The 68030-nt window shown below is 37.9% G+C and overlaps 1 long non-coding RNA gene across 1 annotated transcript; it reads left to right on the top strand.

The window, feature by feature from the left end:
• The first annotated feature begins 20052 nt into the window (after positions 1 to 20052).
• LOC105482981 (uncharacterized) lies at positions 20053 to 63842 on the top strand. The gene is made up of 4 exons (XR_987963.2): positions 20053 to 20289; positions 27698 to 27810; positions 28308 to 28549; positions 63547 to 63842. It is a non-coding gene; the product is annotated as an uncharacterized lncRNA (long non-coding RNA).
• The last annotated feature ends 4188 nt before the right edge of the window (positions 63843 to 68030 follow it).

Raw genomic sequence — 68030 nt, 5'->3', positions numbered from 1 at the left:
TCAAGCCTGTAATCCCAGCACTTTGGGAGGCCGAGGCGGGCGGATCACGAGGTCAGGAGATCGAGACCATCCTGGCTAACATGGCGAAACCCCGTCTCTACTAAAAAATACAAAAAACTAGCCGGGCGAGGTGGCAGGCGCCTGTAGTCCCAGCTACTCGGGAGACTGAGGCAGGAGAATGGCGTAAACCCGGGAGGCGGAGCTTGCAGTGAGCTGAGATCCGGCCACTGCACTCCAGCCTGGGTGACAGAGCAAGACTCCGTCTCAAAAAAAAAAAAAAAAAAAAAAGAAGAACAGTAATTCTGGTCATAAACACATATTATTTCTTAACATGGAGGATTATATCTTAAACGTGTGCAAAATATAAATATATATTCAAATATTAATAAAAATTACCCCACGCAAATATTGGTGGTGATGTTCTAAATGAAGAATATTGGAATTTCTTATGAGACATTATTCTGCACATAATATCAATGTGAAATATTTTACTCAGGTATGCAATGTGAAGTTTCGACATTTTAGAAAAATATCTTTACAATTTTTTTTTCTTTTTTTGAGACTGAGTTTCGCTCTTGTTGCCCAGGCTAGAGTCCAACAGCACTATCTCGGCTCACTTCAACCTCTGCCTCCCGGACTCAAGCGATTCTCCTGCCTCAGCCTCCCGAGTAGCTGGGATTACAGGCGCCCGCCACCATGCCCGGCTAATTTTTTGTATTTTTAGTAGAGGCGGGGTTTCGCCATGTTGGCCCGGCTGGTCTGGATTCCTGATGTCAGATGATGCACCCGCCACGGCCTCCCAAAGTGCTGGGATTACAGGTGTGAGCCACCGTGCCCAGCCTGCATATCTTACTTAATGCAGATATCTAAACATATTCAGAAGTTACGAAAATTCATAAAATGATCAACACACTTAGAGGAAAACATGGGGAGCTTCCCAGGACCAGAAGTAAATTAACGGAAGGACCCGTAGAAGAATCAAAGTGAGAAGCCAGTGTTCCCTTCAGGTGCCGGGTGAACACACGGACCTCAAGGCTTTGGGGATTATTCAACTGCCTTTGTGGAATAAAGAAAGGAAAGTATTGACTAAAGTTATTCCCTCTATTAAAAAAAAAAAAAAGTTATTCCATGTATAATCTCTCAAATAGAAAAACAAAATTATTTTCAAATTACAAGTTTTTATATGCCATGAAGTACACAAAAAAATAAGCTACCAAGATGAAGGTTAGAAGAAATTAAACATCACATAATCGTCAGATATTGGAAATGTGTTTAAGGTGTTTACATGAAGTAAATGAGAAAAAAAAAAAAAAAAAACTTAAAAAAACCCATCATTTCATCGTAGACAAACCATGCAGCCATCAGGCGGCACACGGAGACCAAGAGAGCTTCTCTGTCAGATACAGGTATGGAAGCTGAGAGCTCCAGGATCACCACGCAGGCTCCCCACCTCGCTGGGGCCTTCACAAACCCAAAGTGGAACCACTGAAAAAGACCGACAACCGGCGACACCACCCAGGAGGAGACGCAGAAAGATGCCCACCAAAGACAGGCCGACCTTCATCCCAACACACACACGCACACGGGCACACACATGCACAGAGAGGAGAGAGAAACAGACACACAGAGAGAGACAGAGAGAGAAACAGAGAGAGACAGAGAGAGAGAAAAACAGAGAGAGAGACAGAGAGACAGAGGACAGAAAGAGACATACGCACACAGACAGCAGTGGCACAGAAACACCCACCCCCAGGCAGTCCCTGAGGCTGCCGGGTTCTGCTGTCAGCGAGAACGACCCTCGGGTAAGAGGGCAGCCCACAAACCCACTATCAGGCCTGTCCTCGAGATCACAGGAGGCACGACTTGCGGGGAGACTCACCCCCACACCTTCCGAGCTGGGATGGCGCGGTGCTTCCCCGGGACTCCTCTGCCTAAGGTTTCTTCATCCCGGTCGGCCCTCCGCGACTCCTGGCCTCCGGAGACCATCCTGTGGATCCCCTGGAGAGGTAAGGCCGGAGCCTCGACACCCACGCACTGCTACGGACGGCTCCTGCTTGGCCCAGCCTTAGAGACCCATCCCCGGGCAACAGTGGGGGTCACTGTAACGCGAGATCGGCTCTGGTCTCACGCATGCGCATTGGTTAGGCCGACTAGCGCTCAGCCCCTGGAAATCAGGCTGCGGCCCCTTTTAAAAATGGCGGCGGCTGCGGGGGCTGCGGGGGCTGCAGCAGCGGTGGCAGAAAAGGGGAGCGAGTAAGGGGAGGTGTGGGAGAGCCGGCTGTGCTGGACCCAGGGCCGGACTCCTAGGAGCCCTGTCTTCAAGAACTCCTTTAGTCCTCTTCTGGTACCATGCCTGGTGGAGGAGGAGCTTCAGGACCCCGGCTTGGATCTCCGGACTCCTCTTCGGATCCGATTTTGGATCCCACCGGGTGAACAGGGATGGGCTTAATCTGGTAAGAGGGCAAGAGCCTCACTGGGGCACAGAAAGATCCCATGGGCCTCAAGGCGTGGTGTCAGCTGAAAATGGACTGACCCATGAGCCCACCACCTCCTACCTCCCTGGGCGGAGCAGTAGTTTGTCCTAGTCTGCTAAGCCTGGGGACTCCTGCATCCCGACACTGCTTTCCGGGACCCCTGCAAACAGGGACAGGGGCGAGTCTCATGTTTAGCAAATCTGACCACATGTGGCACTGGAGTCCCCCAAGAGCAGATGGAGTGAGCCTGTGTCTCTGAGGGTCGTATGGGGCGAAGGAGAGACCCACAATGATGTTCAGGCATGCGCCCCGTGGGGCATTGGTGACCTCCCCAAGAAAGCCAAGGAAAAGGAAAGCACACCTGGGAACCAGGAGAGGGCCTGTGCCAGAGTGCAAGCCATATTCAGGGATGCCTGCGGGAGGCCAGGTAACCCTGGGGCACCCTCCCCTGCACCCAGCCAAAATCAATCCCTTTGATTTCCTGACATCCATGTAGCCAAAAGATTCAGTTCTGGGAGACAGTCCCACTCAGGAGCAGAGGAAGTGCGTGTCCTTCAAGAATGAGATGGGAAGTGCAGATGAAATGCAACATCACCTTCCCTAGAAGGCAAAGGCCGGAAATGGTCACTTGGCCCTTACTTTAGACAAACCACATAGCCATCAAGTGGGACATGGAGACCAACGGGGCTTCCCTGTACCGGACGGGTATTGAAGCCCAGAGCTCCAGCATCGTCATATCTGCCCAGTCATCCAGAAATAGGGCTGGAGAGGGAAACAACCATGAAACGGATCTCTGCAAAGTTGCTCCCTGATGGACTCCAAAGTGTTCTTAGTTGAAGACATTGAGGCAGACCAAGAAGCATCTAGGCCTCTCAGAAACATGGCACACAGAGCAAGAGGGAGGACAGATGAGAGGCAAGAGCCCAGGCAGGATACAGCACAATGTTACCACCATGAGCATTCAGGAAGAAGGAGTGCCAAACGGGAGACTTGGCCAGAAAGGCCAGCGTTTGAGTGACAGAGGTCCTTTCCACAATGTGTTCCAAGCTTCTTCTCCAAGCTTGTGTGGCAGTGTGGCTCAATTTCTCAATGAGAGGAGAGGGTGGGAGGAGTTAGAACCCTCTTTGACATCAGTCTAGGCCCCTCCAGCAGGAGAACAGTGAGCTCCTGTGAGGCTTTTGTTCTTGGGTGTGGTGTAGCTCTTATTTATGAAAAGTACTTTAGCTAAATATCCAAGAGTAAATTAAAATACTTTCAAAAGTAAAAATATTAGGAAATTTGATAACCAATGGAATGTTGTTAAGGGTATACTTCAAGAAGACAAACATTTTCTGGTACAAAGGTTAAATGAATATAGATATGTAAGAGTCTTGATATGGGAATATTGACTCATGGTGGACCCTGAACAACAGAAATTACATAGTCCTTGGATGCGTACATTTCAAAAGTACTAAATATAATGAAAGTGTGATTCCATATATTTTATTTAAATCAGATACAATAAATTTGGGATTACTTAATTTATAGGAGACTATATTTTTAGAAAAGTTTTTGATCACTGACTTGTTAAAAGTTTATAGCACTCTGAGTGCTATAGCACCTATTCTGTTATCAGAGCTGATTTGTACCAGTGGAGCGACAGTAGCATAGACACTGACCACAAGGTTCTGCACATTCAGGATGACTGGGTTATACGTCCAAAACAAGATTGAAGAGGATAAGATGATAAGTTCCACCGAATACATGACCACAAACAAACTGACCAGCAATAGGATGGTATGGGGGGCCCTTTTCCCTGGGTAGGATCTTGGGAAGGGACTGGTACTATTGCCTCTGATGCCTGGACAAAAGGATCACCATGTGGGCACTTGAGAGCGGTGTAATTCCTACAAGGAAGAAATCTCTGGATATTGTCAGAGTAAAAACACTCCCCTGATGATGAAGTTCATGGGAGAAAATAAGCAGTATTTGCTGACCTGAAGAAGATTGATCTAGGACATGTTGGAAGAAGCCACAGTGAAGAGTATTGTGTTACTACTGAGAAAAATTGAGTGGCCAAAACTAAAAGATGACGCCGACAATGTTATTTGTGAATTTATGTTTAAATCTTGCCAACCAGCAGTTGCTAGGGCTGATGGTGCTGGCCTGGTGGACACTCAGGAGACAGGTGGTACAGATGCTTAGGCCCCTCATCACTCTGCTTATGTAGAACAATGACTTACATTTGAAGTCATTCCCCAAATGCAGTGACTCAAGCACATCTGGAGGCAAAACATCTAATACAGTGAGGAACATCACTACATGAATGAAGGCCAAGTGACAGCTGATCAAGTCATGGGGCTTAGGTTTGTGATGCTGAAGGAGTGTGAAGATGTGGAAGAAAAGACATAAAATGTTGGCTGAAGGTCCAATGGCAGCTTGGGAAACAAAGGCATTTTTAAGCACAAGATAAGTGGAAAGTGTGTTCATCTTAAGGCAAAGAAACGTATTTCATAAAATGGGAAAAAATAGATTTCACGTTACCAGTGTTTTTTTCTTTATAGTTCCAAATGATCATCATCATTTTAATTTTACCCGCTTCTTACTGGTTAACTCTATCTCATATAAATTCTGCATAATCCAGCTTCTGCACTATTTTCTACATCAAATAACTTATATATGTAAAACATCGACACATCTATGCCTGTGTAGAGTGCACAATTTCTAAACTTCTATACTACCTATGCCTCCCTTTCTAGAAATGATATCACTTTATATTCTCTCATTTTATATTTAGCACCCAGAATGGTGAGGGATATATAAAATTACTCAGTGGTATTTGTACAGTTGATGTGAATGAACATTTATGCTAGTGTGGAAAGATTAACTAAATAAATAGTTTTTAAATGCTAGTTGAGTCTTTCTCACATCCCATTACTTGGACACATCCTATTCCTCATGACTCTTCTATGGTCTTAGATTGTGGTGACTATGCTGAACCCACTAAAATGGTTCATAATTATCTCCTTTCTTTTAATCAGCAGATTAGCAATCTTGATTTCATCTGAAACCTTATATTTCCATTGCCATGAATTGTAATATATTCCCAGTATCTGGAAATTGACATGGACATCTTAGGAGGCAATATTTGCTTACCAAAACTGTACTCACTTTGTCACCTAAAAATGCTTCTGGATTTCTTGACATTTACTTTCCATCCCAGAGATATCTTATGAGACTCTTCCTCTCAGTGCAAGATTGCTACCACTCAATTGTCAAGAAAAAAATCACCACATTAATCATTTTATAACAACATGAGGTTGCATCAAAATAATCTATGTTGATCTTTTTCCTGAGATGTCTTATTAACTTACTACAGGGGTACTCTCGAAAGCCTAGAAAAATACTCTCTCTAATAATAAAGACAATTCCTCTAAGGTTTTCTCAGAATATCTCCCATAGCAGAATATCTTGTAAAATTTCACAAAATAATTTTGCAGTTGCTATCTTATGTTACTTAGCTTGAATTCAGGCATCACTTTTTAGCAACTGAATTTAATCCAGGACTTAGAACACTTTAGCTTCATGACATGAAGAAATAGAAAACCACCATATTCACTTAGATTTCTATGAGATGAAAGTGTGTCTAACTATATATTCCAGGTCACTTATCACTATGCTGTCCCATAAATATACATATGGAGGCAATGCCAAATTTTTGACAATTAACATTTCTGCCTAATAATCAGGAATTAATAGCTGAGGTAAAAATTGCTCTAAAGCTGCCTAATGTATATGATTTTATAGATTGTAGTGTCTATGTAAAGGTATACTTGGTTAAGTGATTTCTTTAAAGGCTTACTCTTGTAAGGAAACATTTATTTTAGCTACAAGAACCAAACCACAGAGAGCTTCTGCCAGCATACATTGGCACCCTTGGCACAGTTTGTTTCTACTAGCAATTTGGAACCAGAAACAGTTGTAGGGTCATATTAAATTAATAGCTTAATGTTCTCCAAATATTAAGCTCACACTCCAGTACTAACAGAATAGTTAGGCATGGACTAATATATATGTACGTTTTATTAACTATCTTTATGTAATTTTATTAGTATATTTTATCAGTTATAAGCCACACATCAGAAAAAGATAGTACAAATAATTAAAGTAAAATTGATAACAACTTTAGTATTTTTTTTCTGTCACTACCAACAGATATTCAGCTCATTTCCTCTGATTCCTGTCCTTCACTCTGTAAGTGACCATCACACACTAAAAGAGACTTGATTTTCTGGATTATCAAATGGTGTGTTTCTCCATGAGAATCTGCATGGCATGGCTACTGAGCCTGGCCAGGAAAGAATCATGGTCCGCACAGATTATGGTGTAAAAATAATTGATTTTGATTACTCATTTTTATTATGCATTTAAAATGTTATCTCAAATGCCAGAACAAAGCTTATAGTTGCTTTCTTTTTTCTTTTTTTTTTTTTTCTTGTGAGACTTCTCAAAGAAAAGAGTGTATTCTTTTTTTAACTTTTATTTTTAGTTCGGGGGTACGTGTGCAGGTTTGTTATGTAGGTAAACTCGTATCATGGGGGTTTGTTGTACAGATTATTTCATCACCCAAATATTAAGCCTAGTACCCATCAGTTCTTTTTCCTGATCCTCACCCTCCTCCCACCTTCAAGTGGGCCCCAGGGTTTGCTGCACCCTTCTCTGTGACCATGTGTTCTCATCATTTAGCTCCCACTTAAAAGTGAGAATACGCGGTATTTGGTTTTCTGTTCCTACACAAACAAAACAGTATATTCTTTTTATTATTATTATTATTATACTTTAAGTTCTAGGGTACATGTGCATAACGTGCAGGTTTGTTACATATGTATACTTGTGCCATGTTGGTGTGCTGCACCCATCAACTCGTCAGTACCCATCAACTCGTCATTTACATCAGGCATAACTCCCAGTGCAATCCCTCCCCCCTCCCCCTCCCCATGATAGGCCCCAGTGTGTGATGTTCCCCTTCCCGAGTCCAAGTGATATTGTTCAGTTCCCACCTATGAGTGAGAACACGCGGTGTTTGGTTTTCTGTTCTTGCGATAGTTTGCTGAGAATGATGGTTTCCAGCTGCATCCATGTCCCTACAAAGGACACAAACTTATCCTTCTTTATGGCTGCATAGTATTCCATGGTGTATATGTGCCACATTTTCTTAATCCAGTCTGGTCACTGATGGACATTTGGGTTGATTCCAAGTCTTTGCTATTGTGAATAGTGCCGCAATAAACATACGTGTGCATGTGTCTTTATAGCAGCATGATTTATAATCCTTTGGGTATATCCCCAGTAATGGGATGGCTGGGTCATATGGTACTTCTAGTTCTAGATCCTTGAGGAATCGCCATACTGTTTTCCATAATGGTTGAACTAGTTTACAATCCCACCAGCACTGTAAAAGTGTTCCTATTTCTCTGCATCCTCTCCAGCACCTGTTGTTTCCTGACTTTTTAATGATTGCCATTCTAACTGGTGTGAGATGGTATCTCATTGTGATTTTGATTTTCATTTCTCTGATGGCCAGCGATGATGAGCATTTTTTCATGTGTCTGTTGGCTGTATGAATGTCTTCTTTTGAGAAATGTCTGTTCATATCCTTTATCCACTTTTTGATGCGGTTGTTTTTTTTTTTTCTTGTAAATTTGTTTGAGTTCTTTGTAGGTTCTGGATATTAGCCCTTTGTCAGATGAGTAGATTGCAAAAATTTTCTCCCATTCTGTAGGTTGCCTGTTCACTCTGATGGTAGTTTCTTTTGCTGTGCAGAAGCTCTTTAGTTTAATTAGATCCCATTTGTCAATTTTGACTTTTGTTACCGTTGCTTTTGGTGTTTTAGACATGAAGTCCTTGCCCATGCCTATGTCCTGAATGGTATTACCTAGGTTTTCTTCTAGGGTTTTTATGGTATTAGGTCTAACATTTAAGTCTCTAATCCATCTTGAATTAATTTTCATATAAGGAGTAAGGAAAGGATCCAGTTTCAGCTTTCTACTTACGGCTAGCCAATTTTCCCAGCACCATTTATTAAATAGGAAATCCTTTCCCCATTTCTTGTTTTTGTCAGGTTTGTCAAAGATCAGATGACTGTGGATGTGTGGTATTATTTCTGAGGACTCTGTTCTGTTCCATTGGTCTATATCTCTGTTTTGGTACCAATACCATGCTGTTTTGGTCACTGTTGCCTTGTAGTATAGTGTGAAGTCAGGTAGCGTGATGCCTCCAGCTTTGTTCTTTTGGCTTAGGATTATCTTGGCAATGTGGGTTCTTTTTTGGTTCTATATGAACTTTAAAGCAGTTTTTTCCAATTCTGTGAAGAAACTCATTGGTAGCTTGATGAGGATGGCATTGAATCTATAAATTACCTTGGGCAGTATGGCCATTTTCACGATATTTATTCTTCCTATCCATGAGCATGGTATGTTCTTCCATTTGTTTGTGTCCTCTTTTATTTCACTGAGCAGTGGTTTGTAGTTCTCCTTGAAGAGGTCCTTTACATCCCTTTTAAGTTGGATTCCTAGGTATTTGATTCTCTTTGAAGCAATTGTGAATGGAAGTTCATTCATGATTTGGCTCTCTGTCTGTTACTGGTGTATAAGAATGCTTGTGATTTTTGCACATTGATTTTGTACCCTGAGACTTTGCTAAAGTTGCTTATCAGCTTAAGGAGATTTTGGGCTGAGACAATGGGGTTTTCTAAATATACAATCATGTCATCTGCAAACAGGGACAATTTGACTTCTTCTTTTCCTAACTGAATACCCTTGATTTCTATCTCTTGCCTGATTGCCCTAGCCAGAACTTCCAACACTATGTTGAATAGGAGTGGTGAGAGAGGGCATCCCTGTCTTGTGCCAGTTTTCAAAGGGAATTTTTCAGTTTTTGCCCATTCAGTATGATATTGGCTGTGGGTTTGTCATAAATAGCTCTTATTATTTTGAGGTACGTTCCATCAATACCGAATTTATTGAGCGTTTTTAGCATGAAGGGCTGTTGAATTTTCTCAAAGGCCTTTTTGGTTCTTATCAACATTTTAAACATTTAGAAACCTTTTACAAAATAATTCTGAGAATTCCATTATGAAAAAATCATGAGATTTGCAAAAATATGTTAACAAAGTGGGAGTCATAAAACAAAAGAAATATCAATGTGAAGTTACTTACATTGTGGTCAGAGTGCAATAAAGAATTGAGTTATACTTGATACATTAAAAAATTAAGTCAGAATGTACATTTTATCTCTTACAGTGAGAAGTGACAGCTAGAGATGGCCAGGGCTCAGGAGGAAGCCTCCAAGCACTCCCGGGAACAGACAATGTGGATCAAGTTTACTCTCATTACACTGGCTTTCACCTAGGACTATTCTCAATATTGTAAGTCCCAAAGTGTAGCCATAATCATTCATAATGCTAAACAAATAACACCATTAATGCACTAGGAACAAAAGACATCATAAAGTGTGTGAGCTTGGATCAGACATCTGAAGAACAGAGAAGGGGCATAATAAAAGAAAGGAGCCATTTGCAGAAATCCAAGAGCTACTTGCATCGAATGGCGATGTTACTTTGACTAAAAAGTAGTTTGATAAAAGTCTATTTTTTTATCTTTATAACAACGCTTAACTTTTACTATTATAAATAATATAATTTGAATAGTGATCATTTTGGTCTGCCTTTTGTAGATTAAAGAATATAATTATTTTTAAAACCTTTTTATTATTATATTAATCAAAAGTGTTCTTTTAATCGCAAATATTTTACATTAGTTAAGTCATCTTTTAAGTCTTGTGATTGGTCCTAATAGCAAAAAGTGATTATGAGTATTTTGGTTGACAACTTGAGAGGGTCGGTTAATATGTGGTAATACATGTGAACCTCAAAAAATCAGCTGGAAAATTCAAAAAGAAAAACTCCTTTTCCACCAAAATTAGTGCCATAAACAGGTTTTTATAAAATATAGAGATGCAAAATAATAACTGTAATAAACATTAGATCCCATTGAATGACTGCAATGCATCAACAATTTTTTAGAAATTAAACTTAGTGTGGGGTGCAGCTGAAAGTACAACTCTTGCTGACAAGCCTATTGCTAATTCCAAGACACATAGTTCTCAGCTGCCCTGGGAGAAAGCATAGGCAGGGAAAGTATCACTGCAGAAGTAGGAGGTATAGAAAACACTGGACAGATGTGGTCCCCAATCATGTGCGGCCAATTTTGAAAAACTCTAAAAATTCTATGAGGACAATTTTAGTTTATATTTTGTTTGTTTGTTGTCTGATCACCCCAACAAAGAAGATATAAGTGAGTATAATACCCTTCTTTCCTAAAGGCTTGCAAGGCAAACAAACAAAAACAAAAAACAAAACAAAAAACCATGAGATCCCTGAGTATCACAGTAAAGAGATTATAAGTCATACTTATTTATTTATTTATTTATTTATTTATTTTTTGAGACAGAGTCTCAGTCTGTCACCCAGGCCGGAGTGCAGTGGGTGCAGTCTTGGCTCACTGTAGCCTCTGTCTCCAGGGTTCAAGCAATTCTCCTGTCTCAGCCTTTGGAGTGGCTGGGGTTACATGCGTGTGTCACCACGCCTGGCTAATCTTTTGTATTTTTAGTAGAGATGGGGTTTCACCATGTTGGCCAGGCTGGTCTTCAACTCCTGACCTCAGGTGATCCACCCGCCTTGGCCTCCCAAAGGGCTGGGATTACAGGTGCGAGCCACCATGCCCAGCCAAGTCATACTTACTAACTGTGTCAGAAATTAAATTTGGAGGGAAATTTCCACGTGGGAACTGAAATGTGAAGAAATGAATCTTTTCTCTTTATGTACACTGATTAAACACAGTTGAGGTTCTTTCTCTCTGACATTATCCTCCCTGAATGCATAAAATGTAGAAATTCACAGCATTTAAAATGCTTTAATATCTTTGTCTAATGTTCCCAGACATAATGATTTTGTACTGCAAAATTTTCTTGATGGTTTTATGCTCTCATTGATCACCAGTGGACAATTATCATTTATTTTCTTTCTGTTTCGGATTAACCTCATTGCATTGTCTCAGTCTTCATTTTAGGAAACATAGACAATAGAAGACTCTATCCCTACCAAAATCAGATGACGCTAACTTGTAAATTTTTGACAGCAAAAGTGAAATATGGTTGTCGTATTTGTGAATATAAGTTTCAATAAACAGATTACAAATTTGAAACTTTCAGAGACTATGTGGATAAAACATTTAGATGATTTTTTAAATAAAAAAAGAATGCTGTAGCCTTCAAGCTTTGCAAATAATTATTTTCTCATACTAAAAATTGTCACTCTTGGCTAGGTGCTGTGGCTTACACCTGTAGTCCTAACACTTTGGGAAGCCAAGGTGGGTGGATCACAAGGTCAGGAGATTGAGACTATCCTGGCCAACATGGTGAAACCCCGTCTCTATTAAAAATACAAAAATTAGCCAGGCGCGGTGGTGTGTGCCTGTAGTCCCAGCTACTCAGAAGGCTCAGCCATGAGAATTGTCTCTTACTAATACAGAGAACATTTTATAAAATTTAGTCTATTAATAAAATATTAAATATTAAAACCAAATTTAAGTATTGGCAATCATATTTAATATTATAAGCTCTTATACCTGTAATGTAGACACTATACAAAAATATAATGAATGACAAAATGAAAATTTCCAGACAGATTTTAACAACCAGAAAAGTATCGGTATTAGCATTAATGTAACATAATGAAACAAAATAATTTTTATGGTCATTTGATAAAAATGTAATGTACATGGTGAAAAGGAATCTCATGTTTTATGACATCTTAATTTTAAATGATTATAAATATTATAAATATACTAAGGTATTTTTAAATGTAAAAATATTGTGAATATAAGTTTCAATAAACAGATTACAAATTTGAAACTTTCAGAGACTATGTGGATAAAACATTTAGATGATTTTTTAAATAAAAAGAATGCTATAGCCTTCAAGCTTTGCAAATAATTATTTTCTCATACTAAAAAATGTCACTCTTGGCTAGGCGTAAAAGAACAAAGAATAACTAAATTATTCAGAATTAGTTCAGATTTCTTTTTATGAAATATGAAATTTAATCAAAGAACATAGTAACTAAGAAAAATAAGAAAAAGTAAAATATGATTGCAACTCAAATACAATGCTACAAAATTACCAAAATTCTTTTAAAATTAATACATTGATGACCTCATAAGAATCATAAAATTAATCTTTTTATTTAGAAATATCGACTGTACTTAATTATTATTCACTGAAATATGAATTATGAGAAGATAATTTTTCCAGCTCTTCAACGAAAAAATCCTGCCTCATTCTCTCACCTGTGTCTTGTACTTTCACTGTTAATAAAGCTGACAGATAGACATTTACCCAGATAAGTCCTAGAGTAAGTCCACATATGAAGGATTTAGCTTGCAAGATTTCATTATAAGAAGACAATGCCATCAGCTCATCTCCCTTCAAGTCTATCATTTTTAAGGTAACTGACAAAGGAGGACAAGACCTAGACATATTTTTGTAGAAAAGGAAGTCACCAAAGAAAAAAAGAAACATCTAATTTTGGAAGACACAATAGGAACAGCTGTGCTCCAAGCTTTTTCATATGTGAGCTCATCTACTCTGGCCCAGTGGATTCCATGTTCTCAGTACTTTAAACAACACATAGCTCCAAATAGTCCAACCTCCAAAATGAGAAAAATGCAAAGTCAGGTTTTCCACTGTCTCCCTGCTGGTTCCAGTGATTCACAGGGTTCTTCGTATATGTTACTCAGTGGTCTCTAGATTTTAGGATCATACCTAGATCAAAAACGTCTTTGTGGGAATCAGAAAAATATTACTTCTATAAGCTCTACATAGACAAAGTGCTCAGTCCTTCAGAGGACACATCTACAGTCAGAGCAGCAGATATGGGGAGCAAAATGTAGGCGGCTTTTCACCCCTCCCCTCCAGTAATTTGTCCAAATGCACTTACTGAGAACAGAAGGACATCTTCATTTCAACCACTGTGAGTTCTGGAACTTGTAGTGGGTCTGTGTCTCTGTGCTGTTATCTTAAAAAATGCTTCACATTTCCCATTCCCTTAGGTTTAACAGAAAGGCTAGAAGGGATGGGAGTTGCTGGTGTCCCTTCCCTCACATGGAGGGCTCTCGTGGTCCAAACCAATTACGGTGTCAATTAGAAATGAAATTTAAAAAGGAAAAATGAGGTCATCGGCTAAACTTCTGCCCTCTAATTGTACAGAAAGACATACAAATACAGAGAATCACAACTCGCCGGAAGAGAAACCCGTAAGAGAAAACTTCAGTAACAATCATTACTGGAGTAAGAAACCTACACTGTAGTTGAGAATTCTCTGAAGCCTGAGAGTGGACAAGTTTAAGACCTAGAACTCCAAGGGGCCCAGCCTTAGGTCCTCGTTTTCACTTTTGGGAGGTTTTTTGTTGTTGTTGTTGTTGTTGTTGTTGTGTTTATTATTCTTTTTAAAGTGGAATCTGGCTCTGTCGCCCAGGCTGGAGTGCAGTGGAGTGATCCCGGCTCACTGCAACTCCCGCCTCCCAGGTTAAAGCGATACTCGTGCCTTATCTGGGATTACAGGTGCCCATCACCACGCCGAGCTATTTTTCTTTGTATTTTTAGTGTAGACAGGTTATCGCCATGTTTGCCAGGCTAATTTGGAACTCCTGACCTCGAGTGAACCGCCCACCTCGGCCAACCAAAGTGCTGGAATTACAGGCATGAACCACTGCGCCCGACCCTACTTTTGAGAGTTTTATCTTCAGAAGCCTTACCAGATTCTCACAGTATAGGTGAAAAATCTCATCGTGTTTCCGGCATAGGGAAGGGAAATGTACCCATTTCAAAAGTCACTCAGAGTACTGTGTTCTTACAAAGCTCTGCCATCAGGAAAACTATTTTAGCAGAGACTAACACCTAGTGACCCATCCTCTAGGTTCTCTCACATCACCTCTCATTCCCCAACAGGCCCCAAAGTGTGTTGTTCACCTCCCTGTGTCCACGTGTTCTCATTGTTCAACTCCCATTTATAAGTGAGAACATGCAGTTTGGTTTTCTGTTCCTGTGTTAGTTTGCAGAGGATAATGGCTTCCAGCTTCATCCATGTCCCTGAAAAGGACATGATCTCATTCCTTTATATGGCTACATAGTATACCACGGTGTATACATACCACATTTTCTTTATCCAGTCTATCACTGATGGGCATTTGGGTTGGTTTCATGTCTTTGCTATTGTAAATAGTGCTGCAATAAACATATGTGGACATGTGTCTTTATAGAAGAAAGATTTATAATTTTTTTTTTTTTTTTTTTGAGACCGAGTCTCGCTCTGTCGCCCAGGCTGGAGTGCGGTGGCCGGATCTTGGCTCACTGCAAGCTCTGCCTCCCGGGTTTAGGCCATTCTCCTGCCTCAGCCTCCCGAGTAGCTGGGACTACAGGTGCCCACCACCTCGCCCGGCTAGTTTTTTGGGTTTTTTTTTTTGTATTTTTTTTAGTAGAGACGGGGTTTCACTGTGTTAGCCAGGATGGTCTCGATCTCCTGACCTCGTGATCCACCCGTCTCGGCCTCCCAAAGTGCTGGGATTACAGGCTTGAGCCACCGCGCTCGGCCGAAAGATTTATAATATTTTGGGTATATACCCAGTAATGGAATTGCTGGGTCAAATGGCATTTCTGGTTCTAGACACTTGAGGAATCGCCACACTGTCTTTCATAATGGTTGAGCTAATTTACATTTCTACCAACACTGTAAAAGTGTTCCTATTTCTCCATGGCCTCACCAGCGTCTATTCTTTCTTCACTTTTTAATAATCACCATTCCGACTGGTGAGAGATGGTATGTCATGGTGGTTTTGATTTGCATTTTTCTAATGATCAGCGATGTTGACCTTTTTTTTTCTCATATGTTTGTTGGCCACATAAATGGCTTCCTTTGAGAAGTGTCTGTTCATATCTTTTGCCAACCTATTGATGGAGTTGTTGTTTTTCTTGTAAATTTGTTGAAGTTTCTTGTAGATTCTAGATATTAGACTTTTGTCAGATGGGTAGATTGCAAAAATTTTCTCCCATTCTTTAGATTGCCTGTTAACTCTGATGCAAGTTTCTTTTGCTGTGCAGAAGCTCTTTAATTAGATCCCATTTGTCAATTTTGGCTTTTGTTGTAATTGCTTTTGGCATTTTGTCATGAAGTCTTTGCCCATGCCTATTTCCTGAATGGTATTGCCTAGGTTTTCTTCTAGGGTTTTTTATGGTTTCAGATTTTACATTAAAATCTTTATCCATCTTGAGTTAATTTTTGTCTATATGTCCATTAATCTATATGTCTGTTTTGTCTTATGTCTTATGTCCATTGGTCTTGTATGTCTGTTTTGGTACCAGTACCATGCTGTTTTTGTTACTGTAGCCTTGTGGTATAGTTTGAAGTCATGTAGTGTGATGCCTCCAGCTTTGTTTTTTTTTTAGTTTTTTTTTGTTGTTGTTGTTGTTGTTTGCCTAGGATTATTTTGGCTATACAGGCCCTTCTTTGGTTCCATATGAAATTTAAAGTGGTTCTTTTCTAAATCTGTGAAGAATATCCATGGCAATTTGATGGGAATAGCATTTAATCTATAATTTACTTTGGGTATCGTGGCCATTTTCACAATATTGATTCTTCCTATCCTTGAGGATGGAATGTTTTTCCATTTGTTTGTGTCCTCTCTTATTTCCTTAAGTAGTGGTTTGTAGTTCTCCTTGAAGAGATCCTTCACATCCTTTGTTAGCTGTAGTCCTATGTATTTTATTCTCTTTGTAGCAACCATGAATGGGCGTTCATTCATGATTTGGCTCTCTTTTTTTCTATCGTTGGTCATAGGAATGCTTGTGATTTTTCCAAATGGATTTTGTATCCTGAGACTTTGCTGAAGTTGCTTATCAGCTTAAGGAGTTTTTGGGCTGAGACAATGGGGTTTTCTAAATATAGAATCATATCATCTGCAAACAGAGACAATTTGACTTCCTCTCTTCCTATTTGAATACACTTTATTTCTTTCTCTTGCCTGATTTCCCTGGCCAGCACTGCCAATACTATGTTGAATAGGAGTGGTGAGAGAGGGCATTCTTGTCTTGTATCGATTTTCAAAACGAATACTTCCAGATTTTGCCCATTAAATATGATACCGGCTATGGGTTTGTCATAAATAGCTCTTATTATTTTGAGATATGCTCCATTAATACCTAGTTTTTTTTAGAGTTTTTAACATGAAGGGATGTTGAATTTTATCAAAGGCCTTTTCTGCATCTATTGAGATAATCAGCTGGTTTTTGTCTTTGGTTCTGTTTATGTGATGGATTACATTTATTGATTTGCATATGTTGAACCAGCCTTGCATCCCAGGGATGAAGCCGACTTGATTGTGGTGGATAAGTTTTTTGATGTGCTGCTGGATTCAGCTTGCCAGTATTTTATTGAGGATTTTCACAACAATGTTCATCAGGGGTATGGGCCTGAAGTTTTCTTTTTATCTTTTGTCTCTGCCAGGTTTTGGTATCAGATGATGCTGACTTCATAAAATGAGTTAGGGAGGAGTCCCTGCTTTACAGTTGTTTGGAATAGTTTCAGAAGGAATGATACCAGCTCCTCTTTAAATCTCTGGTAGAATTTGGCTGTAAATTTATCTGGTTCTAGGATTTTTTGTTGGTAGGCTCTGGATTACATCCTCAATTTCAGAACTGGTTAATGGTCAATTTAGGGATTCGACTTCTTCCTGGTTTAGTCTTGGGAGGATGTATGTGTCCAGGAATTTATCTATTTCTTCTAGATTTTTTAGTTTATTTGCATAGAGGTGTTTATAGTATTCTCTTATGGTAGTTTGTATTTCTGTGGGGTCAGTGGTGACATCCCCTTTATCATTTTTATTGTGTCTGTTGGATTCTTCTATCTTTTCTTCTTTATTAGTCTAACTAGTGCTCTATTTTGTTAATTTTTTCAAAAAGTCAGCTCCTGAATTCATTTATTTTTTGGAGGGTTTTTCATATCTCTATCTCCTTCGATTCTGCTCTGATCTTAGTTATTTCTTGTCTTCTGCCAGCTTTTGGATTTGTTTGCTCTTGCTTCTCTGGTTCTTTTCATTGTGATGTCAGGGTGTCGATTTGAGATCTTTCCTGCTTTCTGATATGGGCATTTAGTACTATAAATTTCCCTCTTAACGCTGGAAAGCCATTTTTATATATTCTCAAATTTTCCATGATCTGCAACTGTAGGTACATAGTAAAAACATGAAACCCAATGTTTGACAGAGCTTACTAAGAACCTCTTTCCTGTAGCAAGGTGGTATGCCTCTCAAGATGACAATCTCAGGAAGCAGAAGTGTGAATGAGAAAGCATGTGATCTATTCTCAGTGTAGAGCCAACTGACTCTCCCTCAACTGCACACATTGATCTTAATGTGCATCTTTCTGGAAGGGAGCTATATCCCAGGGGCTGCCAGCCAAGTCATATGAGGCAAGGAAAGGCTTGAGTCTGTTATTCATTTTATCAAATTGTGGTAGTAATGGCTAGAGTTTTCTTGAATGCTATTTGTGCACATTTTATTATATACAGTCCCTTATATTCCTGAAAGATTGATTTCAGGACTCTTTTAGATACCAAAATCCATGGATGCACAATCCCTTATATTGAATAGCATGGTATTGCGTATAACCTGTGCACATTCTCTCATATACTTTAAAATAATCTCTAGATTACTTATAATACCTAATACAATGTAAATGCTACCTTAATGGTTGTTATACTGTATTTCTTACAAAAAAATGACAAGAAAAAAGTATGTATATGTTCATTATAGATACATTTTATAAAAAATGTTTTTGATTCACAGTTGTTTGAATCCAGGGATGTGGAACGCATGGATGAGGAGGGCCAACTCCACCCGTGTTTGTGGTTCCTAAATATGTACTCTTCCTATGCTGATAAATAGAAATTCATTTTACAAATTGGCTCAACTATTTCTCCTCTGACATTTTCTAAAAATTTGAAAATATCAGAACATGAACTGAGAGTTAGAAGGTTGCATATTTTCTTTTTTTTTCTTTTTTTTTTTTTTTTTTTTTATGAAGTCTTGCTCTGTTGCCCAGGCTGGAGTGTGGTGGTGTGATCTCAGCTCACTGCAACCTCTGCCTCTCAGGTTCAAGAGATTCTCCTGCCTCGGCCTCCTGAGTAGCTGGGATTACAGGCACACGCCACCATGCCCAACTAATTTTTGTATTTTCAGTAGAGATGGGGTTTCACCATGTTGGTCAGGCTGGTCTCAAACTCCTGACCTCGTGATCCGCCTGCCTCAGCCTCCCAAAGTGCTGGATTACAGGCCTGAGCCACCGCGCCCGGCCTGAGGTTGCACATTTTCACAGAATAGTAGAATAAAATTATAACAAACACGCTGGTAGAAAATCATAGACTGTTTCCTGCAACTGTCCTCAAACAGAGCAGTAATTAGCAGGCCAGGAAAGAGAAAGGTGAAATAGATTATAAATTAATTGGAGAAGACGAAAGATAAATCCCATAGTAAACTGGTAACCCATTTCATGCAAGGAAAATGTAGGTATCTTATCCCTAGTCTTTCTGAGTAATTGTATTGCCTTATGCAACAGGAGCTGTTGTTACTGCAGAACCAAGTTCACCTGTGGAAGCTCCTTGCTGAAGCTAGTTTTCTATCAACTCATCCGTCAGGCCTAGCAGGTACTGCTATGGAATAAGAATATAACAATAATCAAAAGATTTACAATATGCTGAGGCAAAGAAACTTTTATGAACTCATCACACAATTAAATATAAATGGGAAGAAACTCAATGTCCAGTAGAAAAATGTTAAACTTATGACATGTTCTCTTGATTTAATATTATGCGGTCAGCTGGGTGCTGTGGCTCACACCTGTAATCCCAGCACTTTGGGAGGCCAAGGTGAGTGGATTGCCTGAGGTCAGGAGTTCAAGACCAGCCTGGCTAACAAGGTGAAGCACCATCTGTACTAAAAATTTAAAAATTAGCCAGGCGTGGTGTTGGGTGCCTGTAATCCCAGCTACTCGGGAGGCTGAGGCAGGAGAATCACTTGAACCCTGGAGGAGGAGGTTGCAGTGAGCTGAGGTCATGCCACTGCACTCCAGCCTGGGCGACAGCAGGACTCCGTCTAAAAAAAAAAAGGAGTCACTGAGGTTGTTTTAAATAACCGTAAAATAATCACAATAAAAACAGATTTTTTAAAAGTATAATATAAAAGTACAGATATGTTTATTTTATAAAAATAAATGCATATTTAGCCTCAAATTGTGGCTCAAACTGTTACCAAGCGATAGGGGATGGCTGCCTAATATACTACAAGCCGATTTCATGACACTGGGTTTTTAGAAAAAAGGGTGTTTTTTTTAAAAAAAAAAAAATTGGCTCACAGGTGGCAAGAGCCTAGTTTAAATCTCCGCCTGTTGGCTTTAAGGTAGTTAACTTTGTTCGGAAAACAGTCAGGTGGTGGATTCTGAGATGAGTAGGCGATTGGCAGAACGAAATGGGAGGGCACGGAAGTCCTTGGGCATGCGCAGTTATTTATATTAGCTCTTGGATCCAGTCTGCGTATCTGGGGGTAGTTGATACAAAAAATGTGGTGGAAATTTAGGCTGTAACAGCAGCTGTCTCATTCTGTTCACATATCTTACAACCGATTTCAATCAGTTTTGTCATCTTACAAGCGGTGGGAATTTCGGCATTTCAGTAAGTCGTTTCTTTTTCATCTAGTATCTTGCAACCTCATAAATGTCTGTTAGTCGTTGGCATTTTAAACTCTTTGGGGTACAAATTCAAAATTAGCTTTATCAACAAGAATTTCTAATCCTCACTTCAATTGTATATTGTTGCCTCTTTCTTTTCTATCATTTCCCACCTGTAGTTATTTATTGTGACCCTCCGGAAGGGAAAATACTATTTTTTGAGCACTATTATGTGCCAGGCCCTGTGGGAAAAATATTCAAGAAGAAAGTCTGTGCCAAAAGGTCTGCGTCTTAGCCTACACAATGCGCTCAAAATGCACCAAATGTGCATTTTATTAGGAAAACATTCGGGGGTGGACTTTGTGCCCTGTCACCAAATGTTCAATCAAGGACCCTTCCAGAACACTGCAGTGACCCCACCCAGCAGACTCACTCTGGGAAACATTCAAGTCCCTCTGTAACTGAGATCGCTGTCCCTTATGGCTGTGGACTGTCAGAGAGGCCAGAAGCCCTAAGGAAACTGCAGCTTGAAGATCTACTGTAGGAGCTGCTCCCTGAGCAGGGAGGTGGGAACCAGCAGCTCACTTCGTGGTGAGTTCTACACATCTCTGTCACAAAACATGTCAGCAGAACTTTTTCACATTATCTGCAAAGAGAGAAAATGTAGGCCGGAAGAGGTGGCTCACACCTGTAATCCCAGCACTTTGGGAAACTGAGGTAGGCGGATCACTTGAGGTCAGGAGTTCAAGACCAGCCTAACATTGTGAAACCTTGTTTTTACTAAAAATACCAAAATTAGCCAGGCGTGGTGGCAGGCACCTGTAATCCCAACTACTCTGGAGCCTGAGGCGGGAGAATCGCTTGAACCCAGGAGGTGAAGGTTGTGGTGAGCCGAGATCACATCACTGCACTCCAGTTGGGCGATAGAGCAAGAGACTCTGTCTCAAAAAAGAAAAAAAAAATGTAAAGTAGAAAGTCCTAAATAAGTCATTAGCCCATTATGGAGAAAGAAGGAAGAAAGTATCCTGAAGTTTTACTGCTTTATTAAAACATTGTCCTTATTCTCAGAGGTTCCTGCCTAAAATAAGAGATTATTCCTCTTCCTCCCTCAAATTCTAAGCCAGAAATATATGTGTGAGTTATCACACACTCACATGCAAGGAGGTCTCTGTTTTCTTACTGTAGCCTCGACCTCTTGGGATCAAGCGATTCCATTGCTTCAGCCTCTTGAGTAGCTGGGACCTCAGGCATGCATCACCATACGTGGCTAATTTTTAATTTTTTCTTTTTTTGTGAAGACCAGGTCTTGCCATGTTGCCCAGCCTGGTACTTCACTTCCTAAAGATAGTCGAAGTATGTGAGGTATTTGGGAGTAAAAAGGGAGAAGATGATAGCTGGAGAATCCAACAGTCAACCAGATTTTGTTTTATTAATTTTTGTTTCAGTATACCATTTTATTTATTTTTAACAACTTTTGTTGGCACTCCTTTTTGTTGTATTTTATTTTTTGATTGACAAATAATAGTTTACATATTTGTAGAGTATGATGTGATATTTCCACACATGCATACATCATGTAATAATCAAATCAGGGTAACTGGCATGTCTGTAACCTTAATTATTTATCATTTCTTTGTGCTGAGAACATTAACATTTCTCTCATCCAGTTATCTTGACCCGTACAATGTGTTACTGCTAATATAGTCACTCTACTGTGTAGTAGAACACCAGAATTTATTTATTCTAACTGTAACACTGTTCCTGTTGACAAATTGTTCCCAAATTCCCTGTCTCCCCTACCCTCCCCAGCCTTTGGTAACCACTATGGTAGTTTAAACTTCTAGGAGACCAACTTTTTTAGATTCCACGTACGAGTGAGATCATGCAGTATTTGCCTGTCTGTGGCTGGCTGATTTTTACTTAACATAATGTACTCCAAGTTTATCCTATTGTTGCAGATGGCCAGATCTCACCCATTTTTCTGGCTGAACAGCATTCCATGTGTACATATACCATATTTTGTATACTTATCCATCTTTTGATGGACATTTGGATTGATTATATTTTGGCTATTGTAAATAGTTCTGCAATCAACATATGCAGATATCACTTTGACATACTGATTTTATTTTCTTTGTGTGTGTACCTAGTAAGGAGATTGCTGATTTATGTGGTAATTCTATTTTTTATGCTTTGAGGAACTTACAGTTTTTCATAATGGCTGTACTAATTTACATTCCCACTAAATGGGGTGTAAGGACACCCTTTTCCCTACATCCTCATTAACACTTATATTTTATCTTTTCAATGATAGTCATTCTAACTACAGTGAGATGATATCTCATTGTAGGTTTGATTTGCATTTCTCTAATTACTAGATAGTGACCCTTTGCAGTTTCAAACCACATGCAGGCTCTGAAGTCTGCTGAAGCTTTTGGAGCATCTCAGCACTCCCAGGGTGGCCTGCAGGCATCAGGAAGGGAATCTGGGCTATAGAACCCACACAGACCTTTGTGGGCATTCAGGGACCTCCTCACTGGGGTTCTCTTTTTTGTAGTCGATTCCTTGGAATCCTACTGACTACTTCAATTCCTTCACTAGCTCAACGCCATTACAGTTGCCCCACAAGCAAGAGCAAAGACATTTTCACATAGGACTGTCCCCAAAAAGTTCTTTTTGATGTGATTATAAGTGGAATTGTTTTCTTCATTTTATTTTTATTGTTGATTGCCTTTATTTAAAGTATAATCTAACTTGGTATATGGATTTTATGTCTCATGACGCTGATCACGTTGTTTACCAACTCTAGTAGTATTTTAGTGAGTTTTTTTCATGCTTTTGTGTAGAAGATTATGTCATTTACAACAAAAGTAGTTTTACTTTATTTACAATCTGGAAAAATTTGTTTATCTCTATTGTATAGTTTCTCTAGCTAATACCTCCAGTACAGTACTGAATAGAGTATTTAAAGTGGAAATTCTTATCTTCTTCCCAAATTTATGGGTGAAGAAGCACCACTACCACAGGAAAAGTAAATTGTTAAAGCCGTTACAAAAAACAGTATGGAGGTTCATCAAAAAATTTTAAAGACCCTATCATTTGATCCAGCAATCTCACTTCTGTGTATATATTCCAAAACATTAAATCACTATCTTGAAGACATATCTTCACTCCTGTTTATTGCAGCATTATTTACAGTAGGTAAGATATGAAGGCAATCTAAATGTCCATCAACATGTAGGTAAATACAGAAAATGTTATATAGCTGGGCACGGTGGTTTAAGCCTACAATCCCAGTGCTTTGGGAGGCTGTAATAGGAGGATTTCTTGAGACCAGGAGTCCAAGACCAGTAGGGGTCACATAACAAGACTCCATCTCTACAAGTCAGTTGGGCATGGTTGTACACACCTGTAGTCGTAACTACTTGGGAGGCTGAGATAGGAGAATTACTTGAACCTAGGAGTTTGAGGTTACAGTGAGCTGTAATCAGGTCATTGCACTCCAGCCTGGGCAACAGAGAGAGACTCTGTCTCCAATAGTAAAACAATGCTGGCATTTTAAAAAAAGAGAAAATCTTGCCATCTGCAAAAACATAGATCAACTTTGAGGATATTATGCTGAGTGAAATAAGCCAGACACAGAAAGATGAACACTGAGTTATCTATGTTACACATAGAATTTTTAAAAGGGTTTGAATTATAGTTACACAAAGTAGGATGTTGGTAACCAGGGGCTGGGATTTAGGGTAACTGGAGACCTAATTACAGCATGGACACTACAGTTAATAATAAAGTATTATAAAAGTGAATATTGTTAAGAAAGTAGATCTTAAATGTTCTCACCACACACAGACAAGATGCAAAAACTACAGGAAGTGATGAACATGTATTTAGCTTGATTGTGGTAGTAGTTTCACAATGTACACATATATCAAAACATCACATTGTGCATCTTAATATATGTAATTTTATTTGTCAATCATTCTCCAGTCAAGGTGAGAAAATATTAAGCATGACCAAAATAATATCTAGCCACATGTAAATTTCACTTAAAACCCTTTAAAAATAAATTTTAGTTTAAACAAAAAAAAATCCAAATTGACATAACTTTTTCAGTCAGAAAAGTTTGAATGAACAAGCATGGCATAAAAGATAGAATTGGATATTTAGCTAGAGCACCTTTGATATAAAAGAATAGATTAAAATATTTCCAAAAGTAAAAATATTGAGAAATTTGGTTACCAGTGGAAGATTGTTAAGGGCCTACTTCAAGAGGACAGAAAATTTTCTGGTACAAAAGTTAAATGAAATAAATGTGTTAGAGTCTTGATAGGGGAATTTTGACTTATGGTGGACACTGAACTAAAGAAATTATACAGTCCTTAGATGCATACATTTCAAAAGTAAACATAATGAAAGCGTACATTAATTTAGATAAAATAAATTTAGATAAATTTGGGATTACTGAAACAATTCATAGGAGAAGACTTTATTTTTGGAAATGTTTTTCATCACTAACTTGTGAAAAGTTTATAGCAACCTGATTGCATATTTTGAAGTGTATCACCTATTCTTTTATCAGAGCTGATTTGTACCAGTGGAGCGACAGTAGCATAGACACTGACCACAAGGTTCTGCACATTCAGGATGACTGGGTTATACGTCCATAACAAGGTTGAAGATGATGAGATGATAAGGTCCACAAATACATGACCACAAGCAGACTGACCAGCAGCAGGATGGTCTGGGTGGCCCTTTTCTCTGGGGAGGATCTTGGGAAGAGGCTGGTACTGTGGAGGTGCTGGGATTGCCGTTGATGCCTGGACAAAAGGATCACCATGTATACACTTGAGAGCAGCGTAATTCCTACAAGGAAGAAATCCCTGGATATTGTCAAAATAGAAAACACTGCCCTGATGATGGAGTTCATGGGAGAAAGTGAGCATTATTTGCTGATCTGAAGCAGGTCAATCTGGGACACATTGGAAGAAGCCACAGTGAAGAGTATTATGTTACTACAGAGAGAAAAACTGAGTGGCCAAAACAAAAAGATGGCACTGACAATGTTATTTGTGAATTTATGTTTAAATCTTGCCAACCAGCAGTTGCTAGGGCTGATGGTGCTGGCCTGGCAGACACTCAGGAGACAGGTGGCACAGATACGTAGGCCCCCCATCACTCTGCTTATGTAGAACAATGACTTACATTTGAAGTCATTCCCCAAATGTGGCGACTCAAGCACATCTGGAGGCAAAACATCTGCTAGAGTGAGGAACATCACTACATGAATGAAGGGCAAGTGACAGCTGATCAGGTCATGGGGCTTCGGTTTTTGATCCTGAAGGAGTTTGAAGATATGGAACAAAAGACGTAAGATGTTGGCTGAAATTTCAATAGCAGCTTGGCATAAAAAGGCATTTTTAAGCACAAGATAAGTGGAAAGTGTGTTCATCTTAATGGCAAAGAAACATGATTTATAAGCTGGGAAAAAGTAGATTTCACATTACCAATGTTTTTTTCTTTAGTGAGCCATATGATCATCATCATTTTAATTGTACTCACTTCTTTTTGGTTAGCTCTGTCTCATATAAATTCTGCATAATCTACCCTCTGCACTATTTTCTGCATCATCTAACTTATGTATATAAAGCATTGACACATCTATGCCTGTGTGGAATGCACAATTTCTAAACTTCTATCGTATCCATGCCTCCCTTTCTAGAAATGATTTCATCACTTTGTATTGCCTCATTTTATATTTAGCACCCAGAATTGTAAGGGACATATAAAATTACTCAGCAGTATTTATGCAGTTGAAGTGAATCGATGTTTATGCTAATGTGGAAAGAATAACTAAAATAAATAGCTTTTAAATTCCAGTTGACTCTTTCTCACATCCCATCACTTGGACACATCTTATTCTTCATGACCCTTCTACAGTCTTAGACTCTGGTGACTATGCTGAACTCACTAAAATAATTCATGATAATCTCCTCATTTTTAATCAGCATATTAGTAATCTTGATTTCATCTGGAAGCTTATATTTCCATAGCTGTGAATTGTAATATATTCTCAGTATCTGGGAATTAACATAGACATCTCTGGGGACAATATTGTGCTTACCAAAACTCTACTAACTTCATCACCTAAAAATGGTCCTGGCTGTCTTCAAGTTTACCTTCTATCCCAGAGATCTCTTATGAGACTCACTTCCTCTCAATACAAGATCGCCACCACTCAGTTGTCAAGAAAAAAAAAAAAATCATCACGTGAATCACTTCATGACAACCATGAGGTTGTATCAAAATAATCTATGTTGATCTTTTTCCTGAGATGTCACTTACTACAGGGATACTCTCTAATGCCTTGAAAAATACTCTCTCCAATAATAAAGATAATTCCCCTAAGGTTTTCTCAGAATATCACCAATACCAGAATATCTGGTGAAATTTCACACAATAATTTTGCAGTTACTATCTCATGTTTCTTAGCTTGTATTCAGGCATCATTTTTTAGCAATTGAATTTAATCCAGGACTTAGAACAGTTGGGCTTCATAACATAAAGAAATAGAAAACCACCATATTCACTCAGATTCCTATGAGATGAAAGTGTCTGACTATATATTCCAGGTCACTTATCACTATACTATCCCATAAATATACATATGCAGGTGATGCCGAATTATTGACAATTAGCATTTCTGCCTAATAATCAGGAATTAATGGCTGAGGTAAAAATTGCTCTAAAGCTGCCTAATATATATGATTTTATAGATGTTAGTGTCTATATGATGGCATAGTTGGTTAACTGATTTCTTCAAAGGCTTACTCTAGTAAGGAACTACATTTATTTTAGCAGCAAGAACCAAACCACAGAGAGCTCCTACCAGCCTACATTGGCACCTTTGGCACAGTTTGTTTCTACTAGCAATTTGGAACCAGAAACAGTTGTGGGATCATATTAAATTAATAGCTTAATGTTTTTCAAATATTAAGTCTTTTATTTAGTATCCGCATGTCTGTGTTTCTATATAATTAGTTTGTGGAGATTCGTTTTTCCCTTTCAGTGGATCATGTTTTTCTTTTTCTTTGTATGCTTTGTAACCTTTTGTCAAAAATTTGGTATGAAGTAAAGCAGCCACATCTCCCATTTTTTGTCGACTGGTAAGGAAGACCTTTACTAATTAGCAGGCCTCTAAGCCTTGAGTTTGTCCTATGATGAAGGCATAAGGAATTCTCAGGTATTTTCTAGGCCTGGAACTGTCTGGGCCTGTGTTGTGGTTTTTATTCTTTTCTTCAATATCTCTTTTCTACATTTAACTCTCTTAATTTTTTTTAAGAGTCTCACCCAGGCTTTTTCCCAGGGCCTTAGATTTCCCATTATATTCCTCTCTAATTTCGTTTTCACAGGTGTCTGAGGATCTCACTATCCCTCTGCAGTTTTTGCATTTCAGAGCAGCTCTCTCACCTTCCATTGAATCTAATTTGACATCCAAGCTGTGCCACCATTCTTTGTCTAAACTGTAAGTCAGGGGAGACAGAATCCAATCTTTTGTATAGTGCATTCTCTTTTCTGTAGTAAGTTCCTAAAAATCCTACTGACTACTGCAATTCCTCCTCTAGCTCAACACTGTTAGAGTTGCCCCACAAGCAAGGGCAAGGAAATTTTCACACAGGACTGCCCCCAAACAGTCCTTTTTGATGTGATGATAAGTGGAATTGTTTTCTTCATTTTATTTTTATTGTTGACTGCCTTTATTTAAAGTACAGTCTTCTTTGGTATGTGGATATTATATCTCATGACACTGATAACATTGTTTATTAACTCTAGTGGTATTTTAGTGAGTTCTTTTTGTAATTTTGTGTAGAAGATTATGTCATTTACAACAAAAATAGTTCTACTTTTATTTTTACAATCTGGAAACATTTATTTATCTCTATTGTATAGTTTTTCTAGCTAATATCTCCAGTACAGTGCTGAATAGAGTATTTAAAGTGGAAATTCTTGTCTTCTTCCCAGATTTATGAGTGAAGAAGCACCACTACCACAGGAAAAGTAAATTGTTAAAGTCATTATGAAAAACAGTATGGAGGTTCATAAAAATATTGAAGATAAAACCATCATTTGATCAGCAATCTCACTTTTGGGTATATAATCAAAAACACAAAATCACCATCTTGAAGACCTATCTTCATTCCTGTTTATTGAAGCATTATTTACAATAGACAAGATATGAAGGCAATCTAAATGTCCATCAACATGTAAGTGAATACAGAAAATGTTATATAGCTGGGGGTTGTGGTTCAAACCTATAATCCCAGTGCTTTGGGAGGCTGTGATGGAAGGATTGCTTGAGGCCAGGAGTCTAAGACCAGCATGGGTAACATAACAAGACTCCATCTCTACAAATAAGCTGGGCATGGTTGTACATGCCTGTAGTCGTAACTACTTGGGAGGCTGAGGTAGGAGGATTTACTTGAACCTAGGAGTTTGAGGTTATGGTGAGCTATAATCATGTCACTGCACTCCTAGCTGGGAAACAGAGAGACTCTGTCTCCAATAATAAAACAATTCAGGCTTTTAAAAGAAGAGAAAATCTTGCCATCTGCAAAATCATAGATCAACCTTGAGGACATTACACTGAGTGAAGTAAGCCAGACATAGAAAGATGAACACTGAGTTATCTGTGTTACACATAGAATTTTTAAAAGTGTTTGAATTATACTTACATAAAGTAGGATGTTGGTGACCAGAAGATGGGGTTTGTGGTAATGAGATATGGATCAAATGGCACACACCTGTTTTTGTGATTAAATACTGGAGACCTAATATACAGCATGGAGACTATAGTTAAAAATAAGGTATTAAGGAAGTGAATATTGTTAAGAAAGTAGATCTTAAATGTTGTCACCACACACAGACAAAATACAATAACTATAGGAAGTGACGAACATGTATTTAGCTTGATTGTGGTAATAATTTCACAGTTACACATATATTGGAACATCACATTGAAATCTTAAATGTATATGATTTTGTCAATCGTTCCCCAATAAAGGTGAGAAAATATTAAGCATGACCAAAATAATATCTAGCCACATGTAAATTTCACTTAAAACCCTTGAAAAATAAATTCTAGATTAAACAAAAAATTCAAATTGACATAATTTTTTTCAATCAGAAAAGTTTGAATGAAAAAGCATGGCATAAAACATAGAACTGGATATTTAGCTAGAGTGCCTTTTATATATAAGAGTAGATTAAAATATTTCCGAAAGTAAAAATATTGAGAAATTTGATTACCAATGGAAGATTGTTAAGGACATACTTCAAGACAGAAACATTTCCTCTACTGAGATTAAATGAAGATAAGTGTGTGAGAGTCTTGATAGGGGAATATTGACTCACAGTGGACACTGAACTAAAGAAATTACATAGTCTTTGGATGCATCAATTTCAAAAGTATTTAAATATAATCAAAGTATGATTTCATACATTTTATTTAAATCAGATACTTAAATTTGGGATTACTTAACAATTTATAGGAGAAGACTTTATTTTTTAGAAATATTTTTCATCACTAACTTGTGAAAAGTTTATAGCAACCTGATTGCATATTTTGAAGTGTATCACCTATTCTTTTATCAGAGCTGATTTGTACCAATGGAGCGACAGTAGCATAGACACTGACCACAAGGTTTTGCACATTTAGGATGACTGGGTTATACGTCCATAACAAGGTTGAAGAGGATGAGATGATGAGGTCCACCAAATACATGACCACAAACAAACTGACCAGTAGCAGGATGGTCTGAGTTGCTTTTTTCTGTAGGGAGGATCTTGGGGATAGGCTGGTACTGTGGAGGTGCTGGGATCGCCTCTGATGCCTGGACTAAAGGATCACCATGTACACACTTGAGAGCAGTGTAATTATTCCTACAAGGAAGAAATCTCTGGATATTGTCAGAGTAAAAAACACTCCCCTGATGATGGAGTTCATGGGAGAAAGTGAGCAGTATTTGCTGACCTGAAGCAGGTTGGTCTGGCACACGTTGGAAGAAGCCACAGTGAAGAGTATTATGCTACTACAGAGAGAAAAATTAAGTGGACAAAACAAAAAGATGACACTGATAATGTTATTTGTGAATTTATATTTAAATCTTGCCAACCAGCAGTTGCTAGGCCTGATGGTGCTGGCCTGATGGACACTCAGGAGACAGAAGGTACAGATACTTAGGCCCCCCATCACTCTGTTTATGTAGAACAATGACTTACATTTGAAGTCATTCCCCAAATGTGGTGACTCAAGCACATCTGGAGGCAGAACATCCAATACAGTGGGAAACATCACTACATGAATGAAGGGCAAGTGACAGCTGATCAGGTCATGGGGCTCAGGTTTGTGATGCTGAAGGAGTGTGAAGATGTGGAAGAAAAGACATAAAATGTTGGCTGAAAGTCCAATAGCAGCTTGGGGAAAAAAGGCATTTTTAAGCACAAGATAAATGGAAAGTGTGTTCATCTTAATGGCAAAGAAACGTATTTCATAAGCTGGGAAAAAATAGGTTTCACATTATCAATTTTTTTTAGAGATCCATATGCTCATGATCATCATTTTAATTGTACCCACTTCTTATTGGTTAGCTCTATCTCATATAAATTCTGCGTAATCCAACCTCTGCACTATTTTCTACATCAAATAACTTGCATATGTAAAACATCGATACATCTACGCCTGTGTAGAGTGCACAGTTTCTAAACTTCTGTCATACCTATGCCTCCCTTTCTAGAAATGATATCATCACTTTATATTCCCTCATTTTATATTTAGCACCCAGAATGGTGAGGGACATATAAAATTACTCAGCGGTATTTGTATAGTTGAAGTGAATGAATATTTATGCTAATGTGGAAAGAATAACTAAAATAAATAGTTTTTAAAATCCAGTTGAGTCTTTCTCACATCCCATAACTTGAAAACATCCTATTCTTCATGTCTCTTCTATGGTCTTAGACTCTGATGACTATGCTGAACCCACTAAAATAATTCATGATAGTCTCATTATTTTTAATCAGCAGATTAGCGATCTTGATTTCATCTGAAACCTTATATTTCCATTGCATTGAATTCTAATATATTCCCAGTCTAAGAATTAACATGGACGTCTTTAGGGGGCAATATTGTGCTTACCAAAACTCTACTAACTTCATCACCTAAAAATGGTCCTGGCTTTCTCCAAGCTTACTTTCCATCCTGGAGATCTCTTATGAGACTAACTCTTCCTCTCAGTACAAGATTGCCACCACTCTATTGTCAAGAAAAAAATCACCACATTAATCACTTTATGACGACCATGAGGTTGCATTAAATATCCTATGTTGATCTTTTTCCTGAGATGTCACTTACTGTAGGGACACTCTCAAATGCCTAGAAAAATACTCTCTCCAATAATAAAGATAATTCCCTAAAGTTTTCTCAGAATATCTTCAATACCAGAATATCTTGTAAAATTTCACACAATAATTTTGCAGTTGCTATCTCATGTTACTTAGCTGGTATTCAGGCATCATTTTTGGCAATGGAATTTAATCCAGGACTTAGAACACTTTAGCTTCATGACATGGAGAAATGGAAAGCCACCATATTCACTTAGATTCCTATGAGATGAAAGTGTCCAACTATATTTTCCAGGTCACTTGTCACTATACTGTCCCATAAATATACATATGCAGGCAATGCCACATTTTTGACAATTAGCGTTTCTGCCTAACAATCAGGAATTAATGGCTGAGGTAAAAATTGCTCTAAAGCTGCCTAATGTATATGATTTTATAGATTTTATTGTCTATATGATGGTATAGTTGGCTAAGTGATTTCTTCAAAGGCTTACTCTAGGAAGGGAACACATTTATTTTTTGCTGCAAGAACCATACAACAGAGAGCTCCTACGAGCCCACATTGGCACCCTTGGCACAGTTTGTTTCTACTAGCAATTTGGAACCAGAAACAGTTGTGGGATCATATTAAATTAGTAGTTTAATGTTCTTCAAATATTAAGCTCACACTCCAGTACTACTAACAGAAGAGTTGGGCATGGGCTAATAATATGTGTGCAATGTTTTATTAACTATCTTTATGTAATTTTATTAGTATATTTTAAAGGTAATAAGCCATACATTGGAAACAGACAGTGCAAATAATTAAAGTAATATCGATAATAATGTTAGTATTTTTTTCTCTCACTACCAACAGATATTCAGCTCATTTCCTCTAATTCTTGTCCTTCACTCTGTAAGTGACCATCACAGACTTAAAAAGACTTGATTTTCTGGATTATCAAATGGTGTGTTTCTCCATGAGAATCTGCATGGCATGGCTGCTGAGCCTGGCCAGGAAACAATCATGGTCCCCACGGATTATGGTGTAAAAATAATTTACTTTAATTACTCATTTTTGTTATGCATTTAAAATGTTATCTCAAATGCCAGAACTAAACTGATAGTTGCTTTCAACATATCAAAAACGTTATTGGTTCTTATCCACATTTTAAAGTTTTAGAAACTTAAAAAAATAATTCTGGCAATTCCATTCTGAAAAAAAACATGGGATTTGCAAAATTATGTTAATAAAGTGGGAGTCGTAAAACAGAAGAAATATCAATGTGAAGTTACTTACATGGTGGGTCAGAGCGCAATAAAGAATTGAGTTATATGTGATACATTAAAAAACTTTAAATCAGAATGTACATTTTATCTCTCACCGTGAGAAGTGACAACTAGAGATGGCCAGGGCTGAGGAGGAAGCCTCCGAGCACTACCCGGAACAGACAATGTGGATCAAGTTTACTCTCATTACACTGGCTTTCACCTAGGACCATTCTCAATATTGTAAACCCCAAAATGCAGCCATAATCATCAATAACGCTAGAAAAATAACACCATTAATTCACCAGGAACAAAGAACATCATAAATTGTGTGGGCTTGGATCAGACAAATGAAGAACAGAGACGGGGCATGATGAAAGAAAGGAGCCATTTACAGAAATCTGACAGCGATTTGCATCAAATGACTGTGTTCCTTTGAGTTAAAAGTAGTTAGATAAAACTATATTTTTTTATCTTCATGACAACATTTAACTTTTACTATTATAAATACTATCACTTGAATAGTGATCATTTCACTCTGCCTTTTGTAGATTTAAGAATAGAATTCATTTGAAGAAAACCTTTTATTGTTATATTAATCAAAAGTGTTCTTATAATCACAAATTTTCCTACATTAGTTGAGTCATCTTTTGTGATTCATCCTAATGGCAAAAAGTGATTCTGAGTATTTTGGGTGCCAACTTGCAAGGGTTGGTTGATAAGTGGCAATATGTGGCAACCTCAAAAAATCAGTTGGATAATTCAGAAAAGAAAAAACCCTTTATCACCCAAATTAGTGCCATACAGGTCTTTATAAAATATATAAATGCCAAAAGAATAACTATGATAAACATTAGATATCATTGAAGGACTGCAATGTGTCAACAATTCTTTAGAAATTAAACTTAGTGTGGGGTGCAGCTGAAAGTACAGCTCTTGCTGACAAGCCTATTGCTAATTCCAAGACATTTAATTCTCAGCTGCCCTGGGGGAAAGCATAGGCAGGGAAAGTATCAGTGCAGAAGGAGGAGGCACAAAAATCATTGAACAGATATTGTCCCCAATCATGTGCGGCCAATTCTGAAAAACGCTAAAAATTGTATGGGAATATTTTTAGTTTGTATTTTGTTTGTTTGTTTGTTTGTTTTCTGATCACCCCAACCAAGAGGGTTTAAGTGAGTATGATACCCTTCTTTCCTAAAGGCTTGCAAGGCTTTTTTTAAAAAACCATGATATCCCCGTATATCACAGTAAAGAGATTATAAGTCACAATTATTAACTGTGTCAAATATTAAATTTGGAGGGAAATTTACAAGTGGGAATGGAAATGTGAAGAAATGCCTCTTTTCTCTTTATGTATGCAGATTAAAAGCAATTGAGGTTCTTTCTGACCTTATCCTCCTCCCTAAATGCATAAAATACAGAACTTTACAGTGTTTAAAATGCTTTAATATCTTTATCTAATGTTCACAGACATAATGATTTTGTACTGTAAAATTTTCTCAATGGTTTTGTGCTCTCATTGATCACAAATGGACAATCTTCATTTTTTTTTCTTTCTGTTTCGAGTTAACCTCACTCTATTCTCTCAGCCTTCATGTAAGAAACACAGACCACAGGAGGGCACTATCCTTGCTGAAATCAGACGAAGCTAACTTGTACATTTTGACAACAAAAGTTAAATACGCTTGTCACATTTGAGAATATAAGTTTCAATAAGCAGATTACAAATTTGAAACTTTCAGAGACTGTATGGATGCATAACTTAGATGTTTTAAAATAAAAAGGAAATGTTTTATCCTTCAAAGTTTGCAAACAATTATTTTCTCATACTAAAATACATTACTCTTACTAATACGGAGAACATTTTATAACATTTAGTCTATTAAAAATTATTAAATATTAAAACTGAATTTAAATACTTGTAACTATGCTTAATATTACAAGCTCCTATACCTGTAATGTAGGCACTAATTATAAAAAAAAGAATAAATGACAAATGAACATTTCCAGACAGATTTTAACAACCAGCAAAGTATGTATATTAGCGTTAATGTAACATAATAGAACAAAATAATTTAATGGTCATTTGCTAAAAGTTAAGTAATGTAAAATGTTAAAAAGTAATCTCATGTTTGATGACATCTTAATTTTAAATGGTTATTAAGTATTATAAATATGCTAAGGTCATTTTAAATTTAGAAGAACAAAGAAGAATGACTGAATTCTTCAGAATTAGTTCAGATTTCTTTTTATGAAATATATTTAACCTAAGAACATAGTAAATTAAACTAAGAAAAATAAGAAAAAGTAAAATATGATTGCAACTCAAATACAATACTACGAAATTACCAAGATTCTGTTAAAATTAACACATTTTTGACCTCATAAGATTCATAAAACTAATCTTTTTATTTGGAAACATCTACTGTACTTAATTACTATTTACTGAAATATGAATTGTGAAAAGACTATTCTTCCAGCTCTTCGATGAAAAAATCCTGCCTCATTCTGTCACTCGCCTGTGTCTTACACTTTCACCATTAATAATGCTGACAGACATTTACCCAGATAAGTCCTGGAGTAAGTCCACATATGAAGAATGAGGCTCGCAACATTTCATTATAAGAAAACAATACCATCAGCTCATCTCCCTCCAGGCCTATAATTTTTATGTCAACAGAAGAAAGAGGAGAAGACCTAGACTTATTATTATGGAAAAGGAAGTCACCAAAGGGAAAAAGGAACTGATCTAATTTTGGAAGACACAATAGGAACAGCTGTGCTCCAAGCTTTTTCATGTGTGAGCTCATCTACTCCGGCCCAGTGGAGTCCATGTTCTCAGTACTTTAAACAACACATAGCTTCCAATAGTCCAACCTCCAAAATGAGTAAAATGCAAAGTCAGGTTTTCCACTGTCTCCCTGCTGGTTCCAGTGATTCACAGGGTTCTTCATATATGTTACTCAGTGGTCTCTAGATTTTAGGATCATAACTAGATCAAAAACGTCTTTGTGGGAATCAGAAAAATATTACTTCTATAAGCTCTACATAGACAAAGCGCTCAGTCCTTCAGAGGACACATCTATAGACAGAACAGCAGATATTGGGAGCAAAATGAAGGTTGCTTTTCACACCCGCCCCTCCATTAATTTATCCAGGTGCATGTATTGAGAACAGAAGGACATCTTCATTCCAACCGCTGTGAGTTTTGGTTCTTTTAGTGAGTCTGTGTCTCTGTGCTGCTATCTTAAAAAACGCTTCACATTTCCCATCCCGTTAGGTTTAACAGAAAGGCTAGAAGGGTTGGGAGTTGCTGGTGTCCCTTCCCTCTTGTGGTCTAGAGTCGAATATTTCTCTTCTCCCACATTGAAAACTAGAGGAGTCTGAAGATGGGTATTTCCCTTACCTCAGCTTGGTTAACCTCCGACAAAATCCCCAGTAGGTTCAACTCTACTAAAACAGTTTTACTGATGGCAGAGCTTGGTAAGAACGGAGTATTCTGACTGACTTTTAAAATGGGTACATTTCCCTTCCCTATACCAGAAACGATGAGATTTGTCTATGTATATTGTGAGAATCTGGTAAGGCTTCTGAAGATAAAACTCTCAAAAGTAGGGCAGGGCGCGGTGGCTCACGCCCGTAATTCCAGCACTTTGGTTGGCCCAGGAGGGCAGATCACTTGAGGTCAGGAATTCCAAATTAGCGCGACCAACATGGTAAAACCCCGTCTCTACTAAAAATACAAAAAAATTAGCTGGGTGTGGTGGTGGGCACCTGTAATCCCAGCTACCCGGGAGACTGAGGCGGGAGAATCACTTTAACCTGGGAGGCGGAGGTTGCTGTGAGCGAGGATTAAGCCACTGCACTCCAGCCTGAGCAACAGAGCCAGATTCTGTCTTAGAAAAAAAAAAAAAAAAAAGCCGGGCGGGCGGCACACGCCTGTAATCCCAGAACTTTGGGAGGCCAAAGCAGGTGGATCATGAGGTCACGAGATGGAGACCATCCTGGCTAACATGGTGAAACCCTGTCTCTACTAAAAATACAAAAAATTAGCCAGGCTTGGTAGCGGGAGCCTGTAGTCCCAGCTAGTCAGGAGGCTGAGGCCGGAGAATGGCGTGAACCCGGGCGACGGAGCTTGCAGTGAGCCGCGATCACGCCACTGCACTCCAACCTGGGTGAAAGAGCAAGACTCTGAATTAAAAAAAAAAAAAAAAAAAAAAAAAAACTCAAAAGTGAAAACGAGGACCTAAAGCTGGCCGCCCCAGAGTTTTAGGTCTTAAACTTGTCCTCTCTCAGGCTTCAGAGAATCCTCAATTACAGTGTAGATTTCCAACCCCAGTACTGATGGTTACTCAAGTTTCTCTTATGGGTTTCTCTTCTGGTGAGTTGTGATTCTCTGTATTTGTATGTCTTTCTGTACAATCAGAGGGCAGAAGTTTAGCCGATGACCTCATTTTTCTTTTAATTTTGTTTTTAATTGACCCTATAATTGTACATGGGCTACAGTGTGATGTTTTGATACATTTTTTACATTGTGTATAATAGAATTAGGGGACTTATATCCATCACCTCATACATTTATTAATTTGCAGTGAGAACATTCAGAATTCTCTCTTCTAGCTATTTTGAAATACGTGATACAAAAATTTTAACCATAGTCACCCTACTGTGCACTGGAATATATTCCTCCTACCTAACGGTAACTGTGTGCTCATCAACCAGTCTCTTCTTGTTCCCCCGTCTCTTGCTCCCTCTAGCCTTTAGTAACCAGCATTCTACTCGTTCTTCCATGAGATCTTTTTCAGATTCCATATATTAGTGAACACTTGCAGTATTATATTTTGATACCTGGCTTATTTCACTTAACACAAGGCCCTTTGCATTCATTCGTGTTGCTGCAAAGGACGGAATCTCATCCTTTTGATGACTGGACAGCGTTTCATTGCGTATATGTGCCACATTTGTAAGTTCACTTATCCATTGATAGATACTTAGGTTGATTCCGTGTCTTAGCTATTGTAAATAGTGCTAGATATGGAAGCAGCTATGTCTCTTCAATATACTTATTACAGTTTTGGGGATATATAGCCAGCATTGGATTTAGTGAATCATTTGGTAGTTCTATTGATAATTTTTTGGGACACTTTATACTGTTTTTCCTAATGACTGTACTAATTTAAATTTCCACCAATAGTGTATGTTTCTCTTTATCCACATCCATACCAGCATTTGTAATTTCTTTAAATTATAGCCATCCTAAGTGAGATAAGATGATGTCTCATTTTGTTTACGATTCGTGTTTCCCCGATGGTAGGTTATGTATCTTCTAAAACTGCCCTTTCAATATGCATGGATTTCATTTATTTTTCATGCTTAATTTATCTGACTATGACTTCAATACTATGATGAATAGCAACCATGAATGCAGGCATCCTTACCTTGTTCCTGTTCTCATAGAAAAGACTTTTATTTTTTACCACTGTGTATGATGTTAGCTGTGGGTTTTTAAATAAACATCCTTTCTCATGTTGAAGTAGTTTCTGTCTTTGTTTAGTAATATTAGTAATTTTAACATGAAAATGTGTTGAGTGTTTTCAAATGCTTTTTTATATCAATTGAGAATAATGTATAGTCTTTTTCTCTTCATTCTGTTAATGTGGTGTATTTCATTGATGAGCCAACTTTGCATTATAGTAATAAACTTAATCATGGTGTGTAATCCTATTAATAAGTTGTTCTTGGGTTTGCTAGCATGCTATTGAGAATTTATGAGTCAGTCTTCATAAGGGACTTTGGTCTGTATTTTTTTTTTACTCATAGTGTTTTGTATCAGGGTCATGCCAGCCTCAAAAAAATGAACTGATTCGTTCTACTCAACTTTTTGTAAATATTCAGGAAGATTGTTATTAATTCTTTAAATGATCAGTAGAATTTAGCAGTAAAGTTACCTGGTCCTGTGCTTTACTTTGTCTGAGAAATTTGACTGTGATTCAATCTGCTTACTAGTTAGTTACAGCTTTATTCTGATTTTCTATTTCTCCATAATTGACACTTGGCAGGAAGTATGTTTCTAGGATTGTTCCATTTTATTGAGGTCATCCACCTGGTGTTCAAGGGTTCATAATACTCTCTTACAGTCTTTTTTATTTCTATAAAATCAGCAGTAATATTTCTATTTTTTTTTAGTTATATACTTCCTCTTTCTTTTCTATTTGTTTGTTTTGGTTATTTATGTCAATTTTGTGTATCTTTTATTTTAAGTGTTTTTTTTTTTCTTAAGTTTCACTCTTGCTGCTCAGGCTGGAGTGCAATGGTGTGATCTCAGCTCACCGCAACCTCCGCCTCCCAGGTTCAAGAAATTCTCCTGTCCCAGCCTCCCGAGTAGCTGGGATTACAGGCATGTGCCACCATTCCTGGCTGATTTTGTATTTTTAGTAGAGACAGAGTTTCTCCATGTTGGTGAGGCTGGTTTCGAATTACCAACCTCAGGTGATCCGGCTGCCTCGGGGGCCTCCCAAAGTGCTGGGATTACAGGCCTGAGCCACCCCACCCAGCCAAATTTCGTTTATCTTTTCCACCAACCGTTAATATTGTTGATTTTTTTTATGGTTTTATAATCTCTATTTGGTTTGCCTCAGCTCTAGTCTTTATTATTTTTTCTTACACTAGCCTTGGATTCTGTTCTTTTAAAATACTTTCTTAAGGCATAAAGTTATGCTGTTGATTGAGGACTCTCCTTTCTAATGTAAGCATTTACAGATATAAATTTCTTTTTTAGCATTGGTTTCACAGCATCCATCTCAAACATTCTGTTATGTTTTGCTTTTATGTTCATTTGTATCAAAATAATTGTGTAAATTTTCTTGAAATTTTTTCTAGGACCAATCAGTTATTTAAGTGTGTTATATCATTTTCACATTTGTGAGTTTCCCATTTTTCATTCTGCTGTCGATTTTTGAGATTCCCTCCACTGTATTCAAAAGAAATACTTTATGTAATTTCAATAATATGTAATTTATTATGACTCTTGTAGTCCAGCATGTAATTTATTTGAATAATGTTCTATGTACAATAGAAAACGTGTGTATTCTGGTGTATTTTTTGTTCTTTATTTAAAATTTTTATTTTTAATTTTTGTGGGTAAATAGGAGGTTTTCTCTCTGGAGGATCTGTCCCATGCCTGAATATTTTCACTAAATATACTATTCTAGATAAAAGTGGTGTTTTCTGTTTTTTTATTTTTTTCAGCAATCTAAGTATGTCATGCTACTCTCTCCTGGCCTGTAAAGTTTCCACTGAAAAGTCTGCTGACAGACATAGTGGAACTCCTTTGTATGTTATTTGTTTCTTTTCTCTTGCTGCTTTTTAAATCCTTTCTATATCTTTGACTTTTGGCTGTTTGACTATTAAATGTCTTGATTTTGTCTTCTTTGGGTTAAATCTTTTTAGTGTTCTATAACCTTCATGTACTTGAATATTAATATATTTTCTAGGTTTGGAAAGTTTTCTGTTAATATTCCTTCAAATAAAGTTTCAAGCCTACCTCCTTCTCTACTTCCTTTTTAAGGCCAATAACTGTGAGAGCATCTCTTAAAGACTACTTTCTAGATCTTGGAGGCATGCTTCATTGTTTATTCTTTTTCTTTTGTCTCCTCTGACTGTGTATTTTCAAATAGCCTGTCTTCAAGCTGACTAATTCTTTCTTCTGCTAGATAAATTCTCCTAGATACACTGATGAATTCTTCAGTATGTTAATTGCATTTTCAACTTAGAATTTCTGCTTGATTCTATTTAATAATTTTAATTTCTTCATTGAATTTATCTAATAGAACTCTGAATTTCTTCTCTGTGTTATCTTTAATTTTTTTGAGTTTCCTCCGCAGAGTTATTTTGAATATTCCATCTGAATGGTCACATATCTGTTTTTCCAGGATTTTTTTTTTTTTTTTTTTTTTGGTCCATTGTTTACTTTGTTTGGTGAGGTCATCTTTTCCTGGATGATCTTAATGCTTGTAGATGTTTGTCAGTTTCTAGGTATTGCAGAATTAAGCAATTATCGTAGTCCTCACAGTCTGGGCTGTTTTTCTGCGTGTCCTTGGGAAGGCATTTCAGATATTCATAGGGACTTAGACCCCAAGCCCACTAATGCTGTGGTTGTCTCAAATTCATAGAGGTACCGCTTTGATGGTCTTGGATAAGATCTTAAAGAATTTTATGGATTACCTGGTGGAGGTTTTTGTTCTTTTCCCTTACTGACCCCCAAAGAAATGGAGTCTCTCTCTCTCTCCATACAATACTAGGCTTGTGGGGATACAAGCACTCCTGTGGCCACCACCATTGGAGATGCACTCGTTCAGACAGACAACCAGCACAGCACTGACTCTTGCCCAAGGCCTGCCGTAATCACTGCCTGGCTACCACCTATGTTCACTCAAGGCCTAGTGTTCTATACTTTTCAGTGGTGAAGCCAGCCAGGTTTGTGTACCTCTTTTCAGGGCAGTGAGTTTTCCCATGTTCAGGTGAATCCAGAGATGCTGACTGAGGGCCAGGGATTGGAGTTTAAAAACTTATAAATTCACCTGATGTTCAATTCTACTGTGGCTAAGCTGACACTCAAACTACAAGACAAAGCCCTTCTCACACTTTGATCTTTTTTTCTATAGACAGAGGAGCCTATAGAAATAAGAGCCTTGTGTCCACCACCACCACTGCCCGTGGAGGTTTCTGCTAGGTCACTGCCAATGTTCACTTAAAGCCTAAGGGCTCTTGAGTCAGCTTGTTGTGAATGCTGCCAGGCATAGGACTCCCCGCTTCAGGGCAGTGGGCTCCCATCTGGCTCAGGGCAGGTCTAGCAATGCTGTCCAGGAGCCTAGGCCTGGACTTGAGGACCCACGAGCCCACTTGGTTCTCTACCCCATTGTAGCTGAGGTCATTTTACTTTTTCTTTGGCTTTTCTCAAACAGAAAGTCTTGCATCATAGCCACCATAGCTGGGAATGTGCTGGGTCACATCTGAAGCCAGCATGTCTCAAAACCCAGGGGCCATGGTGTACTACCTGGGTATTGCTGTTGGTTATTCAGGGCTTAAGGGTTCTTCGGTCAACATGTGATGAATCTTGCCAGGACTAGGTCCTTCTGTTGAAGGCATGTCCAAACAGAGGCAGGTTTCCTTTTGGCATAAGGTGTTTCCTGAAATGTCATCCAAGAGCTAGGGTCTGGAATGGGAGCCTCACAACTCTGCCTGCTGCCCTAACCTACTGTGGCTGAGCTGGTACAAAGATGCAAGATGATGTCTTCTTTACTTCTCAATCTCCTCTACTCAACCAGAAGGAAGGAATTACTTTTGTTACTGCCAGCTATCCTGGCTGAGTTTGGGGGACAGAGAGCAGAAGCCCTCCCTTAGCCACCCTGTCTAGTGTCTCCCTAGTTCATGTGCCACCCTAGTCCACTGGCTCTAAGACCAACCCAGCACTAGGAGTCGCCTAGGAATTGCAATACTTGTGTTCTAGACAGTCTTTCAAGTTTTCCTAGGAACCCTGAGCACTTTGGCCGGCAGTGGAAAGGCCTGCCAAGAAGCTCAAGTTTTGACTGCTGGGACAGGCTAATCCCTCTGGCTAGAACTGGCCCTAATTCATGAACACTGGCTAAGCCCAACATGGCTTCGCTCTCTGCTGTGACAGGGAAGCACTGAGCTCAATGTAAAGTCCCCCAGTTGCTGCAGTCTCCCTCCCCTAAAGCCACAGCCTTTTGCTCTGCGCTGCAAGGCCACTGCCAGCAAGTTGGTGAGGCCCTTTTCTGTGCCTCTTTCAGCAATATAAAGTTAAAACCAGATACAGTGATTGCTCATTTGTTTTTTGGTCTTGTGATGGTGCTTTTTTGTGTGTAGTTGTTGAAATTTGGTGTTCCTACTGGGGGAAGGTATGATGTAGGCTTCTATTCAGCCGTCTTGCTCCATCTGAGTGGTGTGTTGTGTTTTTATGTCTGTTAGTTCAAATTGGCCTATAGTGTTGTTCAAGTTCTCTATTTTCTTGTTGATTCTCTGTCTAGTTGTACTACTCATTTTTTTCACTTACATAAATTTATGGGATACAAGTGCAATTTTATTATGTGCATAGATCACATAGTGGTCAAGTCAGAGCTTTTAAAGAGCCATCACTCAAGTAACATACAAGGTACCCATTAAGTAACTTCTCATCATTCATTCTCCTTCCACATCCTCACCATTTGGAGTCTTCATTACTGAAAGTGGAATACTTACATTTCCTAGTATTATTGTAGAGCTGTTCATTTCTCCCTTTAATTCTGTCAGTGTTGGCTTCTTGTATTGTGTAGGTTTGATGTTCAGTGCATTTGTGTTTATAATTGTTGTATCTTCTTGATAAAATAATCTTTTTATCATAGGACATCCTTTCTGTCTTTTATAATAGTTTTAGACTGAAATCTATTTATTTGGATGTGAGTAGAGCCACTTCATCTGTCTTTTGGGCACTGTTTGCATGAGATGTATTTTTCCATTCTTTCACTTTCAATCTATATTTGTCTTTGGATCTAAAGTGAGTCTCTTGCAGACACTGTATAGTTTGACCCTTTTGTAAAATTTATTTTTCTAATTTGGATCCATTGATTTGAGAGTTTACTTTTTACTTAGAGTAACTGCTAATAGAAGGAAAACTTACATTGTATTATTGTTTTTTGTATGTCTTACAACTTTTTCCTCATTTATTCCATATCTGTTTTCATTTTTTGTCTTATTTTGTTGTACACAGATACATTTTTATTTTCTTCTCATTTCCTTTTGTGTATATTCTATAGACATTTTTTGTCATTACCATAGAAATTGCATACAACATTCTAAAACTATGAAAATCTGTCTTAAATGTATACCAACTTCAACTGTGTACAAAACTGTAATATTTTAGTGTGTCGCCTCCTCTATTAATGTCACAAATTACATGTTTATTTTTGTGTAGTTGTTAACACAGATTTATGATCATCATTACTCATTATTTTAAAAAAAATTTAGGAAATAAAAATGGTTAGAAACCAAAATTACTATAATAGTTTTAAGAATATTTGTCTATGTGTTTAACTTTACTGGATAACTTCACATTTTCATTTGCCTTAGGGTACTTTTTATGAACCAATCTTCCATTTTAACCTGAGGGACTTCTTTTAGCATTTTTGCAGGGCAGATCTAATGGTAAAAAACAACTGCCCTCCAGGTTTTGTTTGCTTGCAAATGTCTTAATTTCTCCCTCGTTTTTTAAGAACAATTTCACCAGATATAGAAGTCTAGGTTTATCTTTTGTTTTGTTTTGTTTTCTGTTGTTTTTATTTGTTTTTATGGTTGTTTTCTTTTATACCTTTAAATATATCATCTCACTACCTTCTTCCTGCAATGTTTCCACTGAGAAATCTGCAAATAATCCTTTCTGTGATTCTTTGCATGTAAAGAATTTTTCTCTTTTCTCTTGTTATTTTCAATATTCTCCCTATTTTGCCTTTTAACAGCTTAATTTAAATGTATTGGTGTGGATCTTAGGGTTTATCCTAATTAATGTATACAAAACTTGTATTTGTTTATTTGTCTTTTCTGAAATTTGGGAAGTTTTCATTCAGCATTTCCTTAAATAAATTTTCTGTCCCTTTCTATCTCTCTACTCATGCTGGGATACTCATAGTGCATATATTGGCCCATTTGACGATATCTCTAAAGTCCCTTAAGTTCTCTTCAATCTTTTTCACCATTCCTCTCTAAAATAATTGTGTTCCTCAGATTCAGTAATTCCAACTTACCTATATTCCAGTTTGCTGACTCTTTCTTCTGTTTATTCAAGTCTACAGTTGCACATCTGTAGTAAAGTTTTCTATTTACTTATTGCATTTTTCAACTCTGATATCTCTCTTTGGTTATTTTTATCATCTCTCTTTATGAACATTCTCATTTTCTTAATATATTGTTTTTCTGATATCTTTTAGTTATTTGTCCATGGTTTCCTTTAGATGTTCAGCATATTTAAGACAGTGATTTTAAAGTCTTTATCTAGTCACCAAATGTCTATGTTTCTATAGGGTTAGTTTGTGGATATTCATTTTTCCCTTTCAATGGATCACGTTTTTCTCTTTCTTTGTATGCCTTGTAATCTTTTGTCAAAAATTTGGTATGAAGCAAAGCAGCCACATCTCCCATTATTTGTCGACTGGTAAGGAAGACTTTTACTAATTAGCAGGCCTCTGGGCCTTGAGTTTATCCTAGGGTGAAGACATAAGGAATTCTCAGGTATTTTCTAGGGAACTGTCTGGGCCTGTGTTGTGGTTTTTATTCTTTTCTTCAATATTTCTTATCTACATTTAACCCTCTTAATTTTTTTAAAGGGTCTCACCCAAGCTTTTTCCCAGGGTCTTAGATTTCCCATTATATTCCTCTCTAATTTCTTTTTCACAGGTATCTGAGGATCTTACTATCCCTCTGCAGTTTTTGCATTTCAGAGCAGCTCTCTCTCCTTCCACGGAATCGAATCTGACATCCATGCTATGCCACCATTCTTTGTCTAAACTTTAAGTCAGCGGAGACAGAATCCAGTCTTTTGGGCAGGTCACACACAAACTCGAACATTTCAACCAAGCTACATGCTATTCCAGCTTTCATGATGGTAGGAACTGGGACTTGGGCCATACTTCCTTTGACTTTTACACCATGCAGGAAGGAGTTGGGGAAAGAATGAGTTAAAAGGACATAAAAATTTCTACCATTTAAAATATTTCTTTTTCTTGACATTGTCTAACTAGCTTTTAGAATGGCTATAAAGGTGTTTTACTCAGCATGTAGTTGTATATTTGATGTTTCCATGGGGGCCAGACTCTGGAGCTTCCTAGTCTTTCATGTTTCTGATGTCACTTTTTACTCTCTTTGCAGTTTTCATCTCAGATGTTAAACTATTGTCTTAGCCTGTTTTTACTGCTATAGAAAAATACTTGAGACTAGGTAATTTGTAAATAATGGAAATTTCTCATTTTTCTGGAGGCAGAGAAGTTCAGGATCAAGGCACTGGTAGGTTCAGTGTCGTGTAAAAATTAATTTCTCCTTCACATGACATCTTACTACTGTGTTCTCAAATGATGGAAGGCAAATGAGCAAAAGGACCAAAAACTGTGTGAAGCCTCTGTTATGTTGGCATTCATCCCATTTACAAAAGAGAAACCCTCATAACTTAATCACCTCCTAAAAGTCCAACCTCTCAATACTATTGCATTGGAGTTTAAGCTTAAATATGAATCTTAAAGAGGACGCAAACATTTAAACCATAGCCCCTGTCTATTTTGTCTCTATCATAATCTTTTGTCCCAGGTTACTATGTTGCTGCAGTTGTTTTTGATCTCCTAAGAAATGTTTGAGCAATGATCGCTACTTTTCTCTTCTCATTTCTCAGTTATGCAAAACAGAAATGAGTGCCTTGTGTCAATATTTCAGGTAGCCCCGAGACAAATTTGAATGTGCAAACACATAATTTGTGAGTAGGGTCTTCTCTTCACCTTCCTTGACCATGTACTAGAATGCCACACTGGAAAAACATGTTGCTGTCTTGACAACCGTGGCTAAGGCAGAGAGAAAATAAGGCGATTGCAATTAAAACATACACTACTGTTTTCTATCATTTTAAAGTTGTCTTTTAGTTTATTCAGCATTTGCTTCATTGCTCCAGGCTGATTTGTTCTGCCAGTTTGGCTTGGGTATTTTTTGTTTATTTTGTGATGGTTTTGTGGTGGGAATAAGAGCTTGCAGCTGCCTACCCCATAATTTTGATGATACCTATTTTATTCTTTTTGATGCTATTGTGAATGTAATAGTGTTTATTTTTTCAGGATGATTATGGCTAGTATACAGAAATAAAATGCTGTTATTGTGCTGATACTATTTGCTGAATTTTAAATTAGTTTTAATAGTTATTTTCTAAAAGGTTTTATATATTAGTCTGCTTGCAGATAGATAGTATTACTTTTTGTTTTCCAATTTAGATGCTTTTTAATTTTTTTGACCAATTGTTCTGGATAAAATGAACAGTATGGTGTTCAGTAGAAGTGGCAAAATTGGGCATTTTTGTCTTTCTCCTGATACTAAGAAATAAGAGTTTAGTTTTCAACCATAGAATATGATCTTAGCTGTGTGGTTCTCATAAATTACCTGTATCAGGTTGCAGAACTCCCTTCTATTTCTAATTTGTTGAGTGTTTTTTTATTAATGGCGATTAGATTTTATAAAATGCCTATCATGCATCAATTACAATTGTCTTTTTTTGTTAAGGTGGTATATTTTATATTAAATTGATTTTTTATGTTGAACACCTTTCCATTCCTAGAATAAATCCCATGTGTTTATGATATATAAGATTTTAATTATCCCCTGAATTAAGTTTGCTAGGATTGTACTTACGATTTTTGCTTTTTTTTTTTTTTTTTTTTTTTTGAGACGGAGTCTCGGTCTGTCGCCCAGGCTAGAGTGCAGTGGCCGGATCTCAGCTCACTGCAAGCTCCGCCTCCCGGGTTTACGCCATTCTCCTGCCTCAGCCTCCCGAGTAGCTGGGACTACAGGCGCCCACTACCTTGCCCGGCTAGTTTTTTTGTATTTTTTAGTAGAGACGGGGTTTCACCAGGTTAGCCAGGATGGTCTCGATCTCCTGACCTTGTGATCCGCCCGTCTCGGCCTCCCAAAGTGCTGGGATTACAGGCTTGAGCCACCGCTCCCGGCCGATTTTTGCGTTTATATTTATAAGGCAGGTTGGTATGATGTTTTCTATTTTCTAGTGTCTTTTTATAGCCTTGATATCAAGGCAGTCATAACCTCGTAAAATGAGTCACGAAGTGTTTTCTCCTCCTCTTTGTGTAGAGGAGATTTAGAAGAGTAGTTGATTCTTTTATAAGTGTTTGGCAGAATTCAGTGAAGCCATCTGGGCCTGGCCTTCTCTTAGTTGAGCATTTCCTGTTTATGGATTTTATTTCTTGCATCAAATTTACCTCTTTATATTTTCTATTTCTAACATCATTTTTTTGTATTTTCTTTGCCTATTTTAATCTAGTTTTTTGGCATACAGTTGTTCATAGTATTCTCTTTTTATCCTCCTTATTTCTATAAGGCCTGTAGTAATGTAACATCCTTTATTAGTCATTTTGTTAATTTAATTCTTCTCTCCCTTCTTTATCTAGCTAAAATTTGTTGACATTACAAATCTTCAAAAATTTTTTGATTAATTTTTTGTCTTTGAATACTATGTTTATCTGATCTCAGCTCTAATTTTATTGTTTTCCTCATATGAGTTTACATTTACTTTGTTCTTTTACTTATTCATTTAGGTAGAGAGTTAGGTTAATATAAATCTGTCTTTTTGATGGAAACATTAACAGTTATAAATTTGCCTGTGATTCCTCTTTTTGCTGTATTTCTTAAATTTTGGTAGGTTAGATTTTTAATATCATTTGTATCAAAGTGTTTTAAAATTCTCATTATGGGCCGGGTGTGGTGGGTAATCCTGTAATCCCAGTACTTTGGGAGGCTGAGGTGGGCAGATCACTTGAGGTTAGGAGTTCAAGACCAGCCTGGCCAACATAGTGAAACCCCATCTCTACTAAAATTGCAAAACATTAGCCAGTGTCGTGGCGTGCACTTGTCATCTCAGCTACTCGGGAGGCTGAGGCAGGAGAATCGCTTGAACCTGGGAGGTGGAAGTTGCAGTGAGCTGAGATTGTGCCACTGCACCCCAGCGTGGGCGACAGAGCGAGACTCCATCTCAAAAAGAAAATTTTTTTTGTTATGATTTCTCTTTGTCCCTCTGTTTGAGTGTGTTGTTTTATTTAAATCTATTTACAAATTTTCTAGTTTTCCTTTTGATACTAATTTCTCATGTTATTCCATTTGGCCAGAGAAAATTATTTGATTTCTTTTAATTATTTTCAAATTAATTGAGAATTGTTTTGTGACCTAATAATATATAATGTCTCCTGGAAATTGTTCCATGTGCACTTGAAAAGAAAGTATTCTACTTTTTTTGTGGGGGTGGGTAGAGTGTTTCATATATATATTTGTTAGGTCTAGTTTGTTTACAGTGTTTTACCAGTCCCCTATTACTTGTTGATGTTCTGCCTGATGTGGTATTGAGGTATTTATTTGTTACTGTAGAATTGTTCATTTTCTCTTAAATTCTGTCCATTTTTAACATATTGAATATTTAATATATTTTCATATATTTGAGGGTTCTTCTGTAACATATGCATATGCTTATAATTGTTGTATCTTCTTACTGGATTGACTCTATTATCAATACATAATGCTCTTTGTCTCTTGTTACAACTTTGATGTGAAGCCTGTTATTTTCTGATGTTAGTATACTAACCACCTTTCCTTTGATTATGATTTGCATGTAATATCCTTTTTGATTCTTTCACTTTTAAACTATTTGAGCTTTTCAATGTTATGTAGAAAGCATACGGTTAGATGATGATTTCTATTATCCATTCTGTGGTTTTCATTGAATAGTTTAGCCCATTTATCTTAAAGTAATTACTCACAAGAAAGGACTTCTCTCATTTTTCTATTCATTTTCTACATGTGCTAAACCAGTTTTTGGCCCTTTTTGCCTATATTACTCCCTTCTCTAGTATCGGTTTTGCAGTCTATTACTTTGATTCTCTTCTTGTTTTCTTTTTTAAAAGTTTATTTTAGGTTCAGGGGTACATGTGCAGGTTTGTTATATAGGTAACTTGTGTGTCACAGGAATTTGGCATACAGATTGTTTCATCAACCAGGTAATAAACATAGTACCTGAGAGTAGCCTTTTGTCCTCACCCTACTCCTACCCTCCACCCTCAAGTACGTCCTGAGGCCTGTTGTTCCCTTCTTTGTATCCATACATACTCAATGTTAATCTCCCCCAATAAATAAAAACATGTGATATTTAGTTTTCTGTTCCTGTGCTAGTTAACTTAAGATAATGGCCTCTAGCTCCATCCATGTTGCTGCAAAGGACATGATACTATTTTTTATGGCTGTGCAGTATTCCATAGTGTATAGGTACTATGTTTTCTTTATTCAGTCTATCACTGATGGACATTTAGACGGGTTCCATGTCTTTGCTATTGCAAATAGTGCTGTGATGAACATACATGTGAATGTGTCTTTATGGTAGAGCAATTTATATTCCTTTGGGTATATACCTAATAATGGGATTGTAAGGTTGAATGGTAATTCTGCCTTGAGTTATTTCAGAAATTGCCAAACTGCTTTCCACAGTGGCTGAAGTAATTTACATTCCCACTAGCAGTATATAAGCATTCCCTTTTCTCCACAACTTTGACAGCATCTTTTTTTATTTGACATTTTAATAAAAGCCATTCTGACTGGTGTGAGATGGTATCTCATTGTGGTTTTGATTTGCATTCCTCTAATGATTACTGATGTTCAGCATTTTTTTCATCTGCTCATTGGCTGTGTGTGTCTTCTTTTGTTCATGTCCTTTGCCAACTTATTAATGGAGATTTTTGTTTTTGCTTGTACATGTATTTAAGTTTCTTATATATGCTGAATATTAGACCTTTGTCAGATGCATACTTCACAAATACTATTTTCCCATTCTGTAGATTGTCTGTTTACTCTGTCGATAGTTTCCCTTTTCTGTGCAGAAGCTCTTTAGTTTAACTAGGTCTCCTTTGTCAATTTTTCTTTTTGTTACAATTACTTGTGATGTCTTCATCATAAAATATTTTCCAAGGCCATGTCCGGAATGGTATTTCCTAGGTTATCTTCAGAGTTTTTAATAGATTAGATTTTATATTTAAGTATTTATTCCACTTTGAGTTGATTTTTGTATATGGTATAAGGGATGAGTACCCATCACTCTTCTGTACATGGCTAGCTAGTTATCCCAGTACCATTTTTGCACTGGGAGTCTTTTCCTCATTGCTTGTTGTGGTCAATTTTATTGAAGATGAGAAGATTAAAGATGTATGGCATTATTTCTGGATCTCTATTTTGTTCCATTGGTTTATGTGTCTATTTTTGTACCAGTACCATGGTGTTTTAGTTACTGTATAGTACAGTTTGAAGTCAGGGAATGTGATGTCTCCAACTTTGTTCTTTTTGCTTAGGATTACCTTGGCTATTTGGCCTTTTTTTGTTTCATATGAATTTTAAAATAGTTGTTTCTAATTCTATGAAGAATGTCATTGGCAGTTTGATAGAAATAGCACTGAATCTGTAAATTGTTATGGGCAGTATGGCCATTTTAACAATATTGATTCTTCCTATCCATGAGCATGAAATGTTTTTCCATTTGTTTGTGTCATCTCTAATTACTTTGAGCAGTGTTTTGTAATTCTCATCGTGGAGATCTTTTACATTGTTTGTTAGCTGCATTCCTAGGTATTATTTTTTCTTTTTGTGGCTGTTGTGAATAGAATTGCATTCTTGATTTGGCTGTCAGTTTGGATGTTGTTGGTGTATGGGAATGCTACTGATTTTTGTCCATTGATTTTTGTATCCTGAAATTTGCTGAAGTTGATCAGATCTAGGAATTTTGGGGCAGAGACTATGGGGTTTCCTAGGTATGTAATTATATTATCTGCAAACAGTGATAGTTTCACTTCCTCTCTTCCTATTTGGATGCCTTTTATTTCTTTCTCATGCCTGATTTCTGTGACGATGACTTTCAGTACTATGTTGAATAGAAGTGATAACAGAGGATATCCCTGTCTTCTTCTGTTTCTCTAGGGGAATGCCTCTAGCTTTCAGTCATTTAGGATGATGTCGGCTGTGAGTTTTTCATAGAAGACTTTTATTATTTAGTGGTATGCTTCTTCAATGCCTAGTTTCTTTAGAGTTTTTAACATTAAGGAGTGTTGAATACTATCAAAAGCTTTTTCTGCATCTACTGAGATGATTATGTAGTTTTTGGTTTGGGTTATGTTTATGTGGTAAATCACAGTTTGTTTGTTTTTTTTTATACTTTAAGTTCTAGGGTACATGTGCATAACGTGCAGGTTTCTTACATATGTATACTTGTGCCATGTTGCTGTGCTGCACCCATCAACTCGTCAGCACCCATCAACTCGTCATTTACATCAGGTATAACTCCCAATGCAATCCCTCCCTCCTGCCCCCTCCCCATGATAGGCCCCGGTGTGTGATGTTCCCCTTCCCGAGTCCAAGTGATCTTACTGTTCAGTTCCCACCTATGAGTGAGAACATGCGATGTTTGGTTTTCTGTTCTTGTGATAGTTTGCTAAGAATGATGGTTTCCAGCTGCATCCATGTCCCTACAAAGGACACAAACTCATCCTTTTTTATGGCTGCATAGTATTCCATGGTGTATATGTGCCACATTTTCTTAATCCAGTCTGTCACTGATGGACATTTGGGTTGATTCCAAGTCTTTGCTATTGTGAATAGTGCCGCAATAAACATACGTGTGCATGTGTCTTTATAGCAGCATGATTTATAATCCTTTGGGTATATCCCCAGTAATAGGATGGCTGGGTCATATGGTACATCTAGTTCTAGATCTTTGAGGAATCGCCATACTGTTTTCCATAATGGTTGAACTAGTTTACAATCCCACCAGCAGTGTAAAAGTGTTCCTATTTCTGCACATCCTCTCCAGCACCTGTTGTTTTCTGACTTTTTAATGATCGCCATTCTAACTGGTGTGAGATGGTACCTCATTGTGGTTTTGATTTGCATTTATCTGATGGCCAGTGATGATGAGCATTTTTTCATATGTCTGTTGGCTGTACGAATGTCTTCTTTTGAGAAATGTCTGTTCATATCCTTTGCCCACTTTTTGATGGGGTTGTTTTTTTCTTGTAAATTTGTTTGAGTTCTTTGTAGGTTCTGGATATTAGCCCTTTGTCAGATGAGTAGATTGCAAAAATTTTCTCCCATTCTGTAGGTTGCCTGTTCACTCTGATGGTAGTTTCTTTTGCAGTGCAGAAGCTCTTTAGTTTAATGAGATCCCATTTGTCAATTTTGGCTTTTGCTGCCGTTGCTTTTGGTGTTTTAGACATGAAGTGTTTGCCCATGCCTATGTCCTGAATGGTACTACCTAGGTTTTCCTCTAGGGTTTTTATGGTATTAGGTCTAACATTTAAGTCTCTAATCCATCTTGAATTAATTTTCGTATAAAGAGTAAGGAAAGGATCCAGTTTCAGCTTTCTACATATGGCTAGCCAATTTTCCCAGCGCCATTTATTAAATAGGGAATCCTTTCCCCATTTGTTGTTTCTCTCAGGTTTGTCAAAGATCAGATCGCTGTAGATGTGTGGTATTATTTCTGAGGACTCTGTTCTGTTCCATTGGTCTATATCTCTGTTTTGGTACCAGTACCATGCTGTTTTGGTTACTGTAGCCTTGTAGTATAGTTTGAAGTCAGGTAGCGTGATGCCTCCAGCTTTGTTCTTTTGACTTAGGATTGTCTTGGAGATGTGGGCTCTTTTTTGGTTCCATATGAACTTTAAAGCAGTTTTTTCCAATTCTGTGAAGAAACTCATTGGTAGCTTGATGGGGATGGCATTGAATCTATAAATTACCTTGGGCAGTATGGCCATTTTCACGATATTGATTCTTCCTATCCATGAGCATGGTATGTTCTTCCATTTGTTTGTGTCCTCTTTTATTTCACTGAGCAGTGGTTTGTAGTTCTCCTTGAAGAGGTCCTTTACATCCCTTGAAAGTTGGATTCCTAGGTATTTTATTCTCTTTGAAGCAATTGTGAATGGAAGTTCATTCATGACTTGGCTCTCTGTTTGTCTGTTACTGGTGTATAAGAATGCTTGTGATTTTTGCACATTAATTTTGTATCCAGAGACTTTGCTGAAGTTGCTTATCAGCTTAAGGAGATTTTGGGCTGAGACAATGGGATTTTCTAAATATACAATCATGTCATCTGCAAAGAGGGACAATTTGACTTCTTCTTTTCCTAACTGAATACCCTTGATTTCTTTCTCTTGCCTGATTGCCCTAGCCAGAACTTCCAACACTATGTTGAATAGGAGTGGTGAGAGAGGGCATCCCTGTCTTGTGCCAGTTTTCAAAGGGAATTTTTCCAGTTTTTGCCCATTCAGTATGATATTGGCTGTGGGTTTGTCATAAATAGCTCTTATTATTTTGAGGTACGTTCCATCAATACCGAATTTATTGAGCGTTTTTAGCATGAAGGGCTGTTGAATTTTGTCAAAAGCCTTTTCTGCATCTATTGAGATAATCATGTGGTTCTTGTCTTTGGTTCTGTTTATATGCTGGATTATGTTTATTGATTTGCGAATGTTGAACCAGCCTTGCATCCCAGGGATGAAGCCCACTTGATCATGGTGGATAAGCTTTTTGTTGTGCTGCTGGATTCGGTTTGCCAGTATTTTATTGAGGATTTTTGCATTGATGTTCATCAGGGATATTGTTCTAAAATTCTCTTTTTTTGTTGTGTCTCTGCCAGGCTGTGGTATCAGGATGATGTTGGCCTCATAAAATGAATTAGGGAGGATTCTCTCTTTTTCTATTGATTGGAATAGTTTCAGAAGGAATGGTACCAGCTCTTTCTTGTACCTCTGGTATAATTTGGCTATGAATCCATCTGGTACTGGACGTTTTTTGGTTGGTAGGCTATTAATTATTGCCTCAATTTCAGAGCCTGTTATTGGTCTATTCAGGGATTCAACTTCCTCCTGGTTTAGTCTTCGGAGGGTGTACGTGTCCAGGAATTTAGCCATTTCTTCTAGGTTTTCTACTTTATTTGTGTAGAGGAGTTTATAGTATTCTCTGATGGTAGTTTGTATTTCTGTGGGGTCGGTGGTGATATCCCCTTTATCATTTTTTATTGCATCTATTTGATTCTTCTCCCTTTTCTTCTTTATTAGTCTTGCTAGCGGTCTGTCAATTTTGTTGATCTTTTCAAAAAACCAACTCCTGGATTCATTGATTTTTTGGAGGGTTTTTTGTGTCTTTATCTCCTTCAGTTCTGCTCTGATCTTAGTTATTTCTTGCCTTCTGCTAGCTTTTGAATGTGTTTGCTCTTGCTTCTCTAGTTCTTTTAATTGTGATGTTAGAGTGTCAATTTTAGATCTTTCCTGCTTTCTCTTGTGGGCATTTAGTGCTATAAATTTCCCTCTACACACTGCTTTAAATGTGTCCCAGAGATTCTGGTATGTTGTATCTTTGTTCTCATTGGTTTCAAAGAACATCTTGATTTCTGCCTTCATTTCGTTATGTACCCAGTAGTCATTCAGGAGCAGGTTGTTCAGTTTCCATGTAGTTGAGCAGTTTTGATTGAGTTTCTTAGTCCTCAGTTCTAGTTTGATTGCACTGTGGTCTGAGAGACAGTTTGTTATAATTTCTATTCTTGTACATTTGCTGAGGAGTGCTTTACTTCCAACTATGTGGTCAATTTTGGAATAAGTGCGATGTGGTGCTGAGAAGAATGTATATTCTGTTGATTTGGGGTGGAGAATTCTATAGATGTCTATTAGGTCTGCTTGCTGCAGAGATGAGTTCAATTCCTGGATATCCTGGTTAACTTTCTGTCTCGTTGATCTGTCTAATGTTGACAGTGGAGTGTTGAAGTCTCCTATTATTATTGTATGGGAGTCTAAGTCTCTTTGTAAGTCTCTAAGGACTTGCTTTATGAATCTGGGTGCTCCTGTATTGGGTGCATATATATTTAGGATAGTTAGCTCTTCCTGTTGAATTGATCCCTTTACCATTATGTAATGGCCTTCTTTGTCTCTTTTGATGTTTGATGGTTTAAAGTCTGTTTTATCAGAGACTAGTATTGCAACCCCTGCTTTTTTTGGTTCTCCATTTGCTTGGTAAATCTTCCTCCATCCCTTTATTTTGAGCCTATGTATGTCTCTGCATGTGAGATGGGTCTCCTGAATACAGCAGACTGATGGGTCTTCACTCTTTATCCAGTTTGCCAATCTGTGTCTTTTAATTGGAGCATTTAGTCCATTTACATTTAAGGTTAATATTGTTATGTGTGAACTTGATCCTGCCATTATGATATTAGCTGGTTGTTTTGCTCGTTAGTTGATGCAGTTTCTTCCTAGCCTAAATGGTCTTTACATTCTGGCATGTTTTTTCAATGGCTGGTACCGGTTGTTCCTTTCCATGTTTAGTGCTTCCTTCAGGGTCTCTTGTAAGGCAGGCCTAGTGGTGACAAAATCTCTAAGCATTTGCTTATCTGTAAAGGATTTTATTTCTCCTTTACTGATGAAACTTAGTTTGGCTGGATATGAAATTCTGGGTTTAAAATTCTTTAAGAATGTTGAATATTGGCCCCCACTCTCTTCTGGCTTGTAGAGTTTCTGCCGAGAGATCTGCTGTTAGTCTGATGGGCTTCCCTTTGTGGGTAACCCGACCTTTCTCTCTGGCTGCCCTTAACATTTTTTCCTTCATTTCAACTTTGGTGAATCTGCCAATTATGTGGCTTTGCGTTGCTCTTGTTGAGGAGTATCTTTGTGGCGTTCTCTATATTTCCTGGATTTGAATGTTGGCCTGTCCTACTAGGTTGGGGAAGTTCTCCTGGATGATATCCTGAAGAGTGTTTTCCAACTTGGTTCCATTTTCCCCCTCACTTTCAGGCACCCCAATCAGACGTAGATTTGGTCTTTTTACATAATCCCATACTTCTTGCAGGCTTTGTTCATTTCTTTTTCTTCTTTTTACTTTTGGTTTCTCTTCTCGCTTCATTTTGTTCATTTGATCCTCAATCGCTGACACTCTTTCTTCCAGTTGATCGAGTCGGTTACTGAAGCTTGTGCATTTGTCACGTATTTCTCGTGTCATGGTTTTCATCTCTTTCATTTCGTTTATGACTTTCTCTGCATTAATTACTCTAGCCATCAATTCTTCCACTTTTTTTTCAAGATTTTTAGTTTCTTTGCGCTGGGTACGTAATTCCTCCTTTAGCTCTGAGAAGTTTGATGGACTGAAGCCTTCTTCTCTCATCTCGTCAAAGTCATTCTCCGTCCAGCTTTGATCCGTTGCTGGCGATGAGCTGCGCTCCTTTGCCGGGGGAGATGCGCTCTTATTTTTTTAATTTCCAGCTTTTCTGCCCTGCTTTTTCCCCATCTTTGTGGTTTTATCTGCCTCTGGTCTTTGATGATGATGGTGACGTACTGATGGGGTTTTGGTGTAGGTGTCCTTCCTGTTTGATAGTTTTCCTTCTAACAGTCAGGACCCTCAGCTGCAGGTCTGTTGGAGATTGCTTGAGGTCCACTCCAGACCCTGTTTGCCTGGGTGTCAGCAGCAGAGGCTGCAGAAGATAGAATATTGCTGAACAGCGAGTGTACCTGTCTGATTCTTGCTTTGGAGGCTTCCTCTCAGGGGTGTACTCCACCCTGTGAGGTGTGGGGTATCAGACTGCCCCTAGTGGGTGATGTCTCCCAGTTAGGCTACTCAGGGGTCAGGGACCCACTTGAGCAGGGAGTCTGTCCCTTCTCAGATCTCAACCTCCGTGTTGGGAGATCCACTGCTCTCTTCAAAGCTGTCAGACAGAGTCGTTTGCGTCTGCAGAGGTTTCTCCACAGTTTTTTATTTGTGTATGCTAAACCAACCTTGCAGCCCAAGGATAAAGACTACTTGATCATGGTGAATTAGCTTTTTGATGTGGTGCTACATTCTGCCTACTAGTATTTTGTTGAAAATATTTCTATCTATATTCATCAAGAATACTGGCCTGAAGTTTTCTTTCTTTGCTGTATCTCTTCCAGGTTTTGATATGATAATAATGTTGGCCTCACAGAATGAGTTACAGGAAGAGTCCTTTCTCTTCAATTTTTAAAAATAATTTCAATAGGAATGGTACAAGCTCTTCTTTACACATCTAGTAAAATTTTGCTGTGAATCCATCTGGTCCTGGGATTTTTCTGGTGGGTAGGTATTTTCTTACTGATTCAATTTTGGAACACGTTATTGGTCTGTTCAGGGATTCAATTTCTTCCTGGTTCAGCTTGGGAGGTTGTATATTTCCAGGAATGTATCTATTTCTTCTAGGTTTTCTAGCTTGTATGTACAGAAGCTTGTAGTTTTCTCTTAGGGTATTTTGTATTTCTGTGGCATCAGTGGTAATGTCCTTTTCTGATTGTTTATTTGAACCTTTCCTCTTTTTTTTATTTACTCTTCTAGCTGGTAGTCTATCTATCTTATTAATTCTTTCAAATAACCAACTTCTGAATTTATTGATCTATTATATGGGTTTTGAAAATCTCAGTTTCCTTCAGTTCGGATCTGATTTCGGTTATTTCTTGTCTTCTGCTGGCTTTGGGGTTGGTTTGTTCTTGTTTCTCTAGTTCCTCCAGTTGTGATGTTAGGTTGTCAATTTCAGATCTTTCTAACTTTTTGATGTGGATGTTTAGTGTATAAGTTTCTCTCTTAACACTGCTTTAGCTGTGTTCCAGAGATTCTTGTATGTTGTATCTTTATAGTTTCAAAGACTTTCATAATTTCTGCTTTAATTTCATTGTTTACCCAAAAGTCATTCAGGAACATGTTGTTTAATTTCCAAGTAATTGTATGATTTTGATCAATGTTCTTAGTGTTAATTTCTATTTTTCTTTCTCTCTGGTCTGTGAGTGTGGTTGGTATGATTTTTTAAAAATTTGATGAAGATTATTTTATGTCTAATTGTGCAGTCAGTCTTACAGTGTGTGTGGCACGTGCAGATGAGAAGAATATGTATTCTGGTGTTTGGGGGTGGAGAGTTCTGTAGATGTCTATTAGGTTCATTTGGTCAAGTATCGAGTTCAGGTCCTGAATACCTTTGTAAGTTTTCTGCCTCAGTGATCTGTCTAATCACTCTGAATTCATTGCTGAAGTCTCCCACTATTACTGTGTGGTTATCTGTTTCTTCACAGTCTCCAAGAATTAGTTTCATGAACCTGGGTGCTCCTGTGATGCATGAATATATAGTTAGGATAGTTAGGTCTTTTTGTTTGAGTTCTTTACCATTATGTAATGTCCTTCTTTGTCTTTTTTGACCTTTGTTAGTTTGAAGTGTGTTTTGTCTGGAGTGAAATAGCAACCCCAGGCTTTTTTCTGTTTGCTTGGTAGATTTTTCTCCATCCCTTTTCTTTGAGCCTACAGGTATTGTTGCATGTGAGATGTTTCCCTCAAAGACAGCACACCATTGGGTCTTGCTTCTTTGTCTAACTTGTTACTCTATGCCTTTTAATTGGGGCATTTAGCTCACTTACATTCAAGGTTAGTATTGATATGCGCAGACTTCATCCTGTTATGGTGTTAGCTGGTTATTATGCAGACTTGTTTGTGTGGTTGCTGTATAGTGTCACTGGTCTGTGTACTTAAATGTGTTTCTATAATGGCTGATAACAGTCTTTTATTTCCATATGTAGCACTCCCTTCAGGAACTCTTGTAAGGCAGGTCTGGTGGTAACAAATTTCATTAGTGTTTGCTTGCCTGAAAAGGATCTTATTTCTCCTTCACTTATGAAGCTTAATTTGGCTGGATATAAAATTATTAGTCAGAAATTATTTTCTTTAAGAATGCTGAATATAGATTCCCAGTCTCTTCTGTCTTTGTTTTGGTATTTGACATGACACTAGTCTGGTAATTTAATGTGTGTTGTAATTCGGGTACTCACAGGATGAGATTCTGCATTTGGTTTTCAGCAATCTTGGCCTTGTGGTTACTGGAGATAAGCATCTCCATGGCAGACACAGAAGCTTTAAGGTCATTAACGTGGCATTTGGCATACATTGTTTTTTCTGAGCTCATTCTTTTCTTTCTCCACTTTGTCCACTGACATTACATACAACCAGTCAATATTCATATATTTTTATTTTGACAAAAATGTTTCAAAGTATTATGTGCATGGTTGTCCAGGTTCTTGATTCTAAAAATGCTTCATTAGGGGTATTCAATGGCAGTATTCTGCACCTTTTTGCCATATCATGACATGTACTATCAATGCTCTTATTACTACTGGAAATAATTAATAGTGTCTGAATTTAATCAAATTATTGAGCCCAATACAGAAACTTCAGAACCAAATAATAAGATTTACCAAGGTCACTCCTGTTAGAACCACTCTTAGTACCAAAATCTGTATTAGCCAAGATTCTTTAGAGAAATAGAGCCAATGGTATATTGTCTAACTTATCTCAAGTTTTCATAACAAGTACCACAAACTGGGTGGATTAAACAGCATACAATTATTTTTCTACAATTCTGGATGCTTTAAGTCCAAGATCAAGGTCCTATTATGCAGGGTTGGTTTCCGGTAACCCCTCTCTTTCTGGCTTATAGGAGGCTCCCTTCTGTGTTCTCATATAGCTTTCCTCTCTGTGTGTGGAGAAAGAACTTTCTGGTGTCTCTTCCTCTTCTTATAAGGATACCACTCCTACCAGAATAAGGGCTCTCCCTTATGAACTCATTTAACCTTAATATATGTAGTGTATAATTCAGTAATATTTATAATACATATTATATGTGTGTATATATGTGTGTGTGTATATATGTGTGTGTATATGTGTGTGTATATATATATGTATGTGTGTGTGTGTATATATATATATAGGCTCATTTTATTATGGAGACTGGCAAGTCCAAATCTGCAGTGTGGGCTGAGAAGATCAAGATTGAGATCTGAGAGGGCAATTCCACTTTTAATTTTGAGAAAAATTTGACACAGTTAATTGTGCAGATAAAGTACAAAAGCGATCGAATGGAGATATTTCTCTTGCTCAGGAAGGCTGGCTTGTTTGTTTTATTTAAACCTTCAGATGACTGGATGAGGCCCCACCCGCAGTATGTAGGACAATCTGCTTACTCAAAGATTACAAACTTAAATGGTTAATGTCATCAAAAAGAAACAGCCCTCCACATTGAAATAAGATTAACCCACAGAACCTTAATTTTAATGCCTGAAAATCAGGGAGGGGGTGTCAGTTATTTGCTGATGTTGTTATAATGTAATAGAAGGCAGCACACACGGTTTCTTTTCTATATTCTCATGTTTCTCTTGTTTTGTGGTATGGCAACACTGGTGGACTAACACTGGTGAGTTTGTTTGGGTCATGTATTCCATTATGTTCAAGATGATATAGGATATAAGGAATACATTTGATTACTGATTTGTTGGAAGACTTTCCAGGCAATCTTAAATAAATTAGTTCAGGGTGTCAGAAGAATCCTGAGTCAACAAAAAAGTCTGCGAGTAGAAACTTTGAGTCTGGAAAGGACGATGTAGACCCTGTAGTGTGACAAGTCCTCCACTAGATTACTTCAAGGTGTATATCCACTGCTTGAGCACTGAATGCCAGGTAGTGAGCCAAGGCCATAGGGATCAGCTGAGGAGCAGTTGTTTCTGAGAATGCAAACATCCTAGAGAGTATCTGAGAACATACCAAGGGAGAGTCCCATGATACACACACAGTAGGCCAAGAGCTGTAAAATTAGCTCAAAAGCAGCTTAAAGATGGGAGGTGATGTGGACTCTAAAGCTGTCCTGCTGCCTCCTAGGAGGGTCCCACATGTAAGTCTTAATACACTTATCTACTTGCCAAGCTGGATTGGTCGGGTCATTATTTGGTCTCAGCTCCCTTCCAGATTGTGGGACAGGGAAACATTACAGTCTAAAATTTTTCTTATAACAGACCCATTTCCCGCTGCATTTCTCCACTAACTACAGCTATAAACCTTGAAAATCACACAGGAAGCCTTGAAAGGAGAGCTCTGAAAGGTGGTAGGAAGGAGACAATCTGTTTAAGGACTCCAGAACTGAAAGAATTGTTTTGTGGCAATGTATGTTATTCCCCTAACTCAACTGAGAAAAAAAAAGAGACCAACACTTAGTGTTTTTCAGCCCCCCAGATAGCAAAAAAACACAGCCCAAGTAAACTTATTTCTTCCCTGATGGAGGAATTTATCCAACAACAGAAGACCACCTTGGCATGACCTCAGAGTAGAATCATTCAGAAGTTTGCTAACAATAAAAAGCCAGAGAATTGCCAGAAGAATATTGCCGTAAAGGCTCAATGGTCTCCACATCTTACGGTTCACAATCCCATATAAGTAAAACAATATTTGGACATAAAATACTAATATTCATGAAATTATTTAATAACTATATCTGAATTATTTTATTTTTATCATCTTATATGATAGTTCATATACCCAAAAGAGAGAAAAATAATAGAAAAGAGATTAAAATTTTAATATTTTGTTCTCTTACCACGTGAGATATCCAGTTCATCACCTCTAATGTATGCTCTTCACTCTAAACAACTCTATATACTGATAAAAAAGTGTTTCTCCTACATCAGCATGAGCCCTGCCTCTCCAAGGAGACTCTGGAGGGCATTGGTGTTGAGCCTGGACTGGAGAGAACTATGTTTCTTACAGATTGGAGTTAACAAATAAAGTACAAGATAGTTAAATAAATTTCAGATAATGAATTACATATAGAATATCCAAATACTTATTATTATTATTATTATTATTATTATTATTATTTGAAACGGAGTCTCGCTCTGTCGCCCAGGCTGGAGTGCAGTGGCGCGATCTCGGCTCACTGCAAGCTCTGTCTCCCGAGTTCACACCATTCTCTTGCCTCAGCCTCTCAAGTAGCTGGGACTACAGCCACCCGCCACCACGCCCGGCTATTTTTTTTTTTTTTTTTTTTTTGTATTTTTAGTAGAGGCGGGATTTCACTGTGTTAGCTAGGATGGTCTCAATCTCCTGACCTTGTGATCTGCCCACCTCGGCCCCACAAAGTGCTGGGATTACAGGCGTGGGCTGCTGCACCTAGCCCCCAAATACTTTATACTACAGAGTTAGTAGCTGTCTTTCTGCTTTTTAGATGTAACTGTGGGTCTAGTAGTTTTACTTGCCGAATCCATCAATGCCACCATGAAATAATCATAGGATCTGAAAACGTGATGCCGACCTGGGAGAAAAGCAAAAAAAGAAAAATCCATAGAGGTCATATAGATTGGAACGAGCATGGAGAACTGGGTGCTATCTGGTACCATACAAATATATATATTTGAATGCACATCTCAGATTGCTCTGAGTAGTGACAGTTTGTCCTTAGGCTGAGGGTGAAGCCCCTGAGCACTCTCAGAGACAGATAATGCAGATCAAGTTCATCTTCCTTATTCTTTCATCTTAGCTTGTTTATGATATTGCAGGCCCGAAGGCATCCATGCAATCATGGAAATGTCAGTTTCGAAAAACATCATCAAGTGAACCAGGAACTAAAAACTAATCATAAAATCTATGTGCTTAGATCAAATATCTGAAAAAAATAAATAAATAAATAAGGTCTTCAAAGAAAGAAGCCATTTCCAAAACCAATGTTATTTTGCATTACAGAATGTTACCTTAGACAAAAATCAAGTTTTATAAGACTTATTTCCTCAGTTTTATAATAATATCTATTGCTTAGTGTTGTATTATTATAACCAAGCCCCTTGAGATTTCAGCACCCCGGCATTTTTAGCGACTGAAATAATGAAATTTCTAATTAAACCCTTGCTTGCTTGCACAAAAGCCAGCATCCCTTGTTTCTACAATACAATTATAAATGGTTGATATACTGTTCTCTGTCAAGCAGGAGGAGATAATTTTCTTTGTCAAGCACGAGGGTCACAGAAACATTTTGCAGAAGAAATACATGCCTTGAAGGACATTGTTACCAGCTGTTGACACCGAGAAGTCTTGTTGGTCAAGATGTTATCTGAGACTGAAGAAATACACACTTTTCCCCTCAATTCCCTTAAACTCCCCTTTCCTTATCTTCTGGCTGAATAAATATCCCCTGATGTTGCTTTGTTGATGGATTTGAGAAATTTTCTGTCCTACATTCTTACTTTGGCCCCACTGAATAAACGTTCCTCTATCTCCAAGCACCAGTGACACTGTTTGGCCTCAGCTGTACATCAGATTCATGAGCCAGGATTTGGAATTCTACATCATTTTATTAACAATATTATTTTAATAATTACTTGCATTCTTCCTGACATATTTAAGTGTAGCTATATAATCACAAAATATCCTGTTTTATTAGTATAACAATCAAAAGCATATTCCTCATCAATTTTACCATACTTTGTAAATAGCATTGAAAAACATATGACTGCTCATCAACAGCACGAAGCGATTATGAGAGCTGCAAATTACCTGGTTTGGTGAAGGAAAGGTTTTTTTCATTCAGTGGCAATAGTGGCAACCCAAGAAACACAGCTAGCAATATCAGAAAAGGGAATTGCCCTTCCTGGCTAATAACAGTTTTATTAAATATTTGTGTAAAATGCACAAATGGCAAGATAAGAATTAGGATATTTTAGATGCCATCAAAAAACTGAAATGCATATACTATTCATTAAACAGAGTAAGATACATCGGAAATCATGGACACTCCCAATCTGAAGACATTTTATTCTCAGCTCATGTGAGAAAAACATGAGTCAGAGAAGGCAGCTGCAGAGGTAGGAGATAGAAAAACACTGGACACAAATCCTGAGCTACAAATTGCTGGAAACTTTAAAAATCCTGTCTGCCAGTGCATGTTTCTGACCACAAAACCCAAAAAGATGAGGAACATAGAACACTTTTTCTTCCTAAAAGATTTAAAGGTCTTTTAACCTCATATTTTGGTGTATCACAGTAACAAGATTATAGTACTATGAACTACATCAAATATTGCATCAGGAATGAAATGGAGGGTATGTCCTCTGTGCCCAGGAACACTGATTAAAATTAGTCAAGACCCATGTTCTCAGACACTCCAGTGTTCTCTCCTTGACTCTGTGGCTAAACCGTTTATGAGACACCCAAAAGAGGAATATGTTTTTGAGATTTCTTTCACAACATGGTGACTATAGTTGTGTCAACCTAAGATAATCAAAAAGATTAGAAAGTAAGTTTAAAAGACTTTATTTAAATACAAACATTTAGGATAGGCCACCTAGAAAAGCACAGCTTTTAAAGAATGGAAGTCAGTATTCCAAAGTGTAGAATTTTAAGATCATTTAGATAAACAAAATTCCAGAAAGTTTAACAGAATTTTAACATCCTTCTATGTGAGGTTTAATGTACAGTTATAATATTTTGATTAGATAAGCTGGTCAATTTTTTGGAAAAGATACATTTAACATTCTAAACAAAGCAGGTTCTGGTGTCCCTGAAAGTGGTAGTTTTGATGTTAATGCTTGTTTACACTTATAGATTCTGCATTGACCACTAGAAGCCCCTCACACAATGGCAGCAGGTCAATGAACAAGATCTAAAAGATTCTACAGGCCCCACCCTGAGCCATCCTCCTGCTTTATAGGGTCTGTATTGATCTCTCATGATACAAGAAAGGTCTGCCCTGGACTTTCTGTAATCCTCAGACTGAAGGCTGGCCCTGTTTTATGAATCTCAGGGGGAGGCAAATTCCCTTTGTGTGCAAATTCTATGAGGGATCGCATCTGTTCTGTATTCTTGGGTTTTACAGCAAGAAGAGACAAGTTGGAGAAGAGATTCCTCCCAGGAAGGCTGCTATAGAGCATTCTGAAGAGCCCCAGATCCTGCATTCAAAATTTAATGGTGCAGATTTAGGTCCCTAGAGAGACGGGGAAGTGGAAGAGGCCAACTCAATGCACATGTACATGTCTGATTGGGCTTCCAGGCCCCAAGTTCTCTGAATTCATTTCTGTTATAAAGTCACCAGGTGCACTGAAAGACAGGGCTGGAACTGATGATTGCCACTTTATGAGGTTATTCTATTACAAATCTTTTCTAACTGTGCCCCAGACGAAACTGCAGAGCCCAAAATAGGCAGCGAGATCATACTGCATTCAGATTTTGAGGGCAGGCAAGATCTTCACTGAACTATTGTGGCTTGGGGGAAGAAAGCCTGTGAGAAAATTTGACGGGTATCTGCCAAAGTCCCTTCTAGTACGAAGCCTGATCTTTTATGTTTATATTTGATCTTGTAATTCTGAACAGTGCTTGGGAAATATAATTAAAACAACATTGCCTCCCAACCTAGAATGCCTCTCCACAAAGGTAGAAAAGAGATAAAACTGTTTTAAAACTCAAACCAGAATGTGATGTACATCAGAAGCAAAACATGTAGTGTTTAAACATCACAGTCTGGTTTAATTGAGTTATAAAACATACATGTTGTCAAGATTAATAGCCCCCAAGCAGGAAAATTTGACAGCACCATTTGGCAGTTTATCCTAAATTCACCTGGTAACGACAAAGATGATCTAGGTTTGATAATTGGCTTTATTAAAAGGAAAAATAGGCCAGGCGCGGTGGCTCATGCCTGTAATCTCAGCACTTTGGAAGGCCGAGGTGTGCGGATCACAATGTCAGGAGATCGAGACCATCCTGGCTAACACGGTGAAACCCCGTCTGTACTTAAAATACAAAAAATTAGCCGGGCGCCTGCAGTCCCAGCTACTCAGGAGGCTGAGGTAGGAGAATGGCCTGAACCCAGAAGGCGGAGCTTGCAGTGAGCCCAGACTGCACCACTGCACTCCAGCCTGAGCGACAGATCGAGACTCCGTCTCAAAATAAAAAAAAAAAAAAAAGGGGGAAAAATAAACTAACCTTTGTGACAGAAAATTGTTTTGCAACTTGGAACTAAGTGCCTAAATTAGGCTCCTATCTTACTGCAAAATTGTGAGATAGGGTACTATCTTTTTTCATATTTACATTTCAAATACATTCATTGTTCCCAGGTCCTGGAGAAAAGCATTCCTGAATTGGTTTTTTTTTTTTGTTTTTACAAAGAGCAGCAAACCAGCCAGCTAAATGTCAGAAAGTTGCACATTTTGGAGATGGATTTAGTTGGATAGGTGGGCTTTTTAACTTAGTTTATTAATTAGATTACTGGCTTCAGGGTGGAGCCACTTAATAAATAAAGGAAGCATGCAGTTTTTAAGGCTTAATATTTAAATATGTGCAAAGCATTAACAGGTGGAAGGCATAACACTTAGATCCTCCCAAATCAAGAATCCCATTTTAACACTGAATTCTGAGCCCCCAAAAGAAAGGAACTGCCAGAGGACTGGGCAGTTCAATGATCCCACAGTGCACCTCAGTAGAAGGACATTCCTTTGAGGTTGGTGGGCGATCCTATGCCAGTTAGCACACACTATGATTACTGCATCCCACATGGGTGTCTTACCCCTCAGTGGAGTGGCTGGGGGGTGTTTCTGTAGCCTCTACGTTCTAAACCATGCTTTTTCTATCCAAACACCCAAAGAAATAAGCAACTCTCTAGAGTAATAAACATTTGCTATAAGCGACTGCTGTCAGCCCTCTAAAACCATAGCTCTTGCCAGTGACTCACCAGCAATTACATCCACCTAGTGAAGTTCTCTCATAGTACAGTGTAATCTCTGGTATCCCCCAGTCAAGGAGATCAAGTAATGCAATACAAAAAAGAGCAGAGTGCTAGACCTGAGAGGAATCTCTCTGCTTACAACTGAGGGCCTCATGAGAAAAGCAGTTTCCTCCCAAAAGGAGGAGACTGTGCCAACTTTTCTGTTTTCTATGATTCTAGGCTAGAATTGTTAGAATTCTTTTTTTTTTTTTTTAAGTCCCCTCATGTGACATTTGGAGTGGCAAGAGGAAGGACAGGCAGAAGTAAACGGAGAAACAGAATTCATTTGACTGTTTGTATTACAGAGAGAGGAGATCTTAAAACCATGCATATGCGTATGTACATAGAGTAAATACCAGTTTTTATTAACTCAACTTTTGACTATAGAGCTCTTTAAAAATCCTTTTCCTAACTGTAATTCCTACTCAAGCCATTACACTTTTGCTGCTAGCTGGACCTCTGTAGCCAAATAAGCAGCCATTACACCTTAGTCGCTGTTCAACACCCTTCCTCACTGCAGTGTGATAGACAGCTTTCAGATAACAATCATGCTAAATCTGCCAGAAGTATCCTAACTAGTGACCCTATCTTGAATAAAGGCCAGGTAAAGCCAAACCTGTGGCCGGGCGCAGTGGCTCGCACCTGTAATCCCAACACTTTGGGAGGCTGAAGTGGGCAGATCACCTGAAGTCAGGAGTTCAAGAACAGCCTGGCCA

Source organism: Macaca nemestrina, chromosome 18 (assembly GCF_043159975.1).
Source record: "Macaca nemestrina isolate mMacNem1 chromosome 18, mMacNem.hap1, whole genome shotgun sequence".
NCBI classification, from domain to species: Eukaryota; Metazoa; Chordata; class Mammalia; order Primates; family Cercopithecidae; genus Macaca; species Macaca nemestrina.
Note: the sequence above shows the minus strand (reverse complement) of the source record. Positions and strands in the feature narration are given on the sequence as shown.